Source organism: Zalophus californianus, chromosome 8, assembly GCF_009762305.2.
Source record: "Zalophus californianus isolate mZalCal1 chromosome 8, mZalCal1.pri.v2, whole genome shotgun sequence".
NCBI lineage: Eukaryota > Metazoa > Chordata > Mammalia > Carnivora > Otariidae > Zalophus > Zalophus californianus.
Window position 1 is genome coordinate 45,516,818 of NC_045602.1, and position 72,089 is coordinate 45,588,906.

The following is a 72,089-nucleotide window of genomic DNA, read 5'->3' on the forward strand; positions in this document are numbered from 1 at the left end:
TGTATCTCAAAAAAAATCCCCATGAGCCCTGCCACCATAATCATGATATGAGAAACTCCCACCTGATATTTCATATTAAATGTTCTTTTCAGGCATGACTTTTGGTTATATTTCAGACTTATAATAAGGCAAGTTATATTTGTTTATTTCATATTAAAATATTCAAAACTATGAGTGGATTATTATTTTAAAGAGGAGAAATCAGGAGAAACATATATTAACTGAGCTACATTGGAAGATATAAAAAAAAAACCTGTCAGCAAATTCAGGCATCTAAATACAATGCCTGTTATGCTCACTGTATATGCTTTCATATTTAATACCTGAAACCTAGGAATAACAGACTAAGAAGTCAGGCAAAATTGGCAAATATGATCAAAGAACATAATAAAAATAACTGACATTTATTGAGCCAGGGACTGCGCTAAGCACTTAACATACACTATCTTGTGTAATCACCTCAGCAGCTCAATGAGGTGGGCTCTGCCTTCATCCTGATTTTAGAGATGAGGAAGCTGAGGTATGGCAGTCGAACTTGCTCAAGAGACAGACCATAATCACAGGTGTATCTGATTGACTGTAAAGTTTATTTTCTCTTGTGCTATGTCATATATGCTCCCAACGAAAAATAGCATGGAAGCTGATGGAAAGAAGTTTCAGGCCCATTTTAAAAAGGGGGAAGATGAAATTGCACTCATCTCAGAATGCTGCCTCCTTATGTGTAAAGAGCTACCCATGGTGCTTCTAAGTCCAAAATAACAGAAAACATATGTAAGACTTTGGCGTTCATCACATAGGGCAAGTCCTGTATATCTCACTAGTACATTGAGATATGGGTTTGAATTTTGTGATGTAAAATAAAAAATCATTTCATTGAAAACAGGTAGCAGGGGGCGCCTGGGTGGCTCAGTTGGTTAAGCGACTGCCTTCGGCTCAGGTCATGATCCTGGAGTCCCGAGATCGAGGCCTGCATCGGGCTCCCTGCTCAGCAGGGAGTCTGCTTCTCCCTCTGACCCTCTTCCCTCTCGTGCTCTCTATCTCTCATTCTCTCTCTCTCTCAAATAAATAAATAAAATCTTAAAAAAAAAAAAAAAAGAAAACAGGTAGCAGGAAAAATGACCAGACAACTAAATCTTGGCATGGGATCTAATGGTGGTGTTATATTCGTGACAGCCTAATTGAACGCTGCAAAAGTCTGCACATGGAGTTGCAGGGGCATTTCCATCTCTTTTCCATACCGCTTGCTTGTTCTGAGTTTAGGGCCTCATTCTGGCTATTTTCCCCAGTGGAATGCTAACCTCATTTCTCATCTTATTTTATAACCCAAACAGCACTCACTTTTCAATCTTTAGCTTAAAGACTTCCCCAGCAATTGACTTGTGCAATGACCATCTTTATTCTAATCTCGCACCTTGAGTCCAATTTAGTCACACAGACTTTGTATTTTATTGTCTCATGTTGTAGATATTAAGAATGTAAGCTCTTTAAGGATAGGGGCTATTTTTCTCTTTCACCTTTCACACATCTCCTAGTAATTCCACACATAAGAGTAGACATTCAAACACATTTTTAGAAGCTATTTTTGGATGGCTCTGAGCCACATAATTCATTAAAAAAAGAAAAGCTGACATTTAGGTCAAAGTCTAAGATACTAACATAATAAAATTTAAAAAGTCTAAGATACTGTTAGATATCAAAATGACTAAAATTAAAAAGACTGACAATGCCAATTGTTACTGAGTACATGGAGCAACTGGGACTCTCATATATTGTTGGTGGGAAGTCAAAATGGTTAAGATGACAGAACTACTTTATTAAAAATTCTGGCATTTTTTAAAATAAAACTAGACATAGTCCTCCTTTTTGACCTAGCCATTCTACTACTACGTACTAATCCAAGAGAAATAAAAGTATATCTCCACAAAATATTTACACCTGAATGTTTGTAGCAGGATTATTCATAATAGCCCCAAGTTGGAAACAGCCTGGTTTTCCATCAAATATAGTAGATACACAAACTAGTATATTTGTGGATTGTAATACTATGTAGTAATACAAAAGAAAAAAAAAACTATTGTTATTCACAACATGAATGGATCTCAAAAAAACACGCTAAATAAAAGAAGCCTTACACACACACAAAAAAATCTTAATTTATGATTCCATTTATGTGTAATCTGAACAAGCAAACCTGGGTTATAGTGGAAAATAATTAGAACAATGGCTGCCTCTGAGAGATGGAGTTGAGGATCTACTCATATGGGAAAGTATATGAGGGAACTTCTGGGATGATACATTGTTCTGCACGTTGATAAGGAATTGGGTTGCACCGGTAAATATGGGTGTCGGAACTCAATGAATGATATCCAAAAGATGTAAGCATTTCATTGCATAGAAATTTTATATTAAAAAGCATAAACACATCTTGAACTCTAGTTAATAAGATACATAATGAAGTATTTGTACTGATGTCTCCAACCTATATTAAAATAAGATATATCAAAAAACAAGATAGATTGATGGAAACAGAGGAATGCCTAGGTATACAGAAAACTGATGAAACAAAGATAGTAAAATATTTATTGCAGAATCTACGTGGTAGGTGTTTGGGTGTTCATGATAAAAATGTTTTAGTTTTCAGTATGACCTATTTTTTATTTTTAATTTTTTAAGTTTTCAATATGATTTAAAATGCTCATAAATGAATGTTAAATGTTAGAAATAAGGTCAATAAACACATATATAACAATCTCAGCCACTCACTGGTTGGGTGGAATGAATATTCGTTTTGATCTTGCTCATGAATGGAAAGGGAATCATTAAGAGAATTGAGACTGCTTGACGATCAGTAGACATAAGTTTTTATACATACATATCACCTACACGTGTATCTCTCTCTATACATATACAGATATATATATCTGTATGTATCTATATCTACATCCATAGGTATATATGAGAGAAGCACAGAATCACGGAAGACTTTGGCAAACCTCTCAGATCAGAAAGATATGTCTGAAGGAAACTTTTACCCCATCCTAATTCTTGAGTCTGAAGCCCTGTCACCCCATGTCTTTACTTCAAAAAATGTGATTTAGGTACTACGCGAATTGGAATCACTTGGAATACTAAACCTGCAGATTTCAAGACCTATTCTATTTGTTCTAAGGGGCTGGGTTCAGAAATCTGTGACCCTAGCAATTCTCATGTCCTTAGAGTTTAGATCACCTCTTGTGGTGAATGAAGAGATAAAATTTCTTATTCTTACGCATTAGGAATTTTGGTTGAGAAGCAGTGCCACCAACTGTCAGTTTAGCTCATGTACCAGTCAACAATATTGCATTCATGTTTCTGGATGTGGGAAAATGGGGTGGAGATAAACAGTTGGTGGCTATGGAGGCAGTTGGCACAAAGAGTTCTGTCTCTGGAGTGCATTCTGACCGATGGATATACCAACAGCATGTACCGGTGGGCAGCTGTTTAGAACCTTGAGGGAACGAAACTCCCACTCGTAGTAACTACCTCACGTAGTGAGGAAGACGTAGTATCCGCTCTGCTAAATCTCCAGTCTGAGAGGGAAGATCTCACAATGTACCAAGATAGTTCACAAACTAATGAGAGTTAAAGGATAGATTGAGAGAGAGGAGGAAGGAAGGAAGAAGGAAGAGAGGGAGGGAGGGAGGGAAAGGCAGGGGGGTGAGAGGAACCTCTGAAAATGATATGAATACTCTAAAACTACACTGTACATGAATTGCTCTATTCTAGTACTTTCCTGGGTAAATTTTGAAGCCCCCCCACCCCCACCCCACCTGTTCTAGTAATAGAAAATCCGGTCTCTACTGAGAGGTGAAGTCACATTGCCACTGCTCTTCACTGCCACATGGTGTCACTGTTGACACTGGTCCTCTCCATACAACAGAACCAGAATGCCCAGTATACAGAATGCCTGTCGGGACCAGATTCCTACCCAGTCAGTTGTGATTCTCTGAAGCAAGATTAACTCTCTCTCTCAGTCAAGGGTCACAAACTGGTTGCCTGTGGGCCAAATTCAACTGTCAGAAGTGGTTTATTTGGCAGCACATTTCATGGCAAACATTACTGTCTCTCAGTTTTACACCAGCCCAATACAAACATTTATAATGCCTGACTGGCAGCATTTGTGCTTGCAATCCTGATCCTGGTGCGAGGCTTAATCAAAGAAGCACCATGCTTTGACTCTCATATTATTATGGATTCTGAACTTGGCATTTCCACGTGATGCACAGCCTGTTCTCAGAACCCTGTCCTGGAATAGGGCATCATTGCCATTTAATCTCTTGACACAGAAAAGACCCAATTAAATCCTTTTTTGAACAATTGCCTGTACCTCCTACATTTCTAAGAGTGATTATCCTCAGTGATCACAAATATTCTCAGGGATATTTGATGGTGGCAAATGGGGTGCTCACCTTTAATGACTCAAATCAGAGTGAATTTCCTGGCATCTCTTCTCACTAGAGATTATCTCTGGCTGGGTTGCCTACAAGCTACAAAGATACAAACTATTTTCTCTAATACCAATTCCTAGAATGACATATTAGTAGATCGAATAAAATTGTTCTCAGATTTATTGTTTCATGGACTGGTGAGTCTTTAGTGCTGGGGACAATATAGAGTTGTCAGAAAATTTAAAAATTTTGCCAAGTTAGCACATTTAAAAACATCTATCACCATAATTTTATGAGGATGATTATAAACACTTCTGTGATGAATATCCCTATCATAAACCGTTATGCACAATGGCACGTGTATCCCTAGGGTGAATTACTACAATTAGAATTTTATACTTTTATTGCTGTTGTGAATAAAATATTTCTATTTTATGTTGTAGCTTATCATTATTGCTATGGTACTATTTTACAGTTACTGATTTTTTCCCTTTATATTGTAACTGGATGGCTTTTAAACAGTTTTATAATATAATGACTTTTGAGCTAATTCTTTTCTATTTGAGCTACAAGTCTCCCAGGCAAACTGAGTTTTCAAAGTTTCCCAGGCAAACTGAAGCAGCATTTTGAGAGGAATGAGTCTGACATCAGTATTTAGTCTCATTTTAGAGTCATTTATTACATTCACCTAATTTATGACCCCTTCAGGTTGGAAAAGATGAACAATAATGTGTAGAGCTGTACAAAGACGGATAAATATTCTTCTCCTCAACAGCTCTCAGGTAAAGCTGAAATTACTTCACCAAAGAGCTAAAATTTCACAAACATCATATTAGAATATCATTTATTCATTTCCATCAGTGTGAGTACTTTTTCTCAATATTCTAGTTGCTATGAGGTGGGAGTTACCATAAACAGTCTGCCTTTAAATCTTTCTCCCAAAGTAGAACTATGAGTGTGAGACACCTGCCCTGTTCACAGTAGACTCTCTTCTTCCCACCCTCCCTCCATTCTCCATCCATCTCTTCTCTCTGGGACCAGCTGCTCATAATATGTGCCCCTCTGGTCTGCCTCTATGTCATATAATTTTTACAGAGACCTGCCATTGAGGGAGGCCCATGGTTTCCAGGGCTGCCTATGAGTAGTTAGAAAAGTCTAACTCCGAAGTTCAATATTAGAATTTCCATTATTGCCATATCACAAAGTCATATTTTAAAAAATACTTCTATCAGTAAACTGGTATAGCCACTGTAGAAAACAGTATGGAGTTTCTTCAAAAAGTTAAAAATAGAACTACCCTACAATCCAGCAATCACACTACTGGGTATTTACCCAAACAATAAAAAAAAATATGATTCAAAGGGATACATGCATGTTTATGTTTATAGCGGCATTATTTACAATAGCCAAGATACGGAAGCACTGTTTATTGATTATATATGGATAAAAAAGATGTGATATATCATATATATATATCATATATATGATGGAATATTGTTCAGCCATAAAAAAGAATGAAATTTTGCCATTTGCAATGAGATGGATGGAGCCAGACAGTATAATGCTAAGCAAAATAAGTCAGAGAAAGACAAATACCATATGATTTCACTTATATGTGGAATTTAAGAAACAAAACAAATGAGCAAAGGGAAGAAAAAGAGAAAGAGAGAGGCAAACCAAGAAACAGACTCTTAACTATAGAGAACAAACTGATGGCTACCAGAGGGGAGGTGGGTAGGAGAGGGGGCAATATGTGAAACAGGTGATGGGGATTAAGGAGTACACCTGTGCTGAGCACCTGATGTTGTATGGAATGTTAAATCACTATATTGTACACTTGAAACTAATATAACATTGTAAACTAACTGGAATTAAAATAAAAAAAAACTTAAAAAAATTATCAGTAGTGAAGCTGATGTTTTTGTCTTCACCTGTTTTCCACCATTGTCTATCTCTAATTAGTTAGAAACTTAGTTGGGGTTAAGGTGGATCTTAATTTTGCTCCTCTTTAAATCACCAATAATTCATATATTCAAAAGACACATAAATATACACATACATATAGATGTGTATATATATATATATATATACCCACATACACATATATCAGGCCAATTTTGAGAACTGTGTACTAGATTTACAGGAAGGATTAAGAGTTGAATCAGCTGCAGATATAGGACAAATAGACTAGAATTTACAATATGGACTTTATAACAAAAATCCTGAGTGGATCTGTAGAACAGGAATATCAGTAGACATTATGTGAAGACAAACAGGAAAAGCTGCTAGGAGAATAAAATTTTAAATAATATTTTAAAACAAAGAAGACTTTTAAATAGCAAAACAAATAAAGGGCCTAATTTTATGTGTCAGTAACTCTTAGAGATTTCAGCTGTTCATTAAAAGATCAACCAAAAGAGTGACTATCCCAAATGGCAAAGCAAATTCGCCTCTTCTTAGGGTTTGTCAAGGCACTAACTGTACCAGTGTGACTTCATTCACCCTGAGAACCTACTGTATTTTAGCAATGTCAATCTTTAAATTTGCAGTTACTTTATATAAGCTATTAGGTATACTCTTGTGATCCAGGAACATCATGAAGTTACAACTACAAATTGTGCTTACAGTTGCAAATACACCTGGGTTTCAAAACAATTTTAAAGGCAATATTTTAGAAGGCCACAAGATGGGGGTATTCCTGCATACAAGCAAATAACCTAAAGTAGTGCACTAAACTCAAGCTGGGCTTTGACCAATAAGGTCACATGTGAGTAATTAAATTTAAATGTATTAAAATTGAATAAATGAGAAATTCAGTTCCTCAGCTGCACTAACCACAAAGCATAAACTCAACAGCCACATGTGGTTAGTGGTTGCTGAACAAGGCAGAGTAAAACACTTCCATTATTGCAAAATATTCTATTGATTTTTTATAAAATTTTTTTTTAATTAAAAAATGGGGGAGGCTTTGGGGCGCCTGGGTGGCTCAGTTGGTTAAGCGACTGCCTTCGGCTCAGGTCATGATCCTGGAGTCCCGGGATCGAGTCCCGCATCGGGCTCCCTGCTTGGCAGGGAGTCCGCTTCTCCCTCTGACCCTCCCCCCTCTCATGTGCTCTCTCTCTCTCTCTAATTCTCTCTCTCAAATAAATAAATAAAATCTTTAAAAAAAATGGGGGAGGCTTTAAAGAGTGCTGATTCTTCCCATTATTTATAACCTAACAAATGGAAGAACTTTAAATGTCCAGCAATAGAATTTTGGTCATCTGAATTGTGGTATAAGTGCATGCCAACATATTACATAGCCATTAAAAATAGTATCTTCTTAGAATATGGGGGATACTCGTGATATAATTTTAAGGACAAAAAAGAGGAAGTAAAAATATGTACATATATTTATAAATACATGTATCCACATAAATGAATATATGATATAAATTTGGCAATTTTATACTATATATACGTACATTTACACAGAAAGATCATAATATTATCGGTGATTAGCTGTGGGTTATCAAGGATCTTATTTTCTTCTTTGAACTTTACCTTATTTTCAATCTTTTTCCAAGATTAAGAAAAAAATATTAGTAACAGAAGAAACTATAAAAATAAGGTAGAGCTTTTAGGACTTGAGCAAAAGCTAAAATGAGTTTTGGAAGATTCTGGTACTTCACTTTTTAAAAAAAACTTTAAAGTTTTTTACTCATATAAAGTTTTGTACATGCCTATAAATACTCATATGCATAAACTATCTGCATACTTTTTGTCACCAGGGCAGTTTGTAAATCTATAATTTGTACCATGTCACTGAGGCCTACTAGGGCAGTTGAGTGGTCTCCAGATTCTCCCTCTAGTGCTGCACCTGTTTAACACCTGAGCCCAGTGTTACATTCATTCATTCATTAGGAAGCAAATCAGTAAAACATTTTACATGTTCAGAAATGTTCCAAATGAAGGTCTCCTCTGTGTCCCTATTGCTATTCCTTAACTAAATACATTCTTTTCTCACTGGCTCTTTCAAACACTGGTTGAAATTCATGAAGACTCCAGTATCCGGTTTATGAAAGGAAGCTCAGACTTTCCTGGGTTCATTTGCTTCTTCCCTCCACTTCCCACCTGAAGGCAGGGTGAGTAAAGCTCTGGGCACTGGAGGCAGCTTGCTCAGGTGGGTCCGGCCGGCCTGTCTCAGCTCAGAGCCCTACCAGCTTCCGACCTCATGCCTTCAGCTTTCCGGCTTCACTTTTCTGATTTGTAAAATGAGGGCTACAAGGAGAATTCTTGTGGAATCATAATAATTTAAGCAAAGTGCCTGAATCACGGAAGGAATTTAGGTTTTTTAGTTGTTATTAGTTGTTTAGTTGTTATTATTTAGTTGTTATTTAGTTGTTATTAGGTTATTTAGTTATTAGTTGTTATTAGGTTATTTAGTTGTTATTGTAATAATATAAATATTCATTAGGCAGATGCTCATTAATCAACAAATAATCCTCTTTTTTTCCTCCTTTCATCAAATATTTTGAGCTGGCGGGAGACTTTATATTATCTGGCTAGGAGATAGGCTATATTTAATCTCTGTGTAGCTGTAGGTGTCAGTTTGTCCTGCTTCAATCAGTTGTAATCCTCTTAATTCAGTGTGCTGCAGTGTTTCACACCCAGAGGCCATGGAGAGGTTACTGCTGGGGAAATGAACAGTTTGCTTTGCTAAAATGAGAGGGGAGACTGTGAGAGATGAGATGGAAACAAAATCACGGCACTTCCTCAGGCCAATCAAATTTGAAAAGAGTACCTAAAAGAAATGGAGGACCTGGAAATTTATTTTCTCAAGTATTTTGTGCATGTGTACTCTAGAAAAGTCCTTGCACACCCTTTGTTTTGAATTTGTTTCTGGATTTTACATTATGGAAATACTGGGTAGATAAGAAGTAGAAGCAAAGACTTCTGAGCTCTGGTAACTGTGGAAAGAAAGAGCTTGAGGAGGTAAAGCCACAGATGCCTCAGTTTCCCTCCTCTGTAGCTGGGACCCTTAGAGGGGCGAAGGGGGACATAGAAACACTGGGATTAGTATTGGAAGGAAGAGAATTTGGGGGCATTCAAGAGAAAGATCAGATCATTTTAGTTAGAAATAAATGAACTATACTGTATTTTCTCTGCATATTTAAATGTAGTGAATATTTGCAGGTGTAATACATACCCTTTTCATTCATACAAACCTGTACCTACATCTGATGTTTTATTTTACTTAGACTTTTTTCTCAAGTAACTGGGTTTTTAGGAAAAAACGATCTCTTACCATTGGCAAATACTTTCAAATACTTTTTTGGGCACCTAATATATGTATATATGTAACACTTTGCTACTTGTTGGCAGATCCTAATCTGGATCCCTAGCATGGAGTGCAGACCTGACCTGACTTTTGCTTAAAAAAAAAAAAAAAAAGACAATTTGATTACATAATCCCAAATTGAGCACCTAGTATATGTCATCTGGTAGAAGCAGCTGATAATTACAATTCCCACTATCATTCATTTTACCATACACACCCACACAGACTACCAAGAATATCTGTTAATTAGGCAAAAGAGAGATTTTAAACTTACCATACCAAGGCTAAGCTGCTTTTCTAACAGAACCAGTGGTTGGTCAAAAGGAGGAATGTAGGGAAGGGTGCCTCTGGTATTTTTAGTGCCGGGGCTGGATTATTTAAAGTCCACCATGGCAGGGAACTGATGTAGTTGGATAGTTTGTGATGTTAATAACTTTCAATCGGTGGGCTAATGGATTAAGGGTCTTCAAGGGAGGCTTGAAAAGCAAATCTGTTCACCTGGCCAAGTAAGCAACTTTAATTATCTTCCAGGAGCAGGCTGTTTTCCAGCATAGCTAGTTGACTACAGACACAAGAAAGTATTCCTGGTCCCAGCATTGTATAATATAGTATCAATGCTCTCAGTTCTCATTTTTTTCTGAAACAAGGTAAAATTAAGACTCTACAAATGATAAAAAATGAACATGTATTAAAAGATTATATTTTACTCATTTAATGAGAGAATCAGGCAGATGTTATAAACAACTCAAAGGAAAAGATTAAGAGGACAAATACATATTGAGAGTAAAGTTACTGAATTGTAATGGAGGCAAAACTGATGTTTCCACCAGAAGGAAGGCACTCAAAACTCTACTGGACAAGACAGAATTTGCATGGCTAACAAATTAAAGAGTCATAAAATAGCTGAAAGACAATAAAAGACTAGAATCTGATAACTCAGAAGGGCTATATCATTTGTAGGGAATACAGATGTGCTATTTGTGGACAATGCATAGTTTTCCATTGAAACAGATTTTTCTACATTGGCATCCTTTCAGGATTTTTATTATTAGCTCGCATCCACCTGAGTTTATTATGATCCATCTTACATCTTCCTCTCATCCATAATGAATATCATTGCCAAATGCCTTGACGAGGGCGGAGCCCTGTTTCTACCACATATCTCTGACTTACCCATCTAGTCTCTGTCAAAGAAAAAAATGAAGTTACTATAAGGTCGTTCCCGATAAGCCCCTGCTTCCACTTCTCTGCATTCACAAATTAAACTTAATTTCTTGTGATAGCACAGGTTTCAATGGCAAATCAGGACAGCTTACAGCGATCACTGGGAGGGAGAAATGGAGACGGTCCTGGACTAGAACCAGATATACCCACTAACACACAAAAAGCCTAAAACAAGATGTGTGGCTTGAGTGATGGCCAAGATTTAGCTGGAAGAGTAAAAGAAGTATCCACTGGGAACAGCAATTACACCAAGCTCACCCCAAATCACACAGCTAGTTAGCCACAGAGCCTGGCATTCAAATGCTGGCCTAATTCCAAGTACTTGCACTTTCCAATCTATGTCTTATATTCTTTTTCTTCTCATTTGTTTTTCCTTAATACCCTCCGTACTAACAGAAATATAAGTTTTGATGAAAGATTTGTCCTCCTGATTAGATCGGCCTACCTCTAGCAAACATATCCTTTCTTATCTAGGCAAGATGGACTTTGTTCCCAGCCTTGAGCCTATTCTTGGAAAATCTTGAAATATTTCAAAACACCAAATATTATTCCTTCACATCAATTGTAGAGACAGTCTATCACTTGTGAAAGAAAAAAATAACCAAATAATTAAAAGATGATTTTATTCAGGTTACTGCAATAGGAGAAATGTTCATCATTAATGAACATTTAAATGATGAACACTTTAAACACAACAAAGGGCCCTGAAGATTTCCAGAGGCGGGTAGACAGGAGTCATCCATGTCATCTGTAAGTCTATGGGAGTCAGGAGAAAATGGAGACTGGTCTCATCTTAAAATACGTGAGGGCAAACTAATCCTTTTTGGTCAAACATTTCCCAGAACACAGAAGGTGGGAGAATTTAACTATCACTGTTTCTGGGGGCACAAGGCTGAGGTAAAGTTCAACACCATCAAAACTCGAGTCTTTTGCTCTCTCCCAAATTCCAAAAGAAAAGCTCTCAAAACACGGCAGTTCTTTGGTGCCCTGCTGGGGACATCATGTTCTTACTATGCCTTCCCCAACCTCTTCTGATGTTCTCATTCATCCTCATTGAGTCTTAAGAAATAGGCAATGGACAGCAAATTTGACAAAGGAGATTTTCATCACAGACTAGATGCATCTCCTGATTGGCCACATGAGGTGAGCCTGCATGGAGCCACTTCTCTATGAAAAGCCCTCCACCACCACAACTTTTTCTTCACGCTCAGGTCAGAAACCACTTTCTTCGCAAATGTTCATGCTGTCTGTCATATTGTTCCATTCTATCTAGAAATCTGCAAAAATTTCTTTTTGTTTTTTTTTTTTTGGGGGGGAGGGGATAATCCAAATGATGGTAATTTGGGCTACAGGTACAAATGAGGCCCTGCTATGGTCCCAACTTCTCAGTGACAATCATATTCCCATTCTGTTCAATGCCAAGGCAAATTTTCTTACAATTTCCTCAAGATAAAAAGTGGATGGGAGTGTACTTCTGGCTCTCCCTTACTTTAAGTGATAGGTGTAGGGGATTCCATGTTTAAAGAGGTAGAGTCTCCTATTAGAGACTCACCGTAAGGGAGACCTGGGCTTTGAATTTCATATTCAGCATTCATGAATTCTATAGTCCTGTCCAAAGAAGTGTTCATAATGCATGCTCAGTTTTGCCTTCTTTGCAATGTCCTTAGGATAAAAGCATCTTGAATGCTCAGGTTATAGATTTCACTGAAATTTTGTCCTAATAATTTCTTAACACTTTATCATCTGTTTGATGCTTTTAAGAAGATGTTTCTAATAGGTTATTTGGTATTTTGAGTTGATTTCCCTCAAAAGTTTGGTCCAAACAATGCACTCTACCATATTACCAAAAATGGAAGCTCCAATGGCCCTTGCAAGGGAAGAGATGTGATACTATCATTGATTTTAAGGATACCTTCAGTTGCTGGGAAGAGAAAACAAAACTCATACTAGCTTATGTAATAACTGATCATATAACTGAAATTAAGGTGGCCTTCTGGAGTTGTCTTATCAGGACTCTATCTTGGTTTCTCCATGATTTTCTTGACTCTGTTCTTTTCAGTGTGTTGGCCTTATCTACCAGCTGGTTTTGTGAAAGGAGTGCTAAAAGTAACTGTATTACATCTTCCTTGCTCATAGTTATGGGGAAAGGAGGGCTTCTTCCAACAAACACCTGTGTCTCAAAGATTCGGTGATGTTAGCTAGTTTAAGGTCATCCTGAAGCTGATTAGGTTTAGCTGTAGCAAATAGGATCCTCCTGAAGCTGAGGATATATCATTGTCACTCATATAACAAAGTTGTTATACAAAGAAAAGGAAGAAATGGATATTCAGGAGACAATCAGAATGGCAGAGAAGGTAGGTGAGAACAACAGGAAAGTTTGGGAGGCTTGAAAGGTAAGAGAAGAAAGTAAAAGAACAAAAAGGTATGTAAAGAGGTTATTGAGACTGACAAAAAGAGAATTCACAATTTTGTCGAGGACTGGCACTATTTATCATCTGGTTATGGGACATAGTTGCAATGAAATATATTGGTCATGTTGCTTCAGATTGGAGCCCTGCTTCTTCTTATATTTAAAGGCATTTGTCAGGGTTTTTTTCTTATTGAAACATTACTATAAGGAATGTTTTCCCCTATTTGCTGAATTCTCACTCAGCACTGGGTGCTCTTCAGGTCCTAACACAGGTCTTGGCACTTTCTGTAGGGGGGAGATCCAACACTGAAGTGCTTGCTTGGAAATGTCTATAAAATAAACATCTGGTGAATGAATGGAAAAAAAAGAAGAAACATCGATAGAGGAAACTCGACTGTCATTGATGTTTTTACAATCTAAAATCCATTTTTGAAAGGAGATTTAGTTTTAGATTCTTGAGATCCTTAAAAGGCAGAGAACTGAACCTTTGAAGTCCAACGAGAGAAAAACAAGGAAGGTCCAGGCATTCAAAACCATGTGCAGCAGAAATATGGCGAGGCCTCAGACAAATCATTTCATCTCCCTGAACCAGTTTACATCTGCAAAATGATCAATGTGTTTTTATGTCAAAAATTAGATCATCTTTGGCTTTTTAAGGTGCATGGAATTGTGTTGGGCAAAGGTTTCATGGGCAAGTATGCTCTATTTCATTATACTGCTCCTGTATCATGCTTCAACAAGCAATGAGGAAAATGGCTTCACTGTCAATGAAGGCTGCCATGGGAAACAGGGACCTATGCTTAGTGAGTGTCTGGGTCTTATCATCACTTCAATCTTTCCTGTTGACAAGTGAATTACTGTAATGAGCTCTTATATATGCAGTCAAGCTGAAGAAATGGGAACAGCATGCTGGTTAACTAGAGACTCCTCTGTACCTTAACAATCTTCTTTATGACTAGACTGAAGTTTTCAGGACCCAAATATTCCTTGCTTCTCAAAGGGGCTGCTCTGGTGATCTAAATGATGTGTAACAAACCATCACAAACTGAACTACAATGGTTATTTATTATTGCTACTTTTCACAGTTCTAGGTGTTGACCGGGCTTAGTCATGCAGTTCTTGCTTGGAATCTGTGTCATTTTGAAGATTTTTTTCGCTCATGTCCTTTGGAAGATTCAAATGTCTGTAGGCAGGAGGAGCTGCAGTGCCTCAGAAATATCTCTCTGTGTGGTCTCTCCAGATGGTCTTTCCAGACAGTCAGGGTAGCTGACTTCTTCCATGGAAGCTGTGACCTGCACAAGCACATGTCCCAAGAGAAAGCCAGGCAGAAGTCTCATGACTTTTTTTTTTTCCATTGGAGTTCTCCTCATTTTTATTTTTTTTTATGTTATGTTAATCACCATACATTACATCATTAGTTTTTGATGAAGTCTTATGACTTTTGAGGACCCAGCAGAAGTCAGCAGAGTCACTCTGAGTACATTTTAATCTTCAGAAAATCTGAATCATTGAAAGCATATTCAAGAAAGAGAAATTAAACTCCACCTCTTGGTGACTGGAATATCAAAGAATTGCAGACATGTTTTAAATTCATCACAAAGACTGTCATTTCACCATAAGAAATTCATTATTATTATTTTTAATTCTGATGGGCTTTTCAAGACTCTCATATCCAAGGCAAAATAGTCTCTGGAATTAGACCTTCATCCATTATCCTTTCCTTATTTAACTAGGAATTAGCATACAAACCCATGAGAATTAAGCATCAGGAACGTTAGGAGTAGGGAAAACGTTCCTGTGGTGGGGAAAACAGAGGATTACAGGAGGATACCAAAGGGACCACTGGGCGGCTGGTTCAGATGCAGCTGCCAAAAGGCAAAACAAACAATGTCAGCATGGCATTCCTGGGTGGTGCCAGCTCCCGTTGTGCCTCTGGCCCTTGACTGGCAAATCACTTCCCCTCTCAGGCCCCCTTCCTCATTTGTAAAATACAATATTGAATCAGATACTTTATCCAGTTCCTTCTGGTTCTGACATCATGCAATCCCATTATTTAGATGCTGAAACAGCCTCTTAATAGGACAGAAATTAAGTCTTGACACTTGGATATTAATATCTATGTCAACATTTAATAAGTTGAGATGAATCACTACTGGTGAAATAGCTAGGATGTCAACAGACAACTCACTCAGGTGACAATGAGAAGAGATAACTGCCACATTTTATATAATTCAAATGAGACATAAAAGAAGAAATAACCCCTGCGAGGCTTCACTGAAGATAAGTAGCCAAAAACATATTGCTTTCTTTGATGCTCAGATACTACCTCCCAGTTTGATCATAGTAAAGAAAAAGTATAATTTAAGAGCACTCATTAGTGTAATTTTAAGAGCATTGGTGAGGGCTTCCATTCTCAAAGGGAGGATTCCAAGCCTTGGCAACTTTTTGTTCAGCAGTGCATACCTCTTAATGAATTTTTGGATATGATAAATATAGGGAAAAAATCGTATTTCATTGAAGTGCACTGTCCATAGCACACCCTTCTGGGAAGTCTGGTTCCAAGCCTTTTTACTATCTTTGAGCTGTTTTGCACCTCTTTTTAAGTTGCAGGTAACTGATGGATATGCAAACTCTGTCTTGTCCAGTAGAGTCTCCATTGACTTTTCCATTTTGGAAAATCCATTTTGCCTCCATTTGCCATTCAATTCCTTTATATGTTTGTGCTTTTTGACGTTTCTCCTGAACTAGTTCCCCTATATTACATGAATTAACTAAAAATCTTAAAAATGTGTTCATTTTTACATCTGTAGGAGAGTTATGATTTTCCCATTTTCTAAAATTATCTTTTAACATAAAGTTGGACCTGGGCTTAGTTTAAAATAGTGATTAGAGAGAGACCAAAACTGCTCTCCATTAGCAGTGAACAGGATTTTGGAGTTTGGGGACTGGCAGGTTTAGAAAAGGAGAAGACAATCAAGCAACCACAGAGTGGTGGGAAGAAGTGCGAGAGCCAACAAATGTGGCAACCTACGAGGCTGGAGAGAGGAGGGAGGTGAAGAGTAGAGTGGGGCAGGAAAAGATGGCAGAGGAGAAAGACAAAGGAAAAATTCTACATGGAAGAGGGAATTAAAAAACTTTAAAGATGCTCAAGTCTACTGGTAAACCATGTTGGTCTAAGTTTGCCATGCTTCAGTAGACCTTTTTCTATTATCTCAAAGGTTTGGTAATAAATGATAGCACTTAAAGCTTTGCAATCATAGAATGCCAGGGGGTGAAGTAAGGGGATGTTATATTCCATGCCATTCCAATCCATTTTTTTTCTTTTAGTGGTAATACTACATTTCAATATTGGAGACTAAAATTGTGAGGTGGGTAAGATCCAGAGTAAAGATCCATTTGGGTTCACAGCATTTCATAGGTTGGGCAGGCATCCTATTTGGAGCCTATTTTCCTGGCATACAAAATTTGTTGGTTATTTCTGGTGCTTTGTCAAGGTCACAGTGAAAGTCAGGACAAGCAGCCTCCAGAACTATGCTCACGAGGGCCATGCTCTTAGAAACTCCAACCAGTGCTTTGAACGAGTTTTTACTCTGCTTGAAAAGCTTCAAATTTTTTTGAGGGAAAAAACCGGGACTCCTAATGTTGGTCAGTCTTTTTACAGATAAGAAAATGGAGGCCACTGACATTTAAGCTCGTTATTTTTCGATCTCCTTAAACAGCATTGACCCAAGAAATAGCCCGTAACCCAGATGATCTTTTTTTTTTTTTTTTTTCTTTTTTGGCTCCAAATATCTTTTACTGAGACCTATTTGAAGCATTTCAGTCCTTAATTCAAATAAACTTCAACTCAGCTGAATGGCTGATGGCTGATCTAGGTAAAGGCTTCATGGTGACAAAAATATGCTCCACCTACACAGACCTCAAAATAAGTTCCTAACGAGAGTGTGAATGTACTCAGGGTGTCTGTCCCATCTTCTTCAGGGTTTGATTGAGCTCCTCAAATTTGTGAATCTGCTGAATAAAGAAATCCCCATAGTGCCTGGCGACCTTGGTGTCTGCGATGTGGATCATGTCCTTATCGATGTAGAAGTCAGCCTCAGAGCCCGACTGAAATTCGTCATCAAGGGCAGAGATGCCACTGGTCCACACCAGGTTCCTCACCTTATGCTTGAAGACAAGGAGCTGGATCCGGAACTCCTGCTCTGTGAGGTCCAGGAAGCCGGCCAGCTTGGCCACAGACATAGTTGTGTAGAGTTTGCGGAAGCTGTGGTTGGTAGAGAGCTGGGCCTGCTGCTGCACTTCCTTGGAAAACACCTTCAGCTGCTGCAGGAAGGGCTCCTTGTGGTAGTTGGGGTGCACGTTGTCATAATTGGGGACCACAGGCAACAGGAATTTGGGGCACGAGTAGCTGTAAATTTCCTCATAGACCTGTGGGTCACCCTTCTGCATGCGTAGCATCTTGTCCCCATATTTCTACTGCAGCTGCAGGAAGCCTCTCATTGATTCACATGGGGCACATGGTGAGGGCGATGGCCAGCAGCACGTGCATCTGCTCATTCTGCTTGTTAATCATCTCCTACTTTATGTGGTCCTCTGGAACATGCTCTTGGCCCTCTGGATGTAGAGGAATATGTTGGCAAAGACCCGGATGGCATCCTGGTAGTGACACATCATCAAATATGCAAAACTGACATAGTATTTGTGGTGACCTGGCACTCAGGCACCTGAGAATACATGCTCTTCTTATTCAGTTCAGTATTCTCCAGTACCTTGATGGCCTGGTAGTAATCCCCCAACAGGGAGTGCAGACGCAGAAGCCCCACCAGGCTGAAATACCCAAGCATCTTGTAAAGGGTGTGCCATCCATACTCCTGCCAGCCACACTCTGGGAGTCGCCTCCACTTGTATACACCTCCAGCTGCTGGTTATTATTGGACTTGTCTACCAGGGAGTGAAGGACGTTGAGGACACTGTGAACATTCCAGATTTTGGTATTGTCTCAGCTAAATGCAAGTGATGGCAGCTAACTCTTGTTATAGCAAGCTCTGAATAAATAGTCTATTTGTTCTAATATGGTGGTCTTTGTTTATTTCCACATAGTGCATATCTCTGGGTGAGAAAACACAGGAAGCGGAGATAATGTGATTTCCAGCACTTTGCATGCTTCAAGATGTGGAAGAATGATCAAAAAAGTTTCTCCTGGGGACTGGTATTCACAAATGGATGAGGAAACAGATCAGAGAAAGGAAGCTAATCTTGCAATGATGTGGGAAACAATCTAGAGAAGTCTCACAACACCAAGGTCAATTGAACCACCTCACTCTCTTGTTCTAAAAATATAAATTAGAACCTGGGCGCCAGAGTGGCTCAGTTGGTTGAGCGTCTGACTTCAGCTCAGGTCATGATCTCAAGGTCCTGGGATGGAGCCTTACATCTGGTAACTGGCTCCTAGTTCAGCAGGGAGTCGGCTTCTCCCTCGCTAACTGCCCCTCCCCCACACCTCATGCTCTCATGCGCTCTCTCTCCACATAAATGAATAAAATCTTTAAATATATATATATATACATATAATATATTATATATACATATATTTAAATTAGAACCACAAGAGATGCTGAGAAGAGATAAAGGAGTATGCATCCCTAAACAAGAATCCTGCAATAACAACAACAAAAAAATAGCTGAGCATACAAACCCCTGACCCCAAGCCATCTGTACAAGTAAACTGCACTGCAGTTTTTGCTGAGATGGCAAAATTTCCACTTCCCTAAAGTGTAATGAATTTCCTTTGTGAAATAAGTTGGTACCTAAAATAAACATTTTGACAAATTTCAGAGAAACCGCAAAAATCCCTAATATTACTCAATTCTTTACTCATGGACCAAAGTAAAATGGTGATTAAGTATGAGGAATTCACAGGCAATCCTGTGAAATAGATACTGTTCAAAGATAATTTATAGAAAAAGGTAAAATCAGACTCTCATACTGATTGAACACATGTTAAAAATTTTATTTTACTCATATGAGGGAAGCAGGCAGAAATTATAAGCAGTTCAAAAGAAAAGTCCAAACAGCACAGATTTATTTATATGGGTAAAAGAAATGTCAAAATGAATTGCAAATGGGACAAAATGAATTGCAAATGGGACTGTTTTGCCCACGGGAGGGTGGGGGTGGGATCACATCACTACCAGATGGGAACATATACATTACCTACAATTTATATAAAGAGTTGCAAAATAGCTCAAAGACAATGACAATGAGCAGGGGTAGACTCATGATCCAAAGGGTATGCTGTAGATGGTGCATAGTTTTCTACTGAAATAAAGAAACAGTTTCTTTATTTAACTCTACCAGAGAGAAATTCACAGGGTTAATAGAGGCAGAAATAAAATCACTCCTGAAAAGGCACTGAATCACAAGAGGATGGCTTGAGTCCATGTCAGAGCTGCTCAATTTGGAGTGACCCTGTGAAAATAGTTGGAACTACCTAAGTACTACAGATTTGTATGTGTCACTTAAAAGGCTGAAAAGGGCTACATGCCAAACTCTAGATACATAAAACAGAGTCCACTCCCACACTTCCACCCCACCCTGACATCTCTACCCCAAGTTTATTATTTATCTTTTATATTTTAGGTCCTAGGACTTTCCTTCAGCAATATTGAATGAATCACCTCCATATGTGGGGCCTTGCTCTCTCTCTCTCTGCTATGAATTCAGAGATGTCAAAATTTATTTCTTCCTCAGATGATATTACCCACCCCTCTATGTCTCAGACTTGTGTGGCAAAAAAAGTTGATGGCAGGTATAAACATACCGAAATCCCTGGGGTATGACTGTTTGTTTCCTGGTTCTGAAGCAAGCAGTACAGAAAGGCTGGGTAAAATGAAGGCTCTTCAGATTAGCAGGACAAAATTGAGAGGAGTTGGTACTACCCATGGTGGGAGGGTAAGTGATACAGGTCATAAACGCTTTGTTTCTGCAAAAGCCCTATCCACCGAAGACCATCAGAGACGAGGTTTTACATGGGCAAAATCAGACATAACAACCCAAGTCAGCGACGGAGGGTACCCCAAAGGAACTATTTGCTGCTATCCAAATAGTTGTAAAAATTGTAAATATTTGTAAAAATTGCGTTCCTAATGAAAGATTCTGAGAAGGGTCCCATTTCTGTATTGGGTGCTATTTCTGAGGTAGGGTTAGGAGAAGCAGCAATTAACTAGTGATTCAGTGCTATCATGATGTGAGGGAGGATTACCAGTTGGGTGTCCCTGGTAATAGATAGGAATAGCAAATGGATCTAGAGATATCATTGATAAGAAAGCAGTAGTCACTCGAAGAGGGGGTCATTGGGCATTAAAGACTTCTCAGAAGTGCGTTGTGAGTGCTTTGAAGAGAGCAACCTGAATTCTCATGCCTACAAACTCATAGTTCCTTCCACATGGTGGCAGTTCCAAAGGGCCATGTTAGTTTTATTCTCTAAGCAGGGTTGTTGAAAGAATCCTAGAGAACAGGGAGTTCATAAAATGTTGGCAATTTGTTGGCAGAATGGCAACTACATCCTCTGAGAAATCATGAAACAACAACAAAAATAACATTTCAGATTCCACTGCAAAACGTCATCCTCAGGTATCTCTGAAATCGTTGTGATTTTTAAGTAAATTGGGCACTTTTTTCAGAGACTTTTAATTTCTCTGAAGGTGCTAAGTAGAGGCAGCATGGGGACCTAGTGATGGCTAAAGGAGATAAAGCTTGCATATACACAAGGCAAGCCGCTCTACCTGTGCTGGGTCTTAATCTTACTGACCTGAAATGTTGGACACCTGTCTGGAGGTTAGTACTAAACTACAGAGAAAACACTAACATCATAACACTATGGCTACAGATTTGCTCTAGGAACCAAAATTTACAATAAAGTATCCTGAAGCCTACCCACTGACCCCATGTAGAGGGCTGGATGTGTCAGTCAGAGAAAAGACTGAAAGCCTAGGATAAGCCTACTGGATCTGGGTCCTCAGGGACCACCAAAAGCTGTATTCATCTAAGGTAGCCTGAAGTGAGATGACATGAAATGACATTCCCAAGATTCTTCCAGTCCCCTGCCTCCTTAAGATATGAAGAGGCTTGAACTAGAGGCACCTTCTTGCAGTCCCTTGACTCTGTTGCATTCCCACATTCCAGCTCTCCTACTAACCTAGCTTGCTCTTCACCAACAACAGTTTTCCTCACAGTAACTCAAAGGTCCTTTCCATCTTTTTTCATCTGTACTTAGAAATACCAACTGAACAAACACCAAAGATATCAAGTCATGTTTTGAATGTAGCCTTGTAAGGGACAGAAATTTTCATAGATAATTTCTGTTCATGTCTCTGAATATATAGCATCCAAGCCAAGCCTGAGCAATAGTATATTTGATGTAGAAAAACAATACCTATAAAGTTACTATATACATATGAGAACAGCAAAGTGTTACCTGCAGTATTACCATGATAATGACAGCTGCTAACAGTCAGATAGCATGTACCATGTGCTAGACATTGTTATAAGCATTTATGTGTATTAACTCATTTAAACCTCACAACAAAGTGGATAGTTTTAAAGTGGATACCATTATTCTTCCTTTTGGCAGATGAGAAAATTGAGGAATGTAATACAATTTCTATCAATGTGTGACATACCTTTTAATGGAAGTGTAGAAAATTCCTACCAATAGGCCATATCTCATGTTTAGGGTATGTTCACATTGATTTTAGAGTGAAATCTCTTTGTTTCTTGAGGCTACATTTAACCAATTAATTTCCTCAAGAGTGACTCGAGATGACCTATTGGAAATGAGAGCCCTAAAATGGAAGGTGAAGGGCAACTATAAAAGGCACTGTCTAGTAACAGACTGGAAAAAACACTGAAACTTCCACCCAAAGAAGAATGAATGAATTGAAGTATAACTAAGGAATGGAGTATCATACACATGGATAAATCTCACAAAAATAATATTGAAAGGAAAAAATCAAGTTGCAGAAGAATATATGATAATGTTTATATATAATGTAAAATTGTATGAATAGTACCAAACGGTGTTTAGGGATACATGTACTGCTAACCCTTGAACAGCATGAGGATTAGGGGTACTGATGCCCTGCACAGTAGGAAATTTGTGTATTAACTTTCGACTCCCTGGAAACTACTAATAGCTTAATGTTGACTGGAAGCCTTATCAGTAACATGAATAGTCTATTAACATATTTTTTATGTTATACACATTATACACTGTATTTTTATAATAAAGTAAGCTAGAGAAGAGAAAATGTTAATAAAATCGTAAGAGAAAATACATTTAGAGTACCGTACTGCAAAAAAATATGTATATAAGTGGACCCATGCAGTTCAAATCCATATTGTCTAAGGGTTAACTGTATTAAAGCTATAAAGAGATGTATGGTAACAAACACTTCATTAAATGCTCTTCTGTGTCAGACATTGTGCCATTATAGATATTATCTTGTATTTGGAGTACTCAAGAATTATAGAAGTACTTATCAAGGTTTCTAATGTCATGAATTAGATATGGGATGGTATAGTAGTGTTGCTAATTCTGTATTTTATTAAAAACAAAGTAAAATAGGGATGCCTGGGTTCCTCAGTCGATTAAGTGTCTGACTCTTGGTTTTGACTCAAGTCATGATCTCATGGGTCATGGGATCAAGTCCTGCATTGGCTCTGTGCTCAGTGGGGAGTCTGAGATTCTCTCCCTTTGGCTCCTCCCCCACCTCTCTGTCTCTCTAAAATAAACAAATCTTTAAAAAAAAAACAAAGAATAAAACAGAACTTACCATCTATCCTCATCATTATTTATAAATAGAAGATATTCTAATACTTCCAAATATGTTAAAAACATAATCACAGGGGAAAATTTTAATTGAGCTAGCTTTATCTCACCAAATTCTTTATTCTTCCCTGAAGAACATAGTATAAGCAGTTCAGAGCTGCTGTTACAGAACACTCAAGATTCGCAGAAGTGAAAAGAAGACCTTCACTGATTTAAGTCAGAACACCAGTAGTCACTTCTTTCTTACTTGGTTGGCTATGGCTTCCTTCATCACAAAAAGATGAGATATTAAAAGACATAATGTGACAGCTGTTATGCTGAATTTCTCTTACACTGAAAAAAATTGCCTATAATGAAGATATGGCAGTGACATCTACGGGCTGTGTGTTCATTTGGGAAGAAGGCTCCACATGTTCCAGACAAAACAGATGCTTATTATGTTCCTCAGGGACTCTCTCACAAATTTCTGCCTTTGTATCAGTTTCCCTTCTTCTCTTTCAAAAACAGATCCCACTATTTTACCTGTAAAGCAGCCACTGAATTAAATGCTTTCCCAAGAACCACTGTTTTTAGGTTGGCAATTCTGGGTTTTAACACAACTGTCACCACTGACTCCGTGCAGTTGATATGAACCACAGTAGCATGCTATGCTAAACAAGGGACAAGAAAACAGTAGGATATGAAAGTATCTACAATAGTGTAGACTACCTCTCTATGCAGCAGCTCACATGGACAAGCAAGAGTATGACAGATAAGACACCACAGTTCTAAGTGTTGTCATTCACTCTCCTTGAATCCGAGTGAGAGGATTGGGCAGTTTTACAATTTCAAAGAAGAGAAAATGATGGTAAAGGATGCATAGAACTGAGTTGGAACTAGTAAATTCACTCCAAGATAAAAGTGAGGGTGATTCGGGGGCGCCTGGGTGGCTCAGCCGGTTAAGCGTCTGCCTTCCGCTCCCGTCATCATCTCAGGGTCCTGGGATTGAGCCCCATGTGAGGCTCCCTGCTCAGCCAAGAGTCTGCTTCTCCCTCTCCCTCTGCCTCTCCTCCTGCTTGTGCTCTCTTGCTCTCTCTCTCTCTGACAAATAAATAAAATCTAAAAAAAACTTAGAGCAGTATTGACACCTCTGCTCAAATTAATAAATATCCTTCTCAGTAGACTCTCTTGTCAAGGAAAATTTCTTGTTTATTTAACTCCCTTTTCCAAAGAACCCATATGAACGAATAAAAGTCTAAAATAGTACGGTAAAATATATCTTCAATCAACCTGCCACAAGTCCACATGACAAACTTACCAGAAACACAAAATCTGGATCAAATAAAAGGAAGAAGCTACAGAGAACACTTTACATGTTGATCACAGTACAGAGGTCTGAATATAGATGAAAGGCAAGAAAAGGCCCTGAAAACAACCCTTTTTTGAAATGATGAAAACAGAAGGAGAGATATAGGCGTTCCCCATTTTGGTAATTTCATTTTACTCTTTATATTGAAAATTTCAAGTACAGACAACAGCAGAGAAAATAATGTAATAAACCACATGTGTCCATTACTCAGATTTAACAATATTCAATTATAAATGAAGCAGGCAGAACAGATTTGGAGATACACTGGGTCTCTGGTGGTAGATCAGTCCCCTACATAAAATTAGCTCAGCTTCTATATTTTTATTTATACAAACAACCAAACAAAAACCCTACTGCTAAAGCCATTAGGTTTCTTCATTCAGAAAGAGTCCTAAATGATATGAGATGAAGCAGGGCAGAGAATACTGGGCAACAATGAGCTGAGATTCAGGTTTGCAGTTTCAGGTGAAAATCAATTGAGATAAGTTAATAACAATGAAACCAAAAGTTTGGGGACCAAGGGGATTTCACAGTCACTCACTTGCCAACATGAAACTTGCTCTCCTCAAAGCAAGGTAAAGGATTAACTCTGAGGTAGCCTCACACTTCTAATCAAGGGAGCACATACAGCCCTCTGGCAGATGGTATTGCAAATTTGGCAAGCGCTAAGAGAGAGCTTACCCGAATTAAAATTACCAGCAGCCAACTGTCAGTTCACTCCAGATACCACTGCCACCTCCCACGCTCAAAAAACACAAGATCTAACCGCGATTACAAACCACCAATTCAGTCACTAAGTGAAAAATGAAAAGTATCCAGGGAAGCAAAGAAAGGAGCTGAGTGGAATCCTCCAATATTTTTTCTAAGGCAAAATAACGACACAGATAGAACTTCTACTCAAAGGTATGTAAAAAGACAATCTGGCCTTGGATCTCTGTAAATACACTGTGTCAAACAAAAAGAAGGACATAGACATTAGAAGTGAAGTTCAAATACAGAATACATGTTGAAATCCAAAAACAAAACAAAACAAAAAAACAGAAGAAAACTTTTGCAAAATTGTCTTTGTATTCTCAAAAGAACTAGAAGCTATCAATGACAAGAGTACTGAAGATGGAAGATACAACGACGTGGAGAAAGTTATGATGGTAATATTTTTTCTTATTCTTGAACTTCCTTCATCTAGCTCCACGTCATCTTGACAGTAAGTATTCTTTCTTTTTTTTTCTGGAACTCAGAAGATTCTGGATTCAGATAGTCCTTTATTGCAAAGTTTTATTTTTTCCTTGACTAATTTTTCTGTTCTTTTTGTTCTGTTTTTCTTCTTCAATTGGACAAGTTAGAAATCTTTTGGTCTCTATGGCATGTGTTCTATATATATCATCTTTTTATTAAGATTTAGAAGAAAAACAAAAAATAAAATTTATCATAGATCTGAAAGTAAGGAAGCACTAAGGGCTAGACCTAAGATGAAAAAGAAGCATATCAGTAACTTTGAGGACAGGCTTGAGAAATGGTGAAAATGTAATGGGAGACTAAAAAAATAATTTAGTATAAACAAAGAAACAAACAAATAAATATCTGAACCCAGGTAGAAAGATCTTATGTTCTACAAAGGAGGGAAAAATTACATTACTCTCACTCTTCTCCACAAAGCATTAGATTCCAGAAGAAGAGACCATTTGCATAAAAAGCTAAGGGGAAGGTCTATTCTAATAGAATTTCATAACCAGCCAAGGTATCATTTTTAGATTTAAATAATGGGGAGTAAAGGCTCAATATTTGTAGCACTCACAAACTCTTTAAAAAAAACCATTTAAATAAATAAGGCAGTCACTTTTTCTTTAATTAACTAAAGTTCATATTCTATTCAAATTTCTTCAGAATTTTCCTATTTTTTTCTATTCCAAGATTCTCCTGCATTCCTGACTCACAAAACTATAATATAGTAAGTATTTGTTGCTTTAAGCTGCTAGTTTTGGGGCATTTTGTTACATAGCAATAGGTAAACTACTAATTATAATTGTGTAGCCCCAAATTAGGTAGTGTGGTTTTTCCATTCTGCTTGCACTTTTCCTAAGTATTAATTTACTATATCTATTCTCTGCATTTTCACCTAATGTTTTGAATTGATTTCAATAAACTGCATGGTTTGAGCATTTTAATTTCATTAGTGAGCCTTTCTGTTCCGTGACCTCTGACTTGGAAGCTACCATTATATCAAGGCAATTTCCCACAGCAATAGCATTATTATCAGTGGTGGCTGCCACAATTTTCACAAAGTCTCCCTCCCAATTCTGGGACTAAGGATGTGTAAATGTTTTCCTGAAGGTGCTCAGCTGGTTCGTTAGGAGGGATTTGTTATTTTTACACAGAGTAAATGTGCGGAAGAAGCCTTGGAAATAATTTGAAGAGTAAAGTAAATTTCCAAAGAAAATGTAGAACTCTGCCCTGAACATAAGCAGAAATTGCTATCAGTGCTGGTCACAAGTTGTAGTTGTGTCAACGTTGCCTAGTCCCATTTCTGGGCAGCTACAACTCAGTGAGGGTTCCTCAATTGGTATAGAGGTGGGAAAGAACAACTCAGAAAATAAACAGTGTTCAGATGGTATTTATGGGAAAAACATAAATCATTGACTTCAAGTCAACAAGTGGTTACGGAAGACTTAACTATGCGCCAGGTTCTACCCCAGGTGCTATGAAAAATAAAACAATGACTAAGACTCAGTTCTTGACAAAAACCTTTGAGACACATTTACTCATGAGTGATAGAGTCACAGTTTTTCCTCACAAGGAGAGCACGGTGGGAAGGATGACACCATGAGGCAGATGCAAGTACGAATGCTGATGACTATGCTGGCGAGGGGATAGGAAGCTTCGTGTGAGGCCCACACCATGTCATGGACTAGAGGAACATTTTACTTCTTATATAAAAACTGATGTTTAGGGTTTTTTTTTATAGTTTCCATAAAAAATGACCACAAATTTGGCAACTTAAAGCAATACATTTTATCATCTCACAGTTCTGTGGGTGAGAGATCTGGGCAGAGCATGGTTCAGCTGTTTTTCTTTTTAAGATTTTTTAAAATTTATTTATTTGAGAGAGGGAGGGAGAGAGAGAGAGAGTTAGAGAGAGCACAGCGGGGTGAAGAGCAGAGGGAAAAGCAGACTCCCTGCTGAGCAGGGAGCCTGATGCAGGACCTGGGATCATGACCAAGAGCTGAAGGCTGAACCAACTGAGCCACCCAGGCATCCCTCAGCTGGTTTTCTACCCCAGGTTTCATAAGGCTGAAACCAACATGGCAGTAGGGCTGTATTCCTTTTCTAGAGGCTCTAGGATGAATCTGTTTCCCAGCTCATTCAGCTTATTGGCAATATTCAGTTCCTTGTGATTTGGGACTGAGGTCCCTGTTGTCTTGCTGGCTGTCAGCTAGAGGCTGTTTTCAGATTCTGGAGAGTAACTACATTCCTTAGCTCATGTCCCTCTTCCATTTTCAAAGACAGCAGTGATGAGTCAAATTCTTCTCACACTTAAGATCTCTCTGTCCTCCCCTCCTGCCTCATCTTTCCTGATTTCTACTGCATCTGACTTTTCTGCCTTCTTCTTCTCCTTTTAAGGGTGTATGTGATTAAATTATACCCACCCAGATAATCCAAGAGTATCTTCTTATTTTAAAGTTAGCTTCTTAGTAGCTTTATTATATGTGCAAAGTTCTTTTACCACAATACCTAGCTTAGTGTTTGAACAACCAGGGGCAGGAATATTGGGGGTGGGGTGGGGAACATCTTTAAAATTTTGCCAACCCCAATTCTCAACAGAGCTCCTGCACTGAAAAAATGCTGGTTTGTTCCTTCAATACAAAAACCATATATCACAGATTCTTCCAGGGCTGGAAGTTTGCAGAAAATGGGGTGAAATGATGGGAACTGTTAATCCCATACAAATGTAAAGACTAGAATGATTTTGCTGTTTAAATATCAGTTCTATTTGGAGCCAGCAATCACAGATGTCGACTATGTGTTTTAAAAAAAATCAATACATTCCTGGAGTGATGATCAGTTAGAAGGGTTATAAATTTCACGTATGGCTTACAAGAAATGGATAGGGAAACTTGCCCAGTATATTGACTATTTTGCCTTTGAAATGTAACCATCAATATAAAGGCCTCTTATGCAGAAGAAACCAGATTTATGATTATTTGGCGGAGGAGGAGGGGTATAAGCCTTTACTGAGCTTTGACTTGGGGCCAGAAATTGGTGAGTCATTATTATAATCATGTCTTTTGGCTTTATATGTCAGCAGAGTAGGTTTCTTGTCCTTCCTGTGTTTTCCCCCCAAGGCAGAGCCAAAGGAGGTGAGGAGGTAAGGAGGCCCAGCAGGCTCAGCTAGCCAAGCCTTGCCATGAGGCTGCTCATTTCAGGAGGCCAGGCTGCCATTGGAATTTTTATTATAGATGGAAGAAACAAAGATGCTCATCATTTTGGCCATTTGAAAAACACTTCTTGATTTTTCAGGTTTATATTTTTTCCTATTTGGATAATATGCAGCAGGTCTTCATCAGGGTGAACAGATAGCTTGTTAACTTCTCTTTTATGAAGTTTCGCTTAGGAACACATGCCATGGTTTTAAATCAGGGAAAATTGGGTGCAGGATCTTCCCTTTAGAGCCTTAAACAAAATGAAGACATTTTATTTTAAAAAACAATTACTTAATTTAATAATTTAAAATGTTTAGGTTTGCCTGTTTGTTTTCATTATAAAACAGGGCAATCAATGCCTCTAACCACCTTCTTAGAGTGAGAGCTGGAACAGTGCCAGGGAAGGCAGCAGCAGCCTTGGGGGAAGGACTGCACTGCTAAAAGCTGGAGCTGATCTACTGTCTAGGAAACTGGGGTGGCTAGAAAGTGGGTAATTTCCTGAGAAACTCTACGGCCAAATGTAACCATGTATAAAAAAGGGAATATCACCTCTACAAAGGTGAACCATTAATTTTATTTTCATTTTTGAGTAGGAGTACTTTCCCACTGTTGAAAAAAACTAGGTACATATATATACACATATACGCATGTATACAAAATATGTGTGTATACATACACATACACATGTGTGTACATCTGTGTGTGAGGTTTGCTCCTACTTCTGGCCCCATCTTCTTGGATTCCTACCATCACTCCTTGTTTTTGAAGGGAGCTATCTTTATTACTGTCTTCTTTATCCTTTAAGAATTTTTTCATGCATATAAAAGCAAGTATTAATATATTGCCTTATCTCCTTTGTACACAAAATACAATATACTCAGGTCTGTACCTTTTTCTCACTCATAATCATACCTTAGAAATTTTTCTCATCAGTACATAAACAGCTTCTACATTCTTTTTTATAGCTACACAGTATAGGTCCTCAATTCCTCATCTGCATTTCAGAAAAACAAAATAAAACTTTGACTTGCTTGGTATTTCATTCCTAGATATATATCTAAGAATAGAGTGTACATAGACATACTATAAGACATGTGATGTTCCTCGCAGCACTATTCTTAAAGACAAACAGTGAAAATTACCCAAATGTCCATCAGTAGAAGAAAAGATAAATAAATTGCAGTATATCCATGTAATGAAACACTACACAGAAATTAGAATGAACAATCTATAATTACACAAAATAATTTGAACATATCTCACAAACACAAAGTTAATTGAGAGAAGCCAGACACTAGATAGTACATAGTTTATGATTCCATTTATGTCAAGAACCGAAAGATGCCAAGCCAAATACATTTATGTATTTGAAGCCAGGGATCTGTGGAAGCAAGCAGGGGTGGATCTCCTGGGATGCTGGTAATTACTATTTTCTGATCTGGGCTCTGGATGCACTAATGTATTGTTATTGAAAACTCATTAAACTATGCATTTACCATTTGTGAATTTTTATATATGATAAAAAGTTTAAAGAAAAAGGAAGAGGAAAAAAGGCGTTAAAAATCAAGTATTTTGGGGGCACCTGGGCGGCTTAGTTGGTTAAGCTCCCGACTGTTGGTTTCGACTCAGGTCATGATCTCGGGGTTCTGGGATTGAGCCCCACGTGTAGGTCTACACTCAGCATGGAGTCTGCTTGTCCCTCTCCCTCTGCTCCTCCCCCTGCTCCTTCTCTCATAAGTAAATCAAATCTTACAAAAAAAAACCCACACAAGTATGTTTACCATTCACTTGATAATTATATTGATTTTCTATTATTGCCTGAGCAGATCACCACAAATTTAGATTCTTTAAATAGCACAAATTTATTATCTGCAATTCTGTAGTTTCTGTAACACAGGCTGTGGTTCTCTGCTCCAGGTCTCAGAAGGCTAAAATCTAAGTGTCTTCCTTTGTGGAGGCTCTAGGGGAGAATCTGCTTTCAAACTCACTCATGTTTTTAGCAGAATTCAGTTCCTTGCGTCTGTCAGTCTGAGTTCTCCATTTCTTTGTTGGCTTTAGGTCTCTGTTAATCCTTAAGGACATCTGTATTCGTTTTGCCCCCTCCACCTTAAACCAGCAGTGGTGCATACAGTCCTTCTCTGTGACTTTCCTTTCTATCACATCTCTCTTCCTCTTCTCTTCTGGCTTCCTCTTCTTCCAGCCAGAGATGGTCATCTACTTTTAATGTCTCATGTAATTATATTGGATTCACCCAGAAAATACATGATAATCTCCCCATCTCCATGTCCCTAATGTTAATTACATTTGTGAAGTTCCTTTTGTCATGTAACCAAATATATGCAACCTAATGTAATGTCCCGTAACCCTAGAACTCATAGGTTCCAGGGATCAGGGCACGGACACCTTGAGGGACCACTATTCTGCCCCATCCGGTGATGCAATCTCACCCTGTCTGAGCGGACCTGAAGTGAAGGTACTTCAAAATGTATGGTCTTTATATACCATTTAATGTGATTTTTCGAACATATTGCTGCAGAATGTTAATGTGGTGGATAAAGACGTACTGTCCTAGTCTCTCCTGGGAGTGTCATATAATAGACAATTACCATAGTACCTTTTAATCCAAAAATTCTGAATTCTGAAACACATCTGGTTCAGGCACTGTGAACTGATCTTTCATTGAATAGAAGCATTGTAGTCTATTCTGCTCTCCTCATATATATTTAGCTTATTTCTATTCTTTTCCTCTTATTACTAGTCTTGTAACAAGAAACCTTGAACATAGTTAATTTTGCATTGTATGTAAATGTATTTGTATAATAAATACCAAGAAGTAAAACTTGGGGATCAAAGGATATATGCATTTTCTTATTTTTGATATATATGGCCAAATTGCCCTATGCAAAGGGAGGCATCACTTTACTTTATCTTCCCTCACTTCATGTGTGAAGATTCTGCTTCCTCACAGTCCTGCTCATACAGTTTATAATCAAACTTGCAGATCTTTGCCACTATGATAGATTCAGTACAGTTTTACTTTAATTAAGGGACTTTACTGTTTGAGAAGTTTTAATTTTACAGAAAAACTGAGCAGAATGCACAAAGTTCCTATATGATTCAGTGCAGTTTTAATTTGCAATTATTTTGTTATGTGAGCATACTTTTAATAGATTGATCATACTGTAGTATGAAGAATACTGTAATTCCTTTACCGTGAAATATTTGTTTGTATTGCCTACAATTTTTTATTGAATTATTGATATTTTTAAATTGATTTATAGAAAATCATTATATATTGGGTACATTTTTGGTTTAAGTTAAAAACGGTTGTTCCCAGATTTGTCTTTTGACTGCTTACTTTATTAGACATTTTTCATTACAGATGTGTTTTACTTTTATGTAAAATGTTATTAATATACCCTTCTATAGTTTATTGGTTTTTATCATACTAAGAATTGCTTTCTGTAGATTGCTTATATATATGAATTAGGAACCCAAGTTCTAATTCTTTATATACTTTATCTAATATCTAATATATTATATACTTTAATATATAGTATATATATTATAAATATATATAAGTATATAAGTATATATACTTATATATAAAGTATATATAAAGTATATAACATATACTTTATATATATTTTATCTAATATCTAATATCTAATATATATATAATAAATAATATCTAATCTTACATACTTTATCTAATTCTTCATATACTTTATCAAAAACAACATACAAAAGCTGGCTACATTCCAGTAAAGGCTTTTATATACTACATGCATTAATATATTAAGGTTTTGTAAGGTGCATTTTCATAAACCCTATAGCAAGATGGATGAGAATAGCAAGGGAAACATGTTCACTAATTATACATAGGACCAACATACGAGACTTCATTAAGTATTAAAGTCCTGAACATAGATGGTATTTGTTTACATCATAGGCATGCAACTATCACCGTGCTCTTCACTTAAAGGATGAGTCTTTGTCAGAATACAGGGACCTTGCTCAGATAAGATCTTTTGTTCCAGGTATAATTTTTAATCTTTTCCTAAGTAGTTAGCACAGAGAGACAAAAAGCACCCATAACAGGAAAGTGAAATTGAGAGGAATGTATATTTCTGAGCTTTCTTGTTCTTATAAAGCTTATGAAAATATTAGAGAATCAGCAAGTGTCATAAGACAGGAGATGGAAAAGAATGGAAGAAAATATTGGGGGAGAATTAACAGGTGTCACAAGAGAAGAACAAAAGAATAGAAGAGAACGAGGAAAAATTCTGAAGGATCAGCAAATTTTAGATTTGAATGGAAGGAGGAAAAGGGGGAATAAAATCTAGAGGAATTGACGGATGTTAAAAAAAGAAGATACTATGGGGGAGGAGAGGGAGGAAAATCTTGGAACCTGGAATGTTTGGAATTTGAGATCGACATTAAATGTGCAGGTGGCCCTGGACCTTGGACAAAGACTCCAGTCATGAACATGAGACTGACCTAGGATATGTACATTGGATCTGGACTATAGACATGGACCATAAATCTGTACTGAGTATGGACACTGGAATTGGACATTGGACCTTTTACCTGCACTTTTCACAATTTCAAACTTAGACATTAGGCCAATATTACATTAAGCTCACATATTGGAGCTTAATGTAAACATATCATCTATACTTAGACATTGGAATGGGATATAAGACCCAAAACTTGGATCTGAATTTGTCTAGAACATGGAATCTGACCTTAATTATGCTCCATGGTCATGAACTTGGGTGTTTTCCCCTGACATTGACCTAGACATCTAATCTTAGACTTGGGACTTAGTCTGGACCTGGACATAGAACTTGGACTTCAGTTCTAAACATAGATGTGAAATTGGACTTGAGAAATTTACCATGATCTTGGAACTTTACCTTGACCTGGACATCCAATCTGTAAATCAGAAGTTAATTTGACCTATATCTTAGACCTGGTATTAGACCTGGATCTTGAGTCTGGACAAGATCCAGAGTGGAAATATACCTAGGAATGCAACCTTGGACATGGTCCTTATCCTTGTATAGATATGAACTTTGGACCAGCCTTTGCACCTGGACCTAGACTTCACCTTGGTCATAGATGCTGACTGTGGACCTCTGACCTGGAAGTAGATTTTGGATGGAGAACCTGGACCTGTATATTCTAGTTTCTTAAACACAACCTTCAGTTGGAATTTATATTTTTTTGAACAGGCAATAAGTTACTTTGGAGAAGAGTGTCTGAGACTGACCTTCTTTCTTCTTATACTGCTTTTTTCAATAAATGATGCTTTAACTCATCTTAACTTGTTACAACTATTTGAAAAAATCACATTTGAAATGAATGTGCTTTTCTGAGCTCTTTTGGTTAGTCTGGGCTTACTACTAAACATCTATTTCTTAGTTCCAATTGGAACAAAAATTATGAAAATGAATGCCCTTTGGAATCAGACCAACTTGTTAACTGCCTGCTAAGATCAGGTCACACCACTCCTGTTTTATGCTCTCAAAATCCTATACTTATTCTTCAGTGCTCTTACCATATTATAATTAAATAATTAATTATATTACTGTTTGGATAATTTCTTTCTATTTTGTATCTACCAGTTGTCAGCAAATTATACTCAGTGGTCCAAAATCTGGTTCACTGCCTGTGTTTATATGGCCGATAAGCTAAGAATTTTTTTTTACATTTTTAAATGGTTAGAAAATAATCAAAAGAAGACTATTTTGATATTGTAAAAATGTTGTATGGTGGACAGATGGTAACCACACTTATCATGGCGAGCAATGAGTAATGTGTAGAATTGTTGAATCAATATGTTGTACACCTGAAACTAATAACATTGTATGTTAATTATATTTCAGTAAGAAAGAATATTTTGTGACACATAAAAATGATGTGAAATTCAGATTTCAGTGCTCATAATTAATGTTCAACTAGAATACAAATGTGTTTATCATTTACATATTGTTTTTGGCTGCTTTCATGCTACAATGGCAGAATTGAGACACAGTATGGCCCACAGAGCCCAAACTATTTACTATCTGGCCCTTTACAAAAGTTTGCTGACCCTTGTCCTACACAGCAAAGATGAAAACCATTTTTGTCATTATTAGGACTGTATTCAGATTTTAGAGATTTTATTTATTTATTTACTTATTTATATTTATCTATATATTTATTTAAAAGATTTTGTTTATTTGAGAGAGAGAGAGAGAGCACATGAGTTGGGGGGGCACAAGAAGAGGGACAGGCAGACTCCCCTCTGAGCAGGGAGCCCCATGCTGAGCTTGATCCCAGAGCCCGGGGATCATGACCTGGGGGGAAGGCAGACGCTCAACTCAACTGACTAAGCCACCCAGGCATCCCTATTTATTTATTATTTTAAAGATTTTATTTATTTATTTTGAGAGAGAGAGGGAGCGCGAGTGGAAGGAGGGAGAGGGTAGCAGGAGAGGGAGAAGCAGGCTAGCAGGCTCCCCACTGAGCAGGGAACCCTGGGATCTTGACCTGAGCTGAAGGCTGACACTTAACCGACTGAGTCACCCAGGTGCCCTCAGATTTTAGAGATTTTAAAATATGACAAATTACACATCTTAACCAACTGAGCCACCCAGTCACCCAAAACAAAAGTCTTACATTGCAGTTAAGGATATTATAACCTTAATGTTTATTATAAGTATAACCTTATTTCAATTAAAATAGAAACAAAACTGAGTTTTAATAACTTCTAATAGGAGGATCTGAGTTTAAATGCCTTCTACCTAGCAATGGGGAAGATTCAGAAGGACAGGAAACCAAGTACAGCTTGAAAAGGAGAAGAGAAATTTTGGATTGCCCATAAGTCCACCTCTTACAAACAAATGAAGGACTCAGAGGCTTTCCATCTTCAAAACTATTTAAGCTCTGCTTTGAAAGGTGCAGTCTGATGATCACTCTTTTTAACTCTGAAGATATAATTTTTTTCTGGTTGGACACAGAAAATCAGTTACCGCATTGTTTTTCCTTGTTAACTGTTTACATATCTAAGTGTTAAATATTTATTTATAATACTTTAATATTTTATTTGAGTTTGTAAAATTTATTTTTAATGTATATTTTTATATATGACTCAACATGAATATTGTTCTATATTATGATATTTCTATTTTATGGTAATGATGAGAAAATACATATATGTTATTATTGATAGTGAACATGTAAGTTAAACTATAACTTTCTATCTGGAAAATTTTAAACATATAAAAAATTGGAAGAATAGTATAATGTTCTTACATCTTACACTTAGATTCAGTAATTGTTACCAGATTGTAATATATTTGCTTTATTTCCTATTCCTTGACCTCTCCTCCCTCTACACACAGACATTTTCTTGAATAATTTGAAAATAAGTTGTATATATCATGACATTTTACCTCTAAATACTTCACTATAAGTATCAGAAGTATAAGGATAATTCACTAACTATAATAACATTATCACAAGAAAAAAATTAAAATTCTGGGACTATCAAATATAAGCCCATATTTATATTTCACAGTTGTCTCTGAAATAACTTACTTTATTATAATCAAGACCCAATTAAAATTTACTCACTTGATTAGGTTACTATATCTCCTTAGGTTATATTAATCTAAAATGGATTCTTTGCTCCATTTCACTGAGTTTTCAAGAATTCGAGAACATACTCCATTCTAGATTTGTAATTGCTATTACTCACTTTTTCTCAAGTAATTTTTTTAATGTAGCAAGATTATTTCTCAATCATCTTAATTATCATTTGCGTGATAACATTATTTTTTATTTTATTTTTTCATTTTTTTAAAATTTTCAAATTCATTAGATATATTAGCTGTCCTCCAAATTACAGCAAATCACAGTTTTTCAAATGTTTCAACACTGCACAATGTAGGTGTCCATTTTTCTGACCTCCAATAATACTTATTCCATCCTCAGCCTATTTCCAAAGCCAATAACACATATTTTGTTTTTTGTTGTTTTTCTTCTTTTTCTTCCTTTTTTGTTTTTAGCTTCCTTTGTTCTTTTTTTAATTATTATGTTAGCCACCATATAGTACATCATTAGTTTTTTTATTATGTTAGTTAATTGCCATACATCATTAGTTTTTGATGTAGTGTTCCATGATTCATTGTTTGCATATAACACCCAGTGCTCCATGCAGAACATGCCCTCTTTAATACCCATCACCAGGCTAACCCATTCCCCCACCCCTCCCCTCTAGAACCCTCAGTTTGTTTCTCAGAGTCCATAGTCTCATGGTTCGTCTCCCCCTCCAACTTCCCCCCCGTTCATTCTTTCCTTCCTGCTATCTTCTTCTTCTCCTTCTTTTTAACATATAATATATTATTTGTTTCAGAGGTACAGGTCTGTGATTCAACAGTCTTACACAATTCACAGTGCTCACCATAACACATACCCTCCCCAATGTCTATCACCCAGCCACCCCATCCCTCCCACCCCCCACCACTCTAGCAACCCTCAGTTTGTTTCCTGAGATTAAGAATTCCTCATATCAGGGGCACCTGGGTGGTTCAGTTGTTAAGCATCTGCCTTTGGCTCAGGTCATGATCCCGGGGTCCTGGAATCGAGCCCTGCATCGGGCTCCCTTCTCAGCGGGAAGCTTGCTTCTCCCTCTCCCACTTCCCTGCTTGTGTTCCCTAGCTTGCTGTGTTTCTCTCTGTCAAATAAATAAATAAAATCTTTAAAAAAAAAAGAATTCCTCATATCAGGGAGGTCATATGATACATGTCTTTCTCTGATTGACTTATTTCACTCAGCATAATACCCTCCAGTTCCATCCATGTCATTGCAAATGGCAAGATGTCATTCCTTTTGATGGCTGCATAATATTCCATTGTATATATCTATACCACATCTTCTTTATCCATTCATCTGTCGATGGACATCTTGGCTTTTACATCATTAGTTTTTGAGGTAGTGATCCATGATTCAATGTTTTCGTATAACACCCAGTGCTCCATGCGGTATGTGCCCTCCTTAATACCCATCACCGGGCTCACCCATGCCCCCTCCCCCTCCCCTCTAAAACTCTGTTTGTTTCTCAGAGTCCATAGTCTCTCATGGTTCGTCTCTCCCTCCGATTCCCCCCCCATTTTTCCCTTCCTTCTCCTAATGTCCTCCATGCTGTTCCTTATGTTCCACAGATAAGTGAAACCATATGATGATTGTCTTTCTGTTTGACTTATTTCACTTAGCATAATCTCCTCCAGTTCTTTTAAACTTTAATTTCTACTGAGTTCTCACTATAGTTATGGCTTTGGATTTACATATTTTTGTATATATTTTGTTACATAATACTTTCTTTTTCCTTTTTAACAAAAGAATCTGTTAGCTATATTTCTTATTAGATTATTTGTGGATTCTACTGATATTGGATTCTGAGGACATGAATCAATTATGAGCTTAACTGCATGACCTCATCACAAATCCCTACCGTAGACATTTACACACAGGCTGGTCTAAAAACCTATTGTGAAAGTCAGGGTATGTAGAAAATCCCAGCATATCTTTGTCCAGGACTGGCCAAACCAAACCTGAAACACATAGTATGAGCCACATGTTTCTTGCTATTGCCAGAATTGCCAACTCAGAAGTAAACCTGACCTAGGAACTTTTCTCAGTATCCTTAGATGAAACTGGACCCTCTCCCAGTAAGAATGTAACCGAAATAAATGTCTTTTCATCTAGAGCCAAATGATAGTCTTTGCAAGGGAGGTTGTTAGCAGTCCAGGGTAGTGAACATCTTGACGTTGCACCTCTAACTTAAATGTAATATGGGATGATATCTACAATTTCATCCAATTCCTGCTCTGACCCTTTTTTAACCCTCATTTTTTTTCCTTTGGCTCTGCATCATTTGACTCTAATCCTCCTTATGCTCTAATTTCCATTGCCTCTTATCTTATCCCATTGTAATTATCCATCAGGTAAGCTCCATCTCTCAGGAGACTAGCAAGGCAAGTTTAAGCATCTGATTTTCCATAATATCTTCGCTCAACTATTGAATCATCAGATGATTCTGAGTTTTCTTTAAAATTAACCACCATGTTTAAGAGGCAACCCTGAAATATCATCTCCATTCTTGGCTTTAGTTCCTTCTATGCTCTCACTTATGAGACCTGTGATACTTGTAATTGCCATACTTGCCTCCACTTATCATCCCAAATTATTTAATTTAACTGCACAAGACAGAAAGAAATACATATGTATGCCTACAGAAGGGAGTTCTTGAAATATCAACCAGAAGAAACCATTAGATGTTCCCCTTTTTTAATACTACAATTTGTGCCAACAGCCCCTAACACAGAAGAGGCAGGGAAAGAACAAACTTCACCTGTTCCTTGGGAAAGTGCTGACCTGCGAACAGGAAAAAGGAAAAATTTGCGGAAATTCCCAGACTTTGCTGGGAAGAGACTCCTCCCTGTGGTGGCAATCTCCTTGAACCAATGCCAAGCACCTCCCATGACACCTGTCCCCTCCACAATCCTGTAATTCATTTCAGTGCCCCTCCTTCAAATTTTCTTATAAAAGCCCAGTCTTCTCTGACCTGACAAACCATTGCAAATCGCTGCAAGACAGGTGAGTAGAAGCTGAGAGAAGATGAGACCCATGACAGGAATTATACTGTACATACTTGGGGGAAGGTACAGGAGGATCCCTGTCAGAGACACAGAAGCTCTGGTCTCAGCACAGGCAAGCTTGTCCGTTCCCAGGGAGTAGGAGGGCCACAGATTTCCAGTTCTTTCCAGAGCTATACAAGGGAATAGATGTCAATGGAAAGACAAGGAAGAGGAGTGGCATCTCTGCATGCCCTCTCTCCAATCATGCTTTCCTTAGTGATCTCTGATTGCTTCCTCAGATCCTAGACACGATGCTGCCTCCCATGGCCCTCCCCAGCATGTCCTGGATGCTGCTTTCCTGCCTGATGTTCCTGGCTCGGGTCCAAGGTGAGCTTTCACTGTTCCTAGCACTGGGTCCTTGTGAATGCTCGGGGCCAAGAAGAAGAGGAAGGCCCCCGTGGTAATGTGGTGACACATATACTCACACAAAGAAACTGCCTATAACTTGTCCATCATCACTCCTTCCTTCAGGGTAACTAGGGGTGGCCAGCATCACAGTGGTCCACCAACACTGCAAGGAGGTCATTTCCATTTTGTCCCAGCACTCTAATTTAGGTTGGTAGGTGAAAGAGGAAAAGTGTGAAGGGTCAGTAATGAGATACAGGGAAGAAAAATGAGGACCCAGTGCAAGAGTGGTCAGCCTAGAGTGGGGAAGGGTTGGACTTTGAAGGGGAAGGATGAAAAGAAAAGAGAAGATTCCTCATTTAGTGGGGCTGGTCCAAGATCAAGAAATCTTTTTTTTTGTTTTTTACTTTTTTATTGTTATGTTAATCACCGTACATTACATCATTAGTTTTTGATGTAGTGTTCCATGATTCATTGTTTGTGCATAACACCCAGCGCTCCACGCAGAATGTGCCCTCTTTAATACCCATCACCAGGCTAACCCATCCCCCCACCCTCCTCCCCTCTAGAACCCTCAGTTTGTTTTTCAGAGTCCATCGTCTCTCATGGTTCCTCTCCCCCTCCGACTTACTCCCATTCATTCTTCCCCTCCTGCTATCTTCTTCTTTTTCTTTTTTATTAAAATTTGTTGCATTATTTGTTTCAGAAGTACAGATCTGTGATTCAACAGTCTTGCACAATTCACAGCACTCACCACAGCACATACCCTACCCAATGTCTATCACCCAGCCACCCCATCCCACCCACCCCCCACCACTCCAGCAACCCTCAGTTTGTTTCCTGAGATCAAGAAATCTTGAAAGTGTTGGCAATGGGGAGAGGCAGTCAGGACTTTGGCATCACTTCCCAAGGACTGGCCTCATACATATTCCCCTAGGTCACCTCCCTACCCTGATCCCCACTCTCCTATTTACTTCTTCCTTCTCTTTTATTTCCTCCTACCCTAGGTGAAGACTCCCAGAAGGATGTGCCCGCTCCACGGATCAGCTGTCCCAAAGGCTCCAAGGCTTATGCCACCCACTGCTATGCCTTGTTTATGACACCAAAATCCTGGATGGATGCAGATGTGAGTACTTGGATTTCAGTTAGGGTTTTAAGGGAAAGTACATAAGAGACCTGAGGAGGGGGGGTCAGTTCCATTCTCCAGAATTTCTTGGGGGCAAGACCGAGTATCCACATCTTTTGCATATATATATACCCCTTCTCCCCTACCTCTGCCTACCCTCCCCCCAATGATGTCTCAGGCTCCTCCTGAGTCTCTCCCTTCCCCGCACAGATGGCCTGCCAGAAGAGGCGCTCGGGACACCTTGTGTCTGTGCTCAGTGGGTCTGAAGCATCCTTTGTGGCCTCCCTAGTCAAGAACAGTGTGAACACCTACTCAAATATCTGGATTGGGCTCCATGACCCCACAGAGGTATGAACTCATCTTCTCTTCATAACCTTTCAGGATGCTATTGCCCCCACCAAGCCCACTCCCTGTCCCCTGTGCCTGCCCAGTAAATGCCTTAAAGAGCCCTGGAGCTCAGAGATCCAGGAGGACATGAGGGGGAAAGGGAGGGCTCTGTAGTGGCTCACCAGCTGAGTTGTGTGGAAGTCCCTTGTCTCCAGCTGAAGTTAATCTGCCTCCTGTCATGCTTGTACACAATTTGCACATGAGGTCTTGTTAATTCAGTTCTCTGAGCTTCACAGAGTCTGCAAAAATTGTGCTGAGAGAATCCTAAGTGAAGATAGGATCCATTTTTGCTCTATAGAACAGACACTGTCTTTGAGGTTCAGGGGGTAATTACAAATGCACCACTAATTGCTGTTCAGTCAGTAACATGTTACTCTGGGTGGTTCTGTAGGTCTTTGTGATTACTGGTTTGGGAATCCGCCAATAAGAGGAAGGAGCTGGGCAGTTTCCCAGAGGAGAGCTCTGGCTCCAGGGAAGCATCGAGATGAGCAGAGCAAATTTGGTGATGCTGGGGAGGGGTTCATGCAAGGATAACTCCCATGGCTATTCAGCTTCACCACACTCCATCTTCTATAGGGCTATGAGCCCAGTGCAGGTGGATGGGAGTGGAGTAGCAATGATGTGCTGAATTACTTTGCCTGGGAGAGAGACCCCCCCCACTATCGCAAACCCTGGCCATTGTGGGAGTCTGTCAAGTAGCACAGGTAAGTAACAGAGGAGCTGCTTTCTGCCCAGAATTTTCCATCCTCTTTTTCTCCATTTCTCGACATGACCTTCAGAGAATCCTCCTGAGCTAGGAAATGTAGTGTTGGTTTGTCTTCCTCCATCCCCTCTCATCTCTCCTTTCTTTGAGTCTCCTTCCTCTGGAGCAGGACATTGATGAGGATAAGGGAGAGGTTTTGGATCCTAGGGCAGGAACTGGGATGCCTCTCCCTTGGGTTCAAGAGCTCCATCAGCCACATCTACCTGAGCTCCTTTGTCTCTCTAGGATATCTGAAATGGAAAGATTACAACTGTGGTATGAGGCTACCCTATGTCTGCAAGTTCAAGGACTAGATCTGGGGAGACGTAAGGAACCTGAGTTTTGCATGCCACTCATCATGGACATGGGACCAAGTGTAAAGAATATCCCTGAAAGAAACATTCTCCTATACCTCTAAACTTCACCACCTCATTATGACCTTCCCTTCTTCTCAGCCTCATTTCAAACTCCTCTGTGTCTTCCATAATTTAAGTTTCAAATGGCAAAATAAAAAATAAATAAATTTAGTCTGTAATTGCCTCTCTTGTGTGCTTCTGTCTCATAGAGAAACTCTGAGGAGGAAGTGGTTGGGGGAGGAGATTCTGTGGGTCTTCTTTTTGCCCATTTTCACCCTGGTTTCTGGAAGAGTAACTAAATATGTATCACTACCAGCAAGTTTGTGATGAGGTGTTTTAGTACTGTTCGTGTAGGATTTGGGTTGTGTACCTTGTTCTCCCACACATTTTGCTGCACACAAATTCCTCCAGGTCTCTGATGGAATGATACAACCAGTCTAGAGGTTCAGATAATGTTTAGAACAGTACTTCCTAAACTATCAGAGTGAAGGAAAATGAATAGGTTTCATCAATTTTTGAAAAATAGACTACAAATAAATCTAAAAATTAAATGGATAAAACAGATAAACAAAATGCAGACCTAATTTTTTTGTTATTAGTTTTGACAGACATATACGTGATTTGTCAAATTACTGTACAATTTTCTAATATCTTTCAAATTCTGTTACTTTCCTTGCCATGGTCAGTTGGCACTGGTCCACTGAACTATGCATTGCCCTGTCCCCAGGGGGCATTTGTGAGAACAGACTCTCCTGGGTCCTCTTTCTTTTGTCCTTAAAAGATTCTGACCTCAGTCAGGACTGGAGTTGGGATGACTTTAACATCTGATAGGATTTTTGTTAATATTTTTTGAGTGAAAAAAAATGATGCTCTTTTGAAGAAATTCCCTTTGACTGAAGGCAAGACCCAGACTTTCATGTATTTGTGTATATCAAGACCACTAATCTGTCTTCCATCTTATCACCACCCCTCCCTAACCACATGTTTCTATTGTGAAAAAAACTGTATTTGGCTAGTTCCCTGATCTGGAAAAGAAGTTGTCATATGAGACCACTGACAAAATTTGCCATATGAGCAAAGAATATACTTTTTGAATAAATAGATGATTGAATGGACATTGTCCCTTTTTAAAAATTAATATTTGTTAAATTCTTTTTGCTCTTTCAAAGATAGACTGCCTTGACTAAATACCCATTTAGCATTTTTGGTAGGAACACTTTTCTATCAGTTTAAATGAATTTATGATGTAAAACCCCATGGATCTTGATTTTCTGCCCTGGTTAAAGTAATAAAAATGGGTTGGAACAGTTCACAGTTAACAGTGCTTGTGCCAATTCCTATTTTAGTTTGACCTCCTCCTTTGGAAAGGAACTGTGAGGACGAGAATCTGTTCTTCCAGTTGGAGAATCCCATGGTATAAGATAGGACATTTGTAGCTGTAGGTAAGAAAGATCCCAGCATACTTTGGCTCAAAAAATAAAGGTATGTATTGGATCACCTAACTGAAATATCTAAAAGCAAGGTAGGCTTTGAGCCCAGTTCATTCAGGGCCAATTGTCATTTCTCTGGGGGCATTCTCATCATAAAACATCACTCTTCCAATTTTTATCACACCTTTGGTTGTAGTTTTCAGTTCTCTTGCCAACTTACATTGTGCATTCTTCTTTGTACTTTCCCTTTGACCAAATAATTATGTACATATGCTATGGTTATACTTAGCCTCCCTTTGACACATTGGTACTTAAAGTTTAGATGACATGATTTTTCAAATCTAGGCTGGTGATACTATTAAAAAGTGAATTGCTCTTCTCAGAGCAATGTAAAAATAGATAAGAGGACACTTGGAAATATTTGTGATATTGTGACTTACTAAATATTTTGAAAACTTTTCTCTCAAATCAGGGTTAGACTGAACTGATCTTTATCCATTGTGTTTGGAATGTAACCTAAGATTTAGCCCACTTGAAATTTTATTAAAGATTTATATTGAGATTTGGAAATACATATATAAAATTTTCTTACATAAACTTTGGCTAAAAACATTGTGCTGGTAGATATGCTCATTGTATATGTGGTTGGAATTTGGTTAACTAAAACCCAAGAGGTATTCTATTAAGGAAATGTTAACCAGAGATGCTGTCTGCAGGACATGCCTATAATAACTTAGGTGTTACTGTGAATTTGTCATAGGGATGATAAACGTTTTCTAGTTGTATAATGCTTTATATACATTCATTCTTCAATTTCATCTTTTTTAAAAACTGTCGAATGCTCAGCATCTCTCATTGCTAACTTCCTATAGACCCTTCCCCAGATTCTTAAGCCCATACAAATCATCTCTTTCTAAAAAATCATTGACTATCACAAGTGGAAGAACCCTCTTGTGTTTTTTTAAAGATTTTTATTTATTTATTGAGAGAGAGAGAGAATGGTAGAGAGAGAGCATGAGAGGGAATAAGGTCAGAGGGAGAAGCAGACTCCCTGCTGAGCAGGGAGCCTGATGCGGGACTCGATCCTGGGACTCCAGGATCATAACCTGAGCCGAAGGCAGTCACTTAACCAACTGAGCCACCCAGGCACCCTGAACCCTCTTGTTTTATTGGGGAAGAAAAGAATGTTCAAAGAGGAGTTGAGAGATAATTGTCCATGTGTCCCTGACATTTTTTATACTTCCTACAAGAGAGACACTGGCCTGGACTGTCCTGAAGGATGTCTGTATAGTTAAGAATCTTTAAAAACAGAAAAGGGGTGCCTGGGTGGCTCAGCTGGTTAAGCAGCCAACTCTTGATTTCAGCTCCGGTCAAGATCTTGGGGTCATGAGATTGAGCTCTGCATCAAGCCCTGTGTTGGGCTCTGTGCTGGGTGTGGAGCTTGCTTAGGATTCTCTCTCTCCCTCTCCCTCTGCCACCCCCCACTCTACAACACTCCCTCTCTCTCTCTAGATAAATAAATAAATAAACAAATAAAACCTTTAAAAACAGAAAAGGCACACTGCACACCTGTCAGAATGGCTAAATCAAAAACATAAGAAACAACAAGTTTTGATGAGTATATGGAGAAAAAGGAACTCTTGTGCACTATTTGTGGGAATGCAAACTGGTACAGACACTTTGGAAGACAGTATGGAGGTTCCTTAAAAAATTAAAAATAGAATTACCATATGACCCAGTAATTCCTCTACTGGGTATTTACTTAAAAATACAAAAACACTAATTCAAAAAGATATATACGCCACTATGTTCAATGCAGCATTATTTACAATAGCCAAAATATGGATGCAACCCAAGTGTCTAATGATAGATGAATGGATAAAGAAGAGGTGGTGTGTGTGTGTGTGTGTGTGTGTGTGTGTGTGTGTGTGTGTGTGTAATGGAATATTACTCAGCAATAAAAAAGAATGAAATCTTGTCATTTGCAACAACATGGGATCTAGAGTATAATGCTAAGTGAAATAGGTCAGCCAGAGAGAGGCAAATACCATATGATTTCACTCATGTGTGGAATTTAAGAAACAAAACAAATAAAGAAAAAAAGAGACAAACCAAAGAAACAGATTCAAATATAGAGAATGAACTGGTGGTTACCAGAGGGGAGGTAGATAGGGGAATGGGTAAAATAGGTGAAGGAGATTAAGAGTACATTTATCATGTTGAGCGCTGGGTGATGATATATGGAAGTACTGAATCACTATATTGTATACCTGAAACTAACACTGTATGTTAACTATACTGGAATTAAAAAAAAAAAAAAAGGCATGGCATTTTCCTCCAAAGCAAAGGACAGGCTTACTTATTGTTTTAGAAAATAGAGATAGTGTTTCCATCCAGAATAAAGGAAGAAAGGTATACTTACTCTCCAATATAACAAAGATGTCTCTCTCTGAAATAAAAGCTATGCTTACTTACTGCCCATTATAAAGACTCAGGTTTCCTAAGGTCCTCTAGCATAATGATAGAAATATTCCTCCCTTATAATATAACCCAGTACATATGAAGACATCTGTGCCAGCCCATTTATGTCCCCCCACCCATGGGACTTGGGACTTGTGTAAGGGGGACTATAGTGAGTATGTGGGGCTCATGCAGCTCAAGTCATCAAGTCTTTTGCCTTCTGCCAGTATCAGTGACTTTTTCTTTTTTTGGAACTCAGAAGGTTCTGGATTCGGATAGTCCAAGTCATCTTGACAGTAAGTCCAAATACTACTGCTTTTTAGAGTTTTTCTTTGTTTCTAAAGCTATCTTCACAATAGTTTTAAAGATGTTAATGATTAAATATTTGGAATCTTTGAACCTTTTGATTATAAGGTACCACACGAATATAAGACTGTCTTATTCATATCACAAATTCCCCTGAATGGCCACTGACATTCTAACTTGTCTTTCATAAAATCCTACCAGAATTTCAATGTTTAGTGCTATTGGCACCATAATCCTTGTCATATTAAAAGGCAGACAATGACTCTGAAGTTCATTATATGACTTGTAGTTGTTCATATTCAAATGATAAAAGTATAAAAGAAACAAAAAACCCTGATCTCCTTAGCACCGCAATCCCACCTTGTCCTGATAACACTGAGTAGCAAAACAAATCAAATCGAGAGGCTTATACTAAGGGCAAAGAAGAGAGAGAGAATAAAGACATAGACCATGCTTCAATGTAAAGAGTGTAGTGCTGCTCAGGAGGGGCCTTCCACAATTGGCCATTCTGTGAGACTCAAGGGTGGAGGCACATGAAGGTATTTCTGGAAATGGCTATCCAAGTCAATGAACCAAATACTGGAAGAAAATTAAGCCAAACATGTTTATTTGAGAATGCCTGGCCTGATAAAGCTCCAAGGAACATTCTGACTTGGAGCAAGAGGGTGGAATGTTTTATGGGACTTTACCATGGGAAGGTGTGTTGAAGTTCAGCTACTATCAAGAATAAAGGAACTGTTATTGAGGATTAGAAGCCATAACTTGAGCAATCTAAATTTTCTCTAAAGGAGTGGAGCGAAACAATTACAAGCTAATGTTCTGTTTAAGTGGGAGCTGGTTGGGAGAATGGCCACAGGTAAGTACATGTGAAGTCAGAGAAGAAATTTCTCAGGTCTCATGTCCTTCAGATGCTTTCATATAAGAAATAGAGAAATTATTCCCATTATACAAGTTTGAGTGAGGTCCATCTCAAGAAAGCAAGAATGGCAGAAAAGTCAGGCAGAATTCTAATGACCCCAATGACCCTTGATCTTATGATAATATCCCCCCTTCAGTGTGAGCATAGCCTGTAAATATGATATCAACTCGAGTTATATTATGTTACATGACAAAAAAGCCTTGAAGAGGCAATTAAGGTCTCTAATCAGTTGATTATAAATCAATAAAAAAGGAGATTTCTGGGAGATTACTGAAGTGGGTCCTATCTAATTCCATGAGCCCTTTAAAAGCAGATTTCTCTGATTGGCAGCATGAGGGCATGTCAGGAAATTCAAAGCACCGAAAAGATTCATTGTGCCATTGCTACCTTAGAAGATGGAGGTGGCCTCCTGCCAAGAAATGGAGATGAGAGTGGGTCTTCAGCTGGAAGCCAACAAGGAAATGGAGACCTCAGTCCTACAACTGCAAGGAACTGAATTTTGTCAAGAACCTGAATGAGAATGGAGGTTTACTTTTTTACTTTACACAGCAAAAGTGAATTAACACACCAAGTTTCCATGGGATAAAATATGTGGGGGTTAGGCTGGAATCCCTCTGGTGAGTCATAATCACCTTCTCTGAGAATCAAGGACCTTGTGCCTCCTAGGTCATAATGAACAGATCTTAACCTATTTTCCTAAGCCTATATCAGGACTTGCTTAAGGAAAAATATTATGACAGAGAAATTCTCTGATCTAACCCTGTTGCATTCTCTAATTAGGAAAATACCAATGTTGAAAAGAACCAAGAGAAAGTTCCACCAGATGGCAAGATCTGAGGGCAGGCCAGCAGGGTCCCATCAGGGAGATGCTTAGAAGGTCCTGGGAGTGCCTGTTGCACAAGGTGGTGTGTGATCTTGATTGATCTTAGAGGGTGCTCAGTAGAGGAAGAGCAGCATGGGCTTCCAGCCTGCCTGTGAGATGGCAGGAGTAAAGGAGCCCTTTGGTAAACACACTGAGATATGTCAGGATGATGCAGGTAAAGGACAAGTCAGGAAACAGATGGCAGGAGAGCGCCAACAAAACAAGGACCCAGCAGGACTCTGCAGGTAGGGGGTATTCAGAGACAATAGAAAGAACAGCACGATCTTAAAAAGAAGAGAAAAAAAAGAAAAGCAGACTGGAAAAGAGAAGAGTTGAATTTTAACCCCCTTTTCTTCCACACTATGTTAGTGAACAAGTCAGTTACATGAATTTCAAACTGCCTTTTCCACTGTCCCAAACGGAGTCACTGCTCATCTTGTCTCTCTGCTTCCCTTGTCCCTGTGTCCCACATATTGTCCTACTGCAGGCTCACAAACTCTCTGCCTCCTCATGTCATCCCCCAGCCCCACCTGTCACTATTCCTGGAAGGTCTCTGCTCCTTCCTGGACTGCTCAAGGCCATGAGAACTGCACATCTGGTTGCTGCTGGGGAAGGGCAAGGCCACCTTTGACTTGCACAGTTTGCCAACCTACCTGTGGGAAGGGCAACTACACCTCACCTGTGACAATTTGCAGGTTGTACCAGGAAGAGGTTATTCCTGATGCCACAATTTCCTTATGTCAGTGCCCTCTGTAAGGCCTCTGAAATTCTACCCTTGCCCTTCCCTCAAAATCAAATTCAAGGTCATATAGAAGAAGAATCTAGAGGGAAAGAGCTGCTTCTGGATTTGAGGAATTTACAAATTTTCTGGAGACACCATACACAAATTAAATAAATAAGATACCTGTAGCCTGATAGAGTATGCATTTCTGACTATTCAAGAATCTGAGCTTTAGAGGAGGGAGAGATCATGATGTTTTTCTGTAATAGCTAGTTCTTTCCCTAATGCTTTTGTGTCCTTTATTTCCTTGGACATAAGCTGAGACATGGGAAAAAGGAGAGGTCGGGGTTCTGACTTATTCTCTGTCCTTCCAAGCCTCCATCCTGATTTCAATTTATCTGACCCCATGTGTTTGTGACCACGGGTGGGAATTGCTTATACTTATGCTGAGAAGGGGAAGAACAATATGCCTCTCCCAAATACACACACACACACACACACACACACAGGTTTGTGATGCTGTGGTACGTAAACAAATTGTGGGTTAAAGTATTGGATCCTTTCCATCGATAGACGGATGGATAAAGAAGATGTGATATATACATGCAATGTAATATTGCACATCCCTTCTAAGCCAGCTTTATGATATCTTCCCATTTGTGACAACAGACTGACCTAGAGGGTACTATGCTAAGTGAAATATGTCAGACAAAGAAAGACAAAACCGTATAATTTCACTTATATGTGGAATCTATAAAACAAATGAATAAACAAACAAAAAGCAGAAACAAACCCATAAATACAGAGAACAAACTGATGGTTGCCAGAGGGGAGGGGAATAGGGGGATGGACAAAATAGGTGAAGGGGAGTGGGGGATACAGTCTTCCAATTATGGAATGAATAAGTCATGGGGATGAAAGGTACAGCATAGGGAATATATTCAGTTATACTGTAATAGGGTTGTATAGTGACAGATGTAGCTACACCTGTGGTGAGGATTGTATAACATACAGACTTGTGGAATCACTAAGTTGTATACCTGAAGCTGAAGTAACACTGTGTGGCAACTATACTTCAATAAAAAAAAAAAAAGTATTAGGTGCTTGTTGTTTCACATTTATTCACTTTTTGAGCTCTTCTTGTGGGGTCTTTATGGCTATGGCCAAGATCAATGATGGGTGGCTTTTTACTGAAATCAAGCCTCAGAGAGCTGGATGTGTTGATTATAAAGACACTACTAAGAGTGAGATCAGCAAGCTTTGTTACTATAAAAAAAAAAATGACCTGGAAGTAAAACTTCTTGAGTTCAGGTCACCTGCCTTCAGCCCAGGTCATGATCCCAGGGTCCTGGGATCAAGCTCTGTGGTGGGCTCCCTGCTCAGGGGGGAGCCTGCTTCTCCCTCTCCCTTTGCCCCTCCCCCTGCTTGTGCTCTCTTGCTCTTTCTTTCTCTCAAATAAGTAAAATCTTAAAAACAAAAACCAAAAAACCTCTTGAATTCAAATGAATCCAGCTCCAATACTTAGTAGAGATTTGATCTTATGTTACTTAGCCTCTCTGATCTTCAGTTCTTTCATCTTTTAAATAAAACATTCAATAATAGCACCTATATTATCAGATTGTTATGGGAATTAAATAGGTTGCTATTTGTTAAGAATATAGGATGGTACCTGGCACATAGAACATGCAATAAAAGTGTATGTTAAATATTTTTTTTTTTTAAAGTTAGAGTGCTAAGCAGAAGAAAAACAAAAACACCCCCCCAAAAACCCCACAAAGTATGTGTTAAATCAATTAGAATTTTCCTTTAAAGTAGAAAAGACTAAGTTATAAGTAGGTTTCCTTATACCCGCATAACACAAGCAGCCCATAGAAAGACCTCAGTCCATCCTGTACTTCCTTAGCTCATTTTCTTCCCAGTCTAAAGTTTGGTAGACAGACTCTTATCCACATGACTGCCAAGAATTAAAGCAAAAGTGAGATAATATCTCTATAAAAATACCTACTGCAAGGGTAGAAAGTAGTATATAGCTACTGGAAGAGGCCAGGAGCACCACATATCAGTCATAGCCTTGAAACATCCTAAGCCTTACTGGAGGCTTACTAAGACATTACTTCACTTGGAGACACATTAACACCAGATGTCCAGGATACCGCTTTCCAGCCATCAGAAGACTTCCAGAGGATATATGATGGGGAAGGCCTGCAATGAGCTCTCGTGAACCTTGTGAGGTGAGGTCAGAGGGCAGAACTCTGAGGCTTGAGAGGATAAGGAGATAATATTAAAGGACTGGGAAATAAGGCTTCCCTGAAAAAAGCATTACTTGGGACACAGCAAAAGTCCTCAATTTTTATTACTTTGCATGAGGAATTTGGCCAGCCATATATGTAAGCAATAAGGATAACTTACAATAAGTAAACAGCTCTTGGGGGCAATAAAGATTTTGGTGAGAGATCTGTGTCAGTTGTTACTTGTTTTAAATCTCCCCTTTTTTATCTTGCAGCTGTTCCCTCTCTATATCCTGCCAGCTACAATATATTTTATCATGCATTTTTAAGTATTAGGCCTTTTATACCTGGAAACTCACTGCTTGTTTGAAGTCTTAAAGTAATGAAAATTCTCACATTGAAAAGAAATATGCCACAAAGTACTGTTTGTTTTATTTTTTTTAATTAATTGCTTGTTCATTTTTAGCAAGGGAAACCTATCATGGTACCAAGCATACTGAACCCTTCTTACCTGCATTCTTCCATAATTCTGAAGAACAGCACTAACTCCATTCTTTAATGGAAAAAAATGTTATTTTTCCTTGTTTATAAGCTCTTTAGAAAGTATAACTATTTTTAGTAAATGGAGACTAATTAACCAAACACATATGAACCTGCCAGTCAGAATAAAAATGTCTCCTTGTTCAAAATCCTTAATTTTTATAAGAAGAAAAAAAAAACTTCATTGTAAATTCTCCAGGCAAATACCACAATAAATTTTTCTGGATAATCTTCTACTTTGTTTTTTTTTAATTTTTTAAATCACATGTCAATTAATCAATAAATAATATATACTATGAATCTATGTCCTTTAAAAGCATATATAAATTTTATCAAGTACTGTGTAACTTCTTGCAACTGACTTTTTTTCATTCAATGTCATGTCAAGATTTAGCTTATTTGACTGAAATGTTATTTAGTATTCCATTACATTTTACTTACCCATTTATCTTGATATTCCCATCCTTCTTTCTATGGACATTTAGTGGTTTCCCCCCTGAACGTTCATTCTGTATTTGCTTATGTTCCCTCAGTTTCAAATGTGTATACCTTGGTGATTCTTGTAAGTATTCAATTTCACTGCACCCTCTCAGAGGCAGTGACTTCACACCAACAGCTCTGATGAACCTAGAAACCCATCCTTATATCCAGCTACACGGCATTTCCTTGGGCATCAGCTCCCTAGAGTTCCCACCTGCTTGATACTTTTGAGAACACCTGTATCATGCTATCTACTTATGCTTAACTTAATGGCCATGTTTAAATGTTAAACTAACTCTTGCTTTCTTAAGTGGGTCTTGAGAGGTTTCTGAGCTGGAAAAGAAATGGAGAAACCACCTAAAGCCACCAGAAATTATGCTTAGTCATTTGGATTCACCCAGCCTCCCCGCCCCCCCAACTCCTACCATGATTAACACCAAAGAAAGGACTTCCCAGTTACAGGGAATAGAAGGAAATCTACCAATCTGCTGTTGGAAGAAGCAGGGTGGATTGAGGAGGAAGATACCTTTGAATGAAATATTAGCATCATCTGGGTATAGGGAGCTATGTACTGTGTCATAAGCAATGCACGGAATCATGAGCAACTATTCCCCAATAGACTCACCTTATCAAGATTCAACCACTTTTTTTTTTTTCAAACTACACCTGCCAGCTAAGCATGGTTTATACCAGAAAATGCTGTTAGTGGTAAAGGTTTTCTAAAGATCCCCCTAAAAATTCACCCACAAGCTTGAAAGCCATTTTTTTTCTCACACTTTCTAAAGATCTGTTACCATCTTAAAGAATGATACCTATGATTTCTCCATGATAGTCTTTTCCCATCTATCTGTGAAATGGTCTTTGTAGAGGAACAGATAAGTTCATTGGTACAGAAATTTCCACCTGTCCATGCCTCAAGCATTTTGGATACAAAATATCTGCAGTTCTAGCAGAGAGAAGCCTGAAGTAGTTAACTCAGCAGATGATGAATTTTATATCTGGAATCTTCAGGTTTTCTTAATATCCGATATTTTGTCCAACATCTTGGAAAGAACTGGCATAAACTGAGGGCCTTCTATGATTCTTCTCAGGTAGTGCAGGTGCCAAGGGCAGGCCACAACAAAATGTGTCATTTGGCATATTACATATTTTAAATAAAATTTACATAAGAGATTATCTATGCAAGAAGGATATTCAGAACATCCTCTGTCCCCTGAAAGTGGGAAATAAATCTTTCATGTGAAAGGTACCCTCTCTGTAGAAGGAGGTAAAGAGACATTCTTATCACCAGAGATGGGAAATTCAAAAACAAGACACCTGCATAAACAACCCTTGTTACTTTTTACCAATTTACTACCCCAGCCCAAATTCTGTTTAGAATTCCTTACTAATTGAAGCTCCCAAAGCTAAGCTTTCTTTGTCCTGTCAATTCTTCACAGATTTATTGTCTCTTTGTCTAAAAAGTATAAAAAACTGCCTGTCTTATTCATTTCTTTAGGTCTCAATTTCACTATTGGGCCTCTGTTCACACATAGTAAAACTTCTTTTTTTCTCTTGTTAGTCTGTCTCTTGTCAGTTTAATTCTCAATCCAGCTAGGAGAACTTTGGACTGAGGAAAATTTCTTCTGCCTCTTCACTTGTTATATATTGTATTAGTGTCTTATGTCAGCTATAATACATTTCCACAAACTTGGTGGCTTAAAACAACAGAAATTTATTCTTACAGTTCTGGAGGCCAGAAATCTGAAATTAATATCCCTGGGAAACATCAAGATGCTGGCAAGGCCATGCTCACTCCAGATGCTCTAGTGGACTCCCTTCCTGCATAGTATATATAATATTGGGATAGTAATATTTTGTACTTGCTTCATAAGGATGGTTTGATGATTAAATAAGTCAATAAATGTAGAAACTATATAAAATGTCAGGCTCTTGGAAAACATTAATAAATTTTGGTTATTATTTGGTTAAGAGCAGTGTCCATTCTGAAGTAACATCCAAATGAATCCCTTTTCATAAATGATAAGTCTGGTGTGTCCAAAGCCTAAAGCAATCTATGCGACAGTCAGTTCCAGGGATAAGCACATCAATTGTGTGGGTGTGCTTATCATCAATAGGATGACTACTGCGGCAGAACTTTAAAAATTATGCCCGTTGTTCTGTCTATAGAAGAAGGCTTCAGGATATTTTTGTGCGTGTGAATAATTACTTGAGTGACTTCCTTTAGGAATATTAATTCAGTAATAACTGTAGTCACGCAGGGGGTGGGAATAAGGGATGTGGAGAATGAAGGAGGAGACAGAATACCAATTTACAATATTACAAGGCTTTTTCCTTCCTGTGATTTAATATACTCTGGTCCTGAAAAGCAGAATTTAGGGGACAGCCAATGTTCATCTTGGATTATGGAACCTTCCAGAAGAGAGTTTTAAGATCTTAGATTCTTTTCCCCTCAGAGTCAATCAAAAATAGTTTCTGAAAGAACTTCTGAAGGGAAGGATCTGCTGGAGGGTCACTCAGTAACCAGAGTAAAAGTTTACCTTTGGGTGTTGCCATTTACCTAAAAGGTGGGTTACAGTACTACCTTTGGATCTCAGTGCTTTGAATCCTCTGAATTTACTGGAATTTTCTTTAGGAAGCTTTCCCTAATCCTACTACAATTGATGTGCTTATCACCATCTCCTTCCAGGCCTGTTCCCTCATTCCTGGACTCCTTTTGTCAGAAATAGGATCTTTTAATTTTTATCAAGAGAGGAAGTTTAAATTGAAGATTTTGATTGTGGGGGTAGCAGAATTAAGTAAAGGAAAGAGAAGAATGTCATGAAAACACTGGAAACTTTAGAGAAATATGAAGAAGCAAAGAACCCAATGGCTTTTGTTCAGTAGGGAACCAGTCTTCTACCTGAGAGAATCTATAGGTTTACATACATCTTAGAAACTTGGCAGTTGGATGTGGATGTATTTAGGTCTGTGAGAGAATAAATAGCCTGTGTCAAATTTGAAATACTTTCAATTATTCCTTCTTTCCCATCAGGGGACAGGTTAGTTAGAGCCTGGTGGTGTCGAGAGCTGTCAGCTTGAGGCTAGCAAGATCTGGATACCAGCTGTCCTCACCTCATACCAAGATCCAGAGAGTGGCTAGGATCTCCTGAAGAGACCTCCCACTCTTGGTGAGCATTCCTGAGTTTTTCTCAAGGGAGATCTGCACTGCAGAGATGGAAAAACAGATGGAATATATGGTCTGCAGAACTCAGATTACGTTGGCAGATGGGGGTGGAGGGTTGTTGAGGGTGCCAGGAATCTAAGTGGTGACATACCACATTTAGTAAGCTGCCAGCATGTGCATATTTTGTTTAATTAGCAGTTTTTGTAAGTCACAAGCATATGCTTTGTCACTTCTTGTTGTTTTAATGGTAAGCTATTATGTTCTTTAGTGAAATCTTATGTCTTCTGAGTGAGTTTTGCTTATGATCAGAAACTCAGCACCATATGTCATGCCCAGACCTTCCTGCACATACCCTATCCCTCCCTCCACCACCCTGCCTCTCACTATCCTACAAATAGGCATTGTGAGGAGATACAAAGGAAAGGTAGATGCAGATTCTGCTGTGAGCTCTGTTATGGAAATGGAATAGAGAAGTGGGCCAGAGAAGGCTCTGGGACCAAAAGAATCCAACACATATCCAGAATCAGGGACATGTCCTGTTAAATTCCAATTAGAAAGGCAGTGGAATCCAGAGGCTCACATGGGAGTGGACAGCTAAGACTTAGAAAAATCTGGGGGCCAAATCCACGCAGAGTCAGAGAACACACCAGGGGTACAACTAGCAAGAATTGAACCTGATGCTGAATTGAAAAGTTTCTGAAGTAGAGGCTCCTTGTCTGCTCCCAGACTGTCAGGATCTCACCAATATGTGACTACCAAATGAGGTAACATTGCCTAGTTCACGGATACTGAAGCTCTCATCCTGCTTGACTCTGTGGAACCCCAAGTTTTTATAATGTCCTCTCTGAGTCATCCTGAGAATTCTCAGGGGTTGCCTGCATGTTCCACAGAACTCTACGGGCATCGCTTGCATCCTCAGCCAACCCATTTCCATTGTGTCACTTACATTTTCTGTTTATTCTGCCTTGGACCATCTCTAGCAAATTTCTGGACAAGCTTCTTTCAGGTTGCTATTGTTATTTACTGTGTGGCTTTATGGCAATTATAGGCAGAGAATTTTTCTTAAATGCCTTCAATAATAGCTGGGAGCAGGCTATGTTTAAAACTCTTTATTAGCAGATGAGGGAAGTCAACAACTGAAGGTTGTATCCTACAAGCCCAGATCATAGCCCATCCTCAAAGGATGCTTCCTTGTCTGGTCTGGAGTCTGATGCCCTGTGCTAGCGGCCAGTTTATTTCACTCAAATATATTTTAGAACAATGCTTCTAAAATTTTAATGTGCATTTAAGTTACCTGGGAACCTTGTTTAAATGCACATTATGATTCAGTTGATTGGGAGATGGGGCTTAAGGTTCTACATTTCTACCAAGCTCCAAGGTCATGCTGAAGACCATATTTGGAATAGCAAGGCCTAGAGCATGCCCTTCTTGCTCAAATTTAAGGTCAAATAGTAAGAGACCTAGGAAGGGGAAGGAAGTTCTTCTCCCTTATGGCTAAGGTCTGTTCCTGACCACTTATTTCCTTTATTAGGTCCAGCCTTAACCTGGGACAGTTGACAACAGCTGCCTCATCCTTACCTTAAGGAGATTCACAGTAGAATAGCATACAAAATCATGACATATCCCAGCACTATTCATTAACTTATGCAGACATGAGACATCCGTTCCTTGATTCAGACTGCTTAGGCAATATCAAGCTAGTCTTTGTTCACTTCTAACTTAGAATAAAGATCAGCTCATGACATTCTTGGACAACCTTGTTGAACAATATACCCTCCCACCCCCATCCCTTTACATATGGACAAGATTAGCAAATGGGCATAGGATAATCAAACCAACAATCCATAACGGATACAAATCTCCACCGGGAAAAAAAAGGTCCAGAAACATAGCCACTATGACATACACTCAGTTTACATGGCCAAACAGAAAACTCGGTTCCAGTTTAAAATATTTGAATTCAAGTTCAACAATGGCTAGCTGCTTTAATTTGCATAAAGTATATACCCAATTTGGTACTTCTAGAAAAATAACCACATGCCTTAAAGTTGTCATCTTTGCCCTTTTATCATATTAAGAAACTGACTGTGTTAGTTATCCTTTGCGACATAATAAAGTACCCCAAACACAGTAACCTAAAAGTAAACACTTATTATTTCATACATTCTGTAAGTCAGGCCCAGATTTCTGACCTATAGAAGCTATGAAATAATAAGTGTTTGAGTTTCTCACAAGCCAACATCAAGATGTCATTCAGGGTTGCAGACTCAATGGAAGACTTGACAGGAGAAAGATTAGATTTCAAACTCACATGCTTATTGGAAGGATTCATTTCCTCATGGGCTTCTGGACTGAGGACACAGTTCCTTGCTAGTTTCAAGCTGTACGCTTCCCTCAGTTTTTCACCATGTAGTTTCCAAGTTTCTCTCCATGTAGGCAGCTCACAACATGGCAGGTTTCTTCCTCAGAGTGGTTAACTGAGAGGGCAAGAGAGAAAGAATGCAAGTAACACAAAAGTCACAGTTACTTGTTACCTGATTGGCACTTTATCCCATCATCTTTGTCATATTCTATTGGTAAAAAGCATGTCACTAGGGCCACCCCACATGCAGGAGAAGGGGTAACACAAAGGCTGTCAATACCAGGAAGCAGGGATCATTGGAGGACTTCTCAGTGGACACTAACCATATTAACCAAAGCTTTGAAAATATGTTTTCTGGTTCTATTGATCAAATTCAAAAAATAGGAATCAGAATTCAGGAATTTCAACTGATCTCTTCATCTCATCATTACCTAAACAACACTTAACATGAGCTATCTTTATCTGTAACTGCTCCCTTAACATTCTTTTTCCCTTCAGGGCAGAACTCTGAGGGACAAATAAAGTGTAAGTATTAAAATGGTCAGTATCACAGGTCCCTTCCAACACTAGTATTCTAGGGTATTTTTTGGGTATAATTTCCAGTATATTAAATATTATAGGGGCTCTGCAGTTGTTGACTTGCCTTTGTTAGTTGAAAACTTTAAAGACAACACAGTGACAAGATAAAAGTAAAAACAGGATTAGCTTGATCATTTTGTAATATATGTATATATATAAATAACAAATCATTATGTTGTACACCTAAAAATAAATTAAAAAATAAAATTCACTCATTTTAAAAGAAAAAAAATGTAGGATGATTTCATATACATCAATTTTAATGTAATGGGATTTCCCCCTAAAATCTTTACTGCCCTTTTCTGGTAATTGTCACTTTACACAGCTAAAATTGCTAATGAATAAAATCCCTTTGTTTATACTGTCTCTGAATTCTCTTCTGTTACCTCAGCATGTCTTCGCACAGAATATCTCCTTTTCTTCCAATCAGCCTCTTGAGTGAATAAATGATGGTGTTCAGAAGGCAGAAGAAGAGAACTTCAGAAAGGCATTTCTGTTTCTTTCCCTTCTCTGAGGCTGTGCATATCCCAGGACAGATTATTACTTTTTGTCTATTTATGCCATATTATTCCTTAACAATCTCTCATAGAAAATATCTTCCCATCCTTCTTCAAATGGAAAAACTTTTTTAATAGTTCCTGAGGAACAGAGTACGAACTTGAGTAAGGAAAAGATAGATGACAAGTCTTTACATACCAAAAAAGTACTTTAGAGATGTTTCCTTTCACGGGCCTAAGGAATGGAGAATCCCAGAGGCAAGCAGAGCAAGCAGTTAAGATTTCCTAATGAGACTGAGCTGGGATGGGGTGACCTGGGTCTTCAGGAGTTTTCTAGCCAGCTCAAAATGTTTTTAAGGTCAGAGCTATAGGTAAGGGTTTTCTTAGTTTTACCTCTTCTGAAAATTTTAGGCTAAAATGATATTACAGTTTTACCAAGCGGAGGAATATAAATTCTCAGGCAGGAGCTTATCCTTGCCTGGGGTGGCCACCAGCAGAAAAGAAAGAAGAGGACATTTAGAAACATCTTGAGCTTTGACCCACTAGATGGCTACCTTCGAAAACCACCAATCTAGATGGGATAGAAAAATGGGGTAAGGTACCTGCAGAAGTCAAGCAGGCAAGTAGATAGTTGATTTCAAAGAATAGGGAAGGTGAGTAGAAGGAGATCCATGATTGGGACTAAAAGTAAGTGCAAATCAAGAAAACAGATGAAATTACCTTTTGAAAATGTACAAAGTAAAAGAATAAGGTAACTATGGATGAAACCCTGAGGAATACTGCCAATAAAAGATTGCTAGAGGTTCTTCTTAATCCATTCTTCCACTGTTCCACAGTAATGAGCTTTTAGCTTTCTCAAGCTCATCATACCAGAAACCACATTTTCCAGCATCTCAGCTACATGGCCCTTTGACTGAGTTTAGTCCCTGGGATAGGAGAAGAGGTGATGTGTACAACTGCTGGGTCATTTCTAACTTACAGATAAGCTGATTGGCTCAGGATGCCACTCTTTTCCCTTCCACTGGCTGAAATTTAGACAGGGCTGTGTCTCTACTTCAGTCAAGTAGACAAGTACAATTCAATTAGAGGTGCCTCAGCAACAAGATGAAAAGCTTGGATCCAAAATCCGATATGAAAGGCAAATAAACTTATGTTGTGTTTAATATTTTGTATCTGTATTTTGGCATCTCAATTAACACATACAATAATTAATTTGGCATCTCAATTAACACACAATTTAAGGATTAGGTAGAAGGTAAGTGTGTATGTAGGAACTGGAGACTCACTGATGTGAAGAGATCCAGAAAAGTATGGTGTTAAGAAAGTCAAGGAAGTTAGAGATCTTCTGGAAGGAAAAAGTGATTAACAGTACCACAGAGGTTAAGTCTGGTTACATGAGAGGGACAAAAATAATTAGACACCTGCTGGCTCATTGATTACCTTAGTGGTATCAGGAGATCAGAACACAGTACAGTTCAGCAGCAGTGAATTTGTAACACATAAAGAGTAAAATGGAGATATGAAGTAGCACCTGGTTAGTATAGGCAACACTTTTAAAAAATTAGATGAGAAGGTAAGGAGTTAAATGCAAAGGAGCTTGGGGAGATAAAAGATTTAAGAAAGAGTTAATTTAAAAATATTTTTTTTTCAGTTTGAAATAATTACAGATTAATAAGAATGTGCAAAGAATTGTACAATGGTCCCAGAACCCTTCACCAGTCTCCCCCAATGTTAAATCTTGCATAACTGTAGAATTGATACCAGGAAACTGACAGACAATCCAGAGAATTTATTCAAATTTTACCATTTACATACATGCACTTAAGTGCACGCGCGTGTGTGTGGCTGTATACAATTTTATCACATGTGGTTTTTTTGTAACCATCACCACAATCAAGATACTTAGTTGTACTGTAAGACTGGTAAATTAGCACATGAAAAATTCCTCAACTTCGCTCCTAAAGAAAGACAGATTAAAATCACAATGAGATGCCATTATACACCTATCCAAATGACTAAAACTAGAAAGACTGACCATACTGAGAATGCAAAACAACTAGAAATCTTATGCACTGTTGGTATTGATGTAAATGATATAATCACTTTAGAGAATGTGTGGCAGTTTTTAAAAAGTTAAATGCATACCTAGTGTGCAATGCAGGGACCCATTCCTAGATATTTACCCAAGATAAGTGAAAAGGATTTGTCTCTACATAAACTTGTATACTAACGTTCACAGCAGTTTTATTCATAATGGGAAGAACTGAAAACCACTCAAATGTTCATCAACAGGAAAATAGACAAGTTGTGTCATATTCACACAATAGAATATCACTTAGCAATGAAATTAAATGAAGTATGGATACATGCAATAATATGAATGAATCTCAAAATGATTATGCTAAAGATAAGAAACCAGAGAGAAAAGTATATAATGTATCATTCTATGAATATAAAATTCTAGGAAATGCAAATTAAACTTATCTACAGTATTCGAAAACATCAGTGGTTGCCTTGGATGGGAGAGACTGGAGAAGTTCAGGGTAAGAGGTGGGGTTGAGGGAGGACATCTTTAGTGGTGATGGGTACGTTTATTATTGGGTTGTTTTGATGATCTAGTGGGTGTATATGTAAGTCAAAACACCATTATACTTTAAATATGTACAGTTTATTGTACCTCAAATATGCCTCAGTGAAGCTGTAATATCAAAACAAACAAAATATAAAGGTTTTTCATTAGATCAAAGATTCATTGGGAAGCTGGAGCCCCAGATCCGGACAAGAAGGAACCAGGAAACTCTGACAGCTAGCTAAAACTATAGGCCAGACCATGTAGTTAAAGCAATTTCATTATGAAACTCTATGTGAGCCACAACTATTGAACTCTCACTGTCGCTGCTGCAGAACCCCAAGCTCCAGAGCCAATGTGAATGGCCTCTAATTGTTTCTTTTTGTACCACCACCTGGCTGAGGTATCCCACTGTCTTGCCTCGACCATACCCAGAGCCTTCAGAAAACTATCTACTGCCTTCAGATATCTGCCACCTTTGCTTCTGTAATGGGAGCTGTGATGTTGCCTCTCACCATGAACCACACCAAAGGGGCATCCTTCAACACATAGGAAGCTTTCTCATTCTTAGTAGCCAGGAAAAGACAAAAAACAAAAAACAAAAAACAAAAAAACAAAAAAACCCACAAGTGACTCTCTCTAGGCATTCACACGACTTACAGTTTCTGATGGCATAAGGAGCTCTCAGGTCCTAGGCCTCTCTGACTTATTCTGGTGTCCAGCATTCTGCACACACAGCCCTAGCTCTCTAGTTAGGAACACAGCTGAACTACCCAATTCTGATTCTTCTGCTATTTACATAATGTGCATTTTCATGTGCAAGATTTTGCAAGATTTGCTCCTTCTGTTACCTGGGATGTATAGCAGACATTTCATCGTAGAGGATGTAGGAATAAACTTTTTTATTTTTTCCTTTCCCTAATGTCTTTTTTCTAACCCTCTCTGTTTTTAGAAGCTGTCAGCTCATGCTTCTAAATTCCCAGGACTTTACTCTCTGCTAGGCCACCTCTCCCCCTAGTGGTAGTTCATTTAATCCTCCCACAGTTACCTAAAAGCCTATGCTTCAGACTAGTGACATTCAAAATTGTGACCGCTATTTACAATACGAAGTATATTTTATGTTCCAACACTTTTCACACACATACATTCACACACACATACACACACACACACACACACGTACATACACACAAACACATAAAACTAAAATCAAAATTTCACAAAAAAGTATTAGCTGTCTTCGTGCAATATATTGTGGAATTTTCTGTATTATTCTCTCATTTAAGAAAAGGTACTAGTTATTACCCACTAAATCGATTTAATGAGTTCAAATGGCAGTATGACACAACCCATGCTTTGAAAAAACAATGCTTTAGACTACTATTAAAACTGATTTAAACTTACGATCTGTTAATAGGTATTTCTCCCAAATAGAGATATACAAACAGGCATACAGAAACCTGTGACCAAATGCCTAATGAGCTGCAAATCCTATTATATTCTTTTATTTTCATTCATTTGCATACAAAGACTTGGAAAAGCCCTGTAGTAAAGAACCCTACCTAACTTATATACTCCTAAGGAGTATTTCCAAAATATATATATACAACAAAATTAGATAAATCTATGAGTAGCTCATGAAATGAATATTCCAAGGAATGAGATTTTGGACAATTCTGTTTTAGACATGAGGAAGAAATCTATAAATAAATCCAAGTGTTAAATATACACATAAATTGCAGAGATCTACATAGTTGATGTGCTATGTTCCCCCAGAGGTGCACTTGAAAAACTACTTAAGAATGGACAAATGTGGTTAGTTGTAGGAGGTTTGGAGGTGGGAAGGGACAAGCTCTGTTAAAACTAAAGGGATGAATCACCAAGTTACATTCAGAGATAATAGGAAATAGGGTACCTCAGTTTGCCTAACTCTTTTCCAGATGTTCTTCCCAGCTGCTATTGCTATCAAATTGTTTTGTCTCCTGAACTCTAGATGGAGGGTAAAGTCAATGACAGACACACCACCAGAGGCCAGGAGCCTGTGGTGATGTGCTAATCCAAGTGGGGAGAAGATTTTGTCCAGTTCATTGGCTTACAGTGATTGGCAGAAATCCACATCATGACAGGTTAAATACACAGCTCTCAAAACAAACGAGAATTTGATAAAGACAATGAGAGTATGAGCACAATAGGCAACTGACAACTCCTGAAAGTCTGGAGGATAGTCCAAGAGCAGAAGCAGGTATGGCACCTGGGGTATAATGTCAGTACCCAAGGAAGGAGATTAGGTCAGAAAACAAGTCAAGGTCAGAACAAAAGGATGAGACAATTAAGTCTCATTTGCTGCTGCAAACTTCTGTAGGGGTGCCTTCCTGCTCCCCTTCTCTAAGAACTGGGTCTCATCCACACGTCCTACTTAAGAGGTGAGTGTGGCTCCCATAATAATACCATGTGACTCAAATTCTTTGCCTCAGCTGACTGGACTGAGGTGAACACCCAGTCTTAACTAGAATAATCAGATATTCTCCTGAAAACAAATTTGTTTATTGAAAATTTGGTTAAAGTTTTGAATCCCTGGAGTAAAAATTTGCTAGAATTCTACTGAGTTAGCCATGTTCCCTTGAGTTATTCCAAGGGCAAGGAAACTGATTGGCTAATAGACATCAAACCTAGTGGGGGCGGGGGAAGGAAGAAAAAAGAAGAAGAGATTAACCTCATTTCCTTTGTTCTTTTTTTTCCCTAGGCTTTCAGCTATGCCTCAATCTTGGTGCATGGAGATAAAACCACATCCTTCCAAAATCACCCCTTTTTGCTTGAGCGAGTTAGAATGCAAGTCAGCAGCTTATATCCAAATAGCCCAAACTGAGGCTGCCTAAAAGAAGCTTGTATCTATCTCAGGCAAGGCACTTACAAGCTGTCAGCAACCCAGTTGGACTCTGGTAGAAGAAATTATGGGTAATTCAGATATTGGATATAACACAACATTTTTCATACAAATGTTAGGCATCAGGGGCTCACACACAAATTGGAGCACCTCTACCTGCTTCCTTTAAGATTGAGGGGGACTACAGGTCCAGATGGCCTTCCATCAGAATTCTATCAAACATTTAAAGAAGAATCCATACCTATTCTTCTGAAGCTGTTCCAAAAAATAGAAATGGAAGGAAAACTTCCAAACTCTTTCTATGAGGCCAGCATTACCTTGATCCAGACAATGACCCCAACAAAAAGGAGAATTACAGACCAATATCTCTGATGAACATGGACACAAAAATTCTCACAAAGATACTAGCCAATAGGATCCAACAGTACATTAAAAGGATTATTCACCATGACAAAGTGGGATTTATTCCTGGGTTGCAAAGGTGGTGCAACATCCACAAATCAATCAATGTGATATACAACATTAATAAAAGAAAAGAAACATATGATCCTCTCAATAGATGCAGAAAAAGCATTTGACAAAATTCAGCATCCTTTTTTTCTTAAGATTTTATTTATTTATTTGTGAGAGACAAAGAAAGAGAAAGAGAGCATAAGCAGGGGGAGCTGCAGGCAGAGGGAGAGGGAGAAGAAGGCTCCCTACCAAGCAAGGAGACAGATGCAGGACTCGATCCCAGGAACCCGGGATCATGACCTGAGCTGAAGGCAGATGCTTAACCAACTGAGCCACCCAGGCATCCCTTCAGCATCCTTTCTTGATAAAAACTCTCCACAGTGTAGGGGTAGAGGGAACATACCTTAATATCATAAAAGCCATATATGAAAATCCACAGGGAATATAATTTTCAACAGGGAAAATATAAGAGCTTTTCCTCTAAGATCAGGAATACCACAGGGATGTCCACACTCACCACTGTTGCTCAACATTGTACTGGAAATTCTAGCCTCAGCAATCAGACAACAAAAAGAAATAAAAGGCATCCAAATTGGCAAAGAAGTTAAACTTTCACTCTCCACAGAAGACATAATACTCTATGTAGAAAACCCAAAAGACTCCACCAAAAAATTGCTACAACTGATACAGGAATTTAGCAAAGTCACAGGATATAAAACCAATGCACAGAAATCTGGCGCATTTCTATACACTAACAATGAAACAGCAGAAAGAGAAATCAAGGAATTGATGCCATTTATAATTACACCAAAAATCATTAAGATACATAGAAGTAAACCTAACCAAAGAGGTAAAATCTATACTCTGAAAAACTACACAACACTTATGAAAGAAATTGAAGAAGACACAAAGAAATCCAAAAACATTCCGTGCTCATGGATTGGAAGAACAAATATTGTTAAAATGTCTATTCAATGTAATCCCTATCAAAATACCACCAGCATTTTTCACAGAGCTGGAACAAACAATCCTAAAATTTGTATTGAACCACAAAAGACCCCAAATAGCCAAAGGAATGTTGAAAAAGAAAACCAAAGCTGGAGGCAACACAATCCCAGATTTCAACCTGTATTACAAAGCTGTAATCATCAAGACAGAATGGTACATGCACAAAAAGGGACACACAGATCAATGAAACAGAATAGAAAACCCAGAAATGGACCCTCAATTCTATGGTCAACTAATCTTTGACAAAGCAGGAAAGAATATCCAGTGGAAAAAAAATCTCTTCAACAAATGGCGTTGGGAAAATTGGGCAGTCACATGCAGAAGAATGAAACTGGACCACTTCCTTACAGCATACACAAAAATAAATTCAAAATGGATGAAAGATCCAAATGTGAGATAGGAATCCATCAAAATCCTAGAGGAGAACACAGGCAGCAACCTCTCTGAGCTCGGCCATAGCAACTTCTTGCTAGACACGTCTCCAGAGGTAAGGGAAACAAAAGCAAAAATGAACTATTGGAACTTCATCAGAATAAAAACTTTTTTTTAAAGATTTTATTTATTTATTTTGACAGAGAAAGAGACAGTGAGAGAGGGAACACAAGGAGGGTGGGTGGGAGAGAGAGACACAGTCTTCCCACCGAGCAGGGAGCCCAGTGCGGGGCTCGATCCCAGGACCCTGGGATCATGACGTGAGCTGAAGGCAGACGCTTAACGACTGAGCCACCCAGGCGTCTCAGGACAAAAAGCTTTTGCACAGCAAAGGAAACAATCAACAAAACTAAAAGGCAACCTACTGAATGGGAGAAAATATTCACAAACGACATATCAGATAAAAGGCTAGTATCCAAAATCTATGAAGAACTTATCAAACTCAACAACCAAAAAGCAAAAAATCCAGTCAAGAAATGGGCCGAAGACATGAACAAACATTTCTCCAAAGAAGACATACAAATGGATAACAAAAACATGTAAAAATCTTCAACATCACTAGGCATTAAGGAAATGGCTAAAATTAACAAGTCAGGAAATAACAGATGTTGGCGAGGATGTGGAGAAAGGCAAACCCCCCTACACTTTTGGTGGGAATGCAAACTGGTGCACCCACTCTGGAAAACAGTATGGAGTTTTTCAAAAAGTTAAAAATGGAACTACCCTATAACCCAGCAACTGCGCTACTAGGCATTTATTCAAAAAACAAAAAAAGTTAATTTGAAGGGGCACATGCACCCTGAGTTTATAGCAGCATGATCAACAATAGCCAGAATGTGGAAGGAGCCCAGATGTCCATTGGCAGATGAATCGATAAAGATGTGGTGTACACACACGTACACACACACACACATACACACACACACACACACACTGAAATACTACTCAGCCATCAAAAGAGAAAGAAATCTTGCCATTTGCAATGACGCAGTTGGAACTAGAGGGTATTATGCTAAGCAAAATAAGTCAGTCAGAGAAAGACAAGTATATGATTGCACTCATGTGGAATTTAAGAAACAAAACGGATGAATATAGGGGAAGGGAGGGAAAAATAAAAGAAGATGAAATCAGAGGGAGACAAACAATAAGAGACTCTTAACTATAGGAAACAAACGGAGGGTTGCTGGAGGGGAGGTGGGTGGGAGGTTGGGGTAACTGGTGATACACACTCAGGAGGCACTTGACAGAATGAGCACTGGGTGTTATATGCAACTGATGAATCACTAAAATCTACCTCTGAAACTAATAACATACTATGTTAATAAATTGATTTTATTTTTATTTATTTAGTTTTAAAGATTTTATTTATTTATTTGACAGAGAGAGACACGGCGAGAGAGGGAACACAAGCAGGGGGAGTGGGAGAGGGAGAAGCAGGCTTCCCGCTGAGCAGGGAGCCCAATGCGGGGCTCGATCCCAGGACCCTGGGATCATGACCTGAGCCGAAGGCAGACGCTTAACGACTGAGCCACTCAGGCGTCCCAATAAATTGATTTTAAATTAAAAAATTAGGGGGACTAGTTTTCAGTGAGAGGAAAATAAGAGATTTATTACTATTTATTATTATTATTTATTTTTAGGAGAGAGGAACATTTTTATCAACTGTGTCACAACTGTCCAGAAGGCATTAAATTATGGAGGGTTTAGTGGGACAGAATAGACACAAAGGGAGAGATAAAAATTGCCTGCCTACCTCTGTTTTAGACTTTTAGATGGAAGTTTGTTAAGAGTTCACCAGAGGAAATAAATTTATAATGGTTCAGTGCACAAACTGGTTATGAATAAAGACTGAGAATTTAGCAAACTATCCTCTGTGATCAATATGAACTTAAGCATGGCCCTAAGTGTAGTAGACAATACTGACTGCCTTGATAGATGTTATTATTTTTAAATTCTGCTAAAAAAAAACCCAACAAACCCTGATTTTGTATGGAAAGCAATTAAGCACAGTCCCAGGAGATGAATCCCAAATGGTCAAAGGCAGTTATGGCAACTTCACACTCTTTTCTGGTGGTTGCTTAAGAACAGAACTGTTTTAAGGAAGAGAGTGATAACTTCCAATGCTCTACATGTAAGCACGGTAGTCAGAATCCAGATAATTCATTTTTTACTGTATTTTATAAAAGTCATGGTCCAAAGTAGATTACAAATTAAAGAAAAAAAATGATCATTCATAGCAAATGATTTCAGAAGTGCTGTTCTAAAAACAGCAGACACCACTAAGGCTTTTTGTGCTACAAACAGGGGGAATGTGCAATAGAGTGTGTGGGAGAGAATTGTCTCTTTCTGCATACAACACATATGTAAATGAACCTGGACTACATACTAATCACAGACACACTGGTAGGGATGGACGGATGGACATTTAAATGTTTTCGCTGGGGGAATGGATAACATAGGACAGGGGCAAGACCCAGAATTCCTCCCACACCTGGTTCTTATTCAGAGTCTAGCTATGAGACAGGAGCACAAAAGCACATGAAATGGAGTGAAATGTTTATTATTGCACTCTAAGATCTCAGGCCATGTAATACAAAAGAACATGAAGATAAATGAGCAAGCAGGAAGAAAGGTCAGAATGAAGTGGTGAGGTTTGAAATTATTCCCTTCCAGGGTGGGTCTTCACACTTGGTCCCATGTCCATGATGAGTTGCATGCAAAATTCAGGTTCCTCATGTCTCCCCAGACCTAGTCCTTGAACTTGCAGACATAGGGTAGCTTCGTACCACAGTTGTAATCTGTCCATTTCAGATATCCTAGAGAGACAAAGGAGCTCAGGTAGATGTGGCTGATGGAGCTCTTGAACCCAAGGGAGAGGTATCCCAGATTCTGGCTTAGGATCCAAAGCCTCTCCCTCATCCTCACCAGTGTCCCGCTCCAGAGGAAGGAGACTCAAAGAAAGGAGAGATGGGAGGGGATGGGGGAAGGCAAACCAACACTATACTTCCTAGCTCGGGAGGATTCTCTGAAGGTCATGCCGAGAAATGGAGAAAAAGAGGATGGAAAAGTCTGGGCAGAAAGTAGCTCCTCTGTTACTTACCTGTGCTACTTGACAGAGTCCCACAATGGCCAGGGTTTGTGACAGTGGAGGGGTCTCTTTCCCAGGCCAAGTAATTCAGCAGATCATTGCTACTCCACTCCCATCCACCTGCACTGGGCTCATAGCCCTATAGAAGATGGAGTGTGGTGAGGCTGAATAGCCATGAGAGTTATCCTTGCATGAACCCCTCCCCAGCATCACCAAATTTGCTCTGCTCATCTCGATGCTTCCCTGGAGCCAGAGCTCTCCTCTGGGAAACTGCCCAGCTCCTTCCTCTTATTGGCAGATTCCCAAACCAGTAAACACAAAGACCTACAGAACCACCCAGAGTAACATGTTACTGACTGAACAGCAATTAGTGGTGCATTTGTAAATACCCCCTGAACCTCAAAGACAGTGTCTGTTCTATAGAGCAAAAATGGATCCTATCTTCACTTAGGATTCCCTCAGCACAATTTTTGCAGACTCTGTGAAGCTCAGAGAACTGAATTACAAGGCCTCATGTGCAAATTGTGTACAAGCATGACAGGAGGCAGATTAACTTCAGCTGGAGACAAGGGACTTCCACACAACTCAGCTGGTGAGCCACTACAGAGCCCTCCCTTTCCCCCTCATGTCCTCCTGGATCTCTGAGCTCCAGGGCTCTTTAAGGCATTTACTGGGCAGGCACAGGGGACAGGGAGTGGGCTTGGCAGGGGCAATAGCATCTTGAGAGGTTATGAAGAGAAGATGAGTTCATACCTCTGTGGGGTCATGGAGCCCAATCCAGATATTTGAGTAGGTGTTCACACTGTTCTTGACTAGGGAGGCCACAAAGGATGCTTCAGACCCACTGAGCACAGACACAAGGTGTCCCGAGGGCCTCTTCTGGCAGGCCATCTGTGCGGGGAAGGGAGAGACTCAGGAGGAGCCTGAGACATCATTGGGGGGAGGGTAGGCAGAGGTAGGGGAGAAGGGGTATATATGCAAAAGATGTGGATGCTCAGTCTTGCTCCCAAGAAATTCTGGAGAATGGAACTGACCCCCCCTCCTCAGGTCTCTTATGTACTTTCCCTTAAAACCCTAACTGAAATCCAAGTACTCACATCTGCATCCATCCAGGATTTTGGTGTCATAAACAAGGCATAGCAGTGGGCGGCATAAGCCTTGGAGCCTTTGGGACAGCTGATCCGTGGAGTGGGCACATCCTTCTGGAAGTCTTCACCTAGGGTAGGAGGAAATAAAAGAGAAGGAAGAAGTAAATAGGAGAGTGGGGATCAGGGTAGGGAGGTGACCTAGGGGAATATGTATGAGGCCAGTGCTTGGGAAGTGATGCCAAAGTCCTGACTGCCTCTCCCCATTGCCAACACTTTCATGATTTCTTGATCTTGGACCAGCCTCACTAAATGAGGAATCTTGTCTTTTCTTTTCATCCTTCCCCTTCAAAGTCCAACCCTTCCCCACTCTAGGCTGACCACTCTTGCACTGGGTCCTCATTTTCCTTCCCTGTATCTCATTACTGACCCTTCACGCTTTTCCTCTTTCACCTACCAACCTAAATTAGAGTGCTGGGACAAAATGGAAATGACCTCCTTGCAGTGTTAGTGGACCACTGTGATGCTGGCCACCCCTAGTTACCCTGAAGGAAGGAGTGATGATGGACAAGTTATAGGCAGTTTCTTTGTGTGAGTATATGTGTCACCACATTACCACGGGGGCCTTCCTCTTCTTCTTGGCCCCGAGCATTCACAAGGACCCAGTGCTAGGAAGAGTGAAAGCTCACCTTGGACCCGAGCCAGGAACATCAGGCAGGAAAGCAGCATCCAGGACATGCTGGGGAGGGCCATGGGAGGCAGCATCGTGTCTAGGATCTGAGGAAGCAATCAGAGATCACTAAGGAAAGCATGATTGGAGAGAGGGCATGCAGAGATGCCACTCCTCTTCCTTGTCTTTCCATTGACATCTATCCCCTTGTATAGCTCTGGAAAGAACTGGAAATCTGTGGCCCTCCTACTCCCTGGGAACGGACAAGCTTGCCTGTGCTGAGACCAGAGCTCCTGTGTCTCTGACAGGGATCCTCCTGTACCTTCCCCCAAGTATGTACAGTATAATTTCTGTCGTGGGTCTCATCTTTCAGTTTCTACTCACCTGTCTTGCAGGGATTTGCAATGGTTTGTCAGGTCAGAGAAGATTGGGCTTTTATAAGAAAATTTGAAGGAGGGGCACTGAAATGAATAACAGGAATGTGGAACCTGAACAGGGGTCATGGGAATTGGCACGGATTTGAGGAGATTCTTGCCACGGGAGGACAATTTCTCATCCAAGGCTGTGAATTGCCACAGATGTTGCCTCTTTCCCGTTAAGAGGCCAGCATTTTCCTGAGAAACAGGTGAAGTTTCAACTTTCCCCACCTTTTGCCAGATACTGTGTTCTAAACACTTAAGGCATGGAAGGCAGCCCTATGGCAGAAATGCTGATGTACATAATTTTAAAA

At 38.8% G+C, this 72,089-nt stretch overlaps 2 protein-coding genes and 1 pseudogene across 3 annotated transcripts; 1 reads left to right on the plus strand and 2 right to left on the minus strand.

Moving 5' to 3' along the window:
• Positions 1–17,335: 17,335 nt before the first annotated feature.
• Positions 17,336–23,227, minus strand: LOC113938414 (annotated as a pseudogene).
• A 2,277-nt stretch (positions 23,228–25,504) lies between these two features.
• Positions 25,505–42,752, plus strand: LOC113937856 (regenerating islet-derived protein 3-gamma-like). The gene is given in 7 exon segments (XM_027622744.1): positions 25,505–25,706; positions 39,904–39,991; positions 41,017–41,135; positions 41,346–41,483; positions 42,099–42,173; positions 42,175–42,226; positions 42,511–42,752. Coding segments are annotated over 7 exon segments (546 nt in total). The 5' UTR covers positions 25,505–25,700; the 3' UTR covers positions 42,579–42,752.
• A 26,356-nt stretch (positions 42,753–69,108) lies between these two features.
• LOC113938073 (lithostathine-like) lies at positions 69,109–71,461 on the minus strand. Of its 2 annotated transcripts, XM_027623177.1 has the most exons (5): positions 71,379–71,461; positions 70,702–70,820; positions 70,358–70,495; positions 69,617–69,743; positions 69,109–69,332 (listed from the first exon to the last, which is right to left on the minus strand). In XM_027623177.1, the coding sequence occupies exons 1-5, from the start codon at positions 71,452–71,454 to the stop codon at positions 69,265–69,267; spliced, it is 528 nt and encodes a 175-aa protein (XP_027478978.1). In that variant the 5' UTR covers positions 71,455–71,461; the 3' UTR covers positions 69,109–69,264. The 2 variants fall into 2 exon arrangements, with proteins under 2 accessions (XP_027478978.1, XP_027478979.1); XM_027623178.1 differs by lacking the exon at positions 70,358–70,495 and having other exon boundaries at positions 69,170–69,332; positions 71,379–71,454.
• Positions 71,462–72,089: the final 628 nt, after the last annotated feature.

Coding starts and splice junctions, on each gene's coding strand:
- LOC113938073 (XM_027623177.1), bottom strand. CDS start 71,454: ATGCTGCCTCCCATGGCCCTCCCCAGCATGTCCTGGATGCTGCTTTCC. Junction 69,744..70,357: donor GGCTCCATGACCCCACAGAG/GTATGAACTCAT, acceptor CATCTTCTATAG/GGCTATGAGCCCAGTGCAGG. Junction 69,333..69,616: donor GACTCTGTCAAGTAGCACAG/GTAAGTAACAGA, acceptor TTGTCTCTCTAG/GATATCTGAAATGGACAGAT.